Source organism: Mytilus californianus, unplaced genomic scaffold, assembly GCF_021869535.1.
Source record: "Mytilus californianus isolate M0D057914Y unplaced genomic scaffold, xbMytCali1.0.p SCAF_7, whole genome shotgun sequence".
NCBI lineage: Eukaryota > Metazoa > Mollusca > Bivalvia > Mytilida > Mytilidae > Mytilus > Mytilus californianus.
In genome coordinates this window covers 84,079,345-84,134,604 of record NW_026262723.1, presented here as the reverse complement: position 1 = coordinate 84,134,604, position 55,260 = coordinate 84,079,345, and the positions used below count along the sequence as shown (strand labels likewise).

At 31.8% G+C, this 55,260-nt stretch overlaps 2 protein-coding genes across 18 annotated transcripts; both read right to left on the bottom strand.

Annotated features, from left to right (window-relative positions):
* Positions 1-3,915: 3,915 nt before the first annotated feature.
* LOC127707734 (uncharacterized) lies at positions 3,916-51,146 on the bottom strand. Of its 16 annotated transcripts, none has more exons than XM_052212452.1 (7): positions 24,841-24,939; positions 23,674-23,751; positions 19,985-20,062; positions 16,312-16,347; positions 8,808-8,861; positions 6,145-6,793; positions 3,916-4,611 (listed from the first exon to the last, which is right to left on the bottom strand). In XM_052212452.1, the coding sequence occupies exons 6-7, from the start codon at positions 6,697-6,699 to the stop codon at positions 4,198-4,200; spliced, it is 969 nt and encodes a 322-aa protein (XP_052068412.1). In that variant the 5' UTR covers positions 6,700-6,793; positions 8,808-8,861; positions 16,312-16,347; positions 19,985-20,062; positions 23,674-23,751; positions 24,841-24,939; the 3' UTR covers positions 3,916-4,197. The 16 variants fall into 16 exon arrangements, with proteins under 16 accessions (XP_052068412.1, XP_052068408.1, XP_052068423.1 ...); XM_052212448.1 differs by having other exon boundaries at positions 23,697-23,751; XM_052212463.1 differs by lacking the exon at positions 16,312-16,347.
* LOC127707732 (uncharacterized) lies at positions 31,270-46,471 on the bottom strand. 2 transcript variants are annotated; one of them, XM_052212444.1, is made up of 4 exons: positions 44,894-46,471; positions 44,138-44,189; positions 32,259-32,936; positions 31,270-31,965 (listed from the first exon to the last, which is right to left on the bottom strand). In XM_052212444.1, exons 3-4 carry the CDS (start codon positions 32,847-32,849, stop codon positions 31,552-31,554), a joined length of 1,005 nt encoding a protein of 334 aa, XP_052068404.1. In that variant the 5' UTR covers positions 32,850-32,936; positions 44,138-44,189; positions 44,894-46,471; the 3' UTR covers positions 31,270-31,551. The 2 variants fall into 2 exon arrangements, with proteins under 2 accessions (XP_052068404.1, XP_052068405.1); XM_052212445.1 differs by lacking the exons at positions 44,138-44,189; positions 44,894-46,471 and having other exon boundaries at positions 32,259-38,118.
* Positions 51,147-55,260: the final 4,114 nt, after the last annotated feature.

Below are 55,260 nucleotides of genomic sequence, written 5' to 3'. Positions count from 1 at the left end.
TTTGGGTTGTATTACTTTTTATTACAGTCTCTGTTTCTATTTCTTTACCTTACTCATCTCTAAAATAAATCTGTTGAATATACCAATTTAAATTGCTTAATTTTTTGAGGGATGTAAAAATACCAAGCCACGTTCAACTAGTTAACCTTAGTCAAAATTTATTATTATATTTTAACGGCCGTTTGTTTGCGATGTTTAAATACACAGACTCTGTTGCAACTACTCTACCGTTGTCAAATTTGAAATATTTACAAATTTAGATCGTTCAGTGCTGTTTATTTGGAATTCTTATTGACGCAATCGTTCTTGTAACATCATAACTGTCGTCACCGTTAAAGCTTTAGAATTGTGCTAGTTCATATCGCACATTATTATTTTTATTTAAAGCATATATTTGAACTCTCTGTTGTAATTAGTCATATAACCTATGTCGTGTTTAACACATATTTAGAATTGTGCAAGCGTCTTACCTGATGTTCGGTTTGACATTTTTATTGTATAAATTTCAAGATTTGTATAGTTTAATCTAAGTAGACTGATATATGATTCATTCAACATCACAATCATATTTACTGATGAAGGATATCTGTTATCCGAAATATTTATAAATAATTACATTTATTGTTCCTTTTTTTGTTATTGGTGTTGTTGTGTACACTTTTTAGGCGTTTATATAATTTATTTATTGTGTACGTGTATCGTTACTCGTAACGATCCAGCGCCCTCGTGGGAAAAATCGTTGACTATTATTCAGACGTTTTACTATATATATATATATAGCTAAGTAATTGGTGTCCAGTTTTAGACCCTAAAAAATTTCAATAGTTATATTCATATACCAATAACTATAATGAATGGAACGAAGTTTCCTTATCGTTTACCAATTTTGCATTCCTTGATGGCGATATCCAATGGTTCATTCTTATATGCAGTACATTTTCAGTCACTTCAATCTAGTCCATATTTCTGTTCGATTAGAGCATTTTCAGTCTAGGAAATGAATGAACGTAATTACGTTTCGCTACTAAAAACCTTTACATCAATGAAATAGATATCACAAATAAAAATTATACTGATTTATCATGAAAGTATCGTTCCACTTGCAGGAATCAAAAGTAGCATTTCACACCCCGAATTTGATAACAATATTATTTGTATAGCTTACAATTATAGAACTTGCCTTTTAAATCTGTCCTCTTGGTTTATTATACTTATTGATGCATTCTATAATTACAGTGTTGTTTTTCAATCATTTCATCTGGCATATTTTTGGGATTAACATCAGTAGCTAATTTATAACTTTAAACATGACAAAACGTTTCTTAGATTTTACAGAAAAAAAGTGTACTTTGATTTTGATCAATTCACCAAATTGTGTCTCCCTGATCTGTTTCTGAATTTACTGTATGAAATCCACCCAGTAGTACTACAACTTATATTAGATTAAGAGTAAAGAGGGTAAGATTTAATTTCAGCAAATTCAGTACTTCGAGCTTACTTTCATTTACCCTACAAGCTTTCATTGATAAAGAGAGCTCGAGGCGAACGATAACAAATGGACATTCAAACTACGTGATTCAAACTCATAATTAAAAAATAAACGACAACACCACGGCAAAACAAGAAGAAAGACCAAAAGACAAACAACAGCATACAAAACACAACATAGAAAACTAAAGACCGAGCAACACGAACCCCCTCCAAAAAACCGGTGGTGATTAGGTATTGTGTATCATCCTTTATACTCTTTTGTTATTTATTGTGACGTTATTAATAAGTTCAGCGCAATTCCTATTTTAATTAATATTGCATGTTTTTATGTACGGAAACTTTTTGCTGGTCCCCTAAAGAAAGATCTCGCGGCATTTAGTAATAGCTTGATGAAGGTAATCATGAATAGCACCTATTGTTTCTATGTATTTTTACATCACGGACTTTCAAATATATGGTTGTGAGCGTTCCTGATGAAGAAAACTCCAGAAAACACTTCGGACACACGAAAATCTGAGCATGATATATGTTGAGTAAACTATTCACAGGGAAAATGTTGGATCGAAAACGAACTATTTCAATCATTCCATGTGGATAAGTAAGTTTAGTAATTACTTTTTACAGCTATCTTTACATGGTGACTTGAGTAGTAGCCTAGTCTTTATGTCAGAATTATTTTTACGCTTTGCAATTGAAAAATGTTTTGTATTCCTCTTTTAAATATATCAAATATACAACAATTGTACATATACATGTATCATGGTTTATACAACCTTTGTTAAATACTAGTAATGAAAATGATGTCAGCAACGCACAGAATTTCTATGACACGTTGGATAAGAGCAACCATATCGTCCTGAGATGGGATAACTACGGAATCTTTACAGCTTTTTTAAAAGGCTATTTCTCATGCAAAGAGAGTGACACTTTTCTTACACATAGAATCAGATTCATCGTCCTTATATCCAGCGGACATGGCTGTTCGTGTGTATTCATATATCGCTGCCAAACAGGCGACTTTTGTTGAGGAATCACACCCTTATACAGAGAAACTGAGACCTTTTTATATGTGGACCGTAGTACTCTCGGAGGATATGTTTGAAGTCCACCAATAACTCTTTATGTACTCCCTATATCCCTTTTTTGTTCGACCTTTGTGTTCCCTCCCAGTCAAAGGAGTTTATGGGTCTGCCCCTGAATATATCATTATAGATAATGTTAACTACGGAGAATTAACCATGAACACATAATTATTATAATTATAAATTTACAGAAATGTCCTACATTCAAAACTGTTACCTGTTTTTAACTGTTTGTTTTTCATGATGAGCAGTGGAATTTAGTATACTTATGACGTTGAAATGCCATCTTCAATGAAACACATAATGGAATTCTTTACATATTTTCTTGTTCTCACAGCATGTGTTCAGATTTTTCAATTATCTTCAGATGATAAATGAAAATCACATTATAAATTTAGTGCGTCGGAAGTCCTTTTTGGGATTTACTTTTATTAGGATCTCTCAAACAAAAACATCGAAAGCCGTTGTAGAAATAAGAGACGAATTTTATGATAAAAAGGGCATACGATCTTTGACTGAAGTTGGGACCTTAGTTTTGAATAATTTTCAAATTTATTAAAGGAAAATATGAGAAATGTTTATGATAAAACACGTCTGTGGCGAAGCATCGACAAAAGGATTGATGATATTATCTTTTCTAATGAGAGATATATACTAATAGAATTTCAACACAGTGAACCTTGTCAGTGACAATGTTTTTCAAAATGAATAAAAATATATCCAAAATCAGAATTTAGGGAATTATTTCATCTACTGAAGCTACTTAAAGGTAGCGAATCGAACGCAGCAAAGTTGGCGGGTTTCCCTTTGATTATGGTATGTCATATGTTTCGTAAAAATGAAATAGCATAAATAACTATAGATCCGTTTCAAAAGACGATATTATCGAAATGATTCATGGGGTTTCACAGGATGGAAACAAACAATTGCTGAACGTGCGATTGGAAATATGAAAAGTTTGTTTCAAAAAGTAACTATAAAGGTACAGAGTCTGAAGATACCACAGTCGATTACAAAATGTCAACGCAATGGCAAATAACGGGAAACGACCAACAAAATACAAAACACAACACAGAAAACTACAGACTGAGCAACAAGAACCCTCTTTCTCTTATAACGTTTGTCTTTAAAAATGTGGAAGGATACGATTGCTTGGATAATTGTTGCTAATTGAATGAAATCAATAAGACATTTGATAACAACTAAAATGGGTGGTTATTGTAAAAAAAAAAACACCGCATTCTTTTACCCTTCTATCTTGTTTGAAAGAATGATCAAACAATGACTCTCAATTCAAATATAAACTGTAGATAGGAATTTTAGTCAAAACAAAAATAAAGACTTAAAATTCACGAAGTATTTTATTCTACAAAAATGTGTAAATTTGCTTTTACAGCATTATTTTTAAGATGAAATACACACAACATGAGATTATAATGAAGATTTAACACACACAAGTTTCAGTTTCAAATGCATGTCGAAAAGAATGAAAAAGATGAAGAAACAAATATTTTTTTATATTTATCACTTTATGATTTTGATCAGAACTCGCCAAATCCCGTGCTAGTGTCCTTTTACAAATAACATGAATGTCGCTGTTAAGAGATCTATTTCTGGTGATATATCATGCATATGCAAGACAGTGTGCAGGCACAGATCCTACAAGCAAGACCTCCCCATGGGAGGCTGCAAATCTATGAAATTGTCTGTTTATTTCTTTATCCCACACTTCATACGGTTTTCTGAGTTCTTCGCTCGTGAGATCAATAATAGAGACATTTGAAGGTAGATTATTGACATCAATTTCTACGATCGTTTTGATTCCGTTTCTGTATCTTCTACTTTTTGTTTTTAATCTAAGCCAGTTATCTACTGCGGAACGAGTGGAACATGTTGAGATGTACTTAGAACAGCTTCCGTTGCTTCCATTTGCAACATGATCTGCCACGCTTGTATTTGACCCAGGATTTTTGGCTCGTAGTCCATTGTCCTTGTTTTCACCATTTCGTAGCAGTCTATACAACTTTGGAAATTTTTTCTAAAATCAAAACCATAATATATCACATTTAACATAATTCTCTCATTACGAATGTTAATTTTGATAACGAATAAAAGTTTTCATTTTAAACAAAATTCATTGAAATAAAGAATTAGTTTTGCAGTATACGTAACAATAATTTCCACCCTCAAAATTTTTAAGTCTCAATCTCGAGAGAATAACCTACAACCTTATGATACATCCTTCGACGACCATGCGTCAAGCATGTAAAGACAGAGGTTCTAACTACTACAACAGATCCAATCCTCTAAAGAGGAAGTTTCGATGGAATAGTGTTGACTTTGCTTGTCATGGAAGCTTTTACATATATATATATATAATTGAGAATGGAAATGGGGAATATTTCAAAGAGACAACAATCCGACCAAAGAGCAGAAAACAGCCGAAGGCTACCAATGAGTCTTCAATGAAGCGAGAAAATCCCGCACCCGGAGGTGGTCCTCAGCTGGCCCCTAAATAAAATTGTGTGCTAGTTCACTGAAAATTGACGTCACACTAAACTCCAAAACATATGAATGAACTAATATTAAAAAACATACTAGACTAACAAAGGCCAGAGGCTCCTGACTTGGGACAGGCGCAAAAATGCGGCGGGGTTAAACATGTTTTGTGAGATCTCAACCCTCCTCCTATACCTCTAGCCAATGTAGAATAAAGAAACACATAGCAATACGCACAGTAAAACTCAGTTTAAAAGAAGTCGGAGTCCGATGTCAGAATAGGTAACAAAAGAAACTAAGCAAAATGACAATGATACATAAATGAACAAAGGACTACTAGCAGTTACTGACATGCCAACTCCAGACCTCAATTAAACTGATTGAAAGATTATATATATATATATATATATAAGTCTAAATTGTAAACAACGTTCATACGTGAACCCTCTACCAAGAAATTTGTTTTGCATGCACACGTATGAAAATGCGGTTTTAATCCAACGCAATCATAGGTTACATATATACATGTTTAAATTGAAAACGACGTTCAAACCTATGATTGCGTTGGATAAAAACCGCAATTTTTATACGTGTGCATGCAAAACAAATTTCTTGGTAGAGGGGTCTAAATACAACACAAACAACATTTTCAAAAAGACGAAAAAAGTGAAAAAGTATATTTTAACAAAACGCAGTCAATTTAGACTTGTTTATATTTTTTCGTTTGGGCTTGTATTAAATTTGCTTTCGGGTTTATATGATCCCCTCATCCTATTTCGACTCTTCAAAATTCAACAGTCCATCCTAAATTGAGGTAAATTATATGGCCTTCCAATTATCGTTTCGATTCCTAACATCACTGAAGAAACATTAATTGTCGGAATCCGTATATGGTGTACAAATTTTGCACCTCATGCTAGTCAAATGCGTTTTGTAAAAATATACTTTTTCACTTTTTTGGTCTTTTGGAAAATGTTGTTTATATATATATATATATTTGTGTGTGTGTGTGTATGATTGAAGATGTTTTATTCGTTCAATATATGTATTCAATTTTTTATTTAGATATTACCGCTTCCTCTCTCTTTATTGGTTCGGGATCCGGAACTTCAGACGTACTGCTGTCTATAGTATCGATCTCTGTAGTTGGACTGGCATCACTAGTTTGACTAATAGTATCGCTCTCTTGTACCGTTTCACAAATTATTTCATTCTGGTCAAAATGTTTATCGTCATTTTTAGAAATTAAGTGGTCGTCCAAATCTTTTGACTGTTCGCCGTTCTCAATTTCAGTAATAATTGAATTTGGTTTAAGTTTATTCTCTTTAACGAAACAAAAGGCGTCATCATCTTGTAAATGAACGATATTACTTTCATTTGATTCCGAATTTGTTGGTATGACGTTCTCTCCTTTATTTTCGGTGGAGACCTCATTATTTGACTCCAATGACTCCTCCCTTTTAACTTCGATGTTTTCCTTGGCCTTCTCATTTTCAAGATCTACTTTTTGCTTTTTGGGATTTTCATTATCATCTAAGGAATCAGAATGTTTCCGTTTGAAAGTTTTTCCAATATCCGGATGTTCTGTTTCACTGGGACGAGTTTCCGAAAATGCGATTTTGTTCATATTTACGGTTATATATTATCGGCTAATTATCAATATATCAAATAGACCTTTGATGTTGTATTTTTTTTAAATCCAGCACATAGATTCAATATTCCTGCAACGGCAAATGAAACATAATGTTAAATCTTCATGTATTCTTTTAGATGGTTACATTAATTATAAAATTTCAAACGAACGGTTATGGGGGAAATCTAATCGAGGTTCTTTTTTCAATGTATACATAATGAAAACGAATTTTACTGATTACTGTTTTATTCTTTACATTTATAAGATTCGGTGTAGATTTTTTAATAAAAACCTCATATTATCGATATTATTAACATAAATATAAATTTTGATATTATTATTTAATAAAAGTAATACATACTTATTCCTGACAATACGGATATTGTTTCATTGAAACTGTCCGTTATAAAACTTAGGTAGTCATTTTAAATAAATGAAAGTATCTCCCTACTGCATAGTTTTGAATTATCCGGGTATGACTACTTTTGTTCATTTTTAATTTTTTTCAGTTCTTCAACGAGTGTATCTTAATTTTGATTTTCAAATATTTTGGCCTTAAACATCACCGAAGAGACATTAATTGTCGAAATGCCTATATGGTGTAGTAAAATAAGGCGACAGTAGTTAACAGATGTTTAAAAAGAGATAAATCCAGATTACAAACAAAAAATGGAATGAGACTGAATGCGTCGACAGAGTAAGCGTCTCCTGCATTCATCACCCTCCATATCCATTAACACGCAGTCAAAATGTCACAATCAGGAATAGGACACAATCGGTTAAATTACAGATTAGACGATTGTACTCTTATTTAAAGATCTAAGACTTCGAAAAGGTGTCGCTAGTGAGTTGTTAATTTCAACGTTATTTGGTTGGAAAGATGTCTCATTGGTAATGATACCACATCTTGTATTTTTATATGAGACACCGACACAGCGTTTCGGTCAACCAATACGTGATAGTGACCGTAAACTTATGTAGTGACGATTTCAAAAGTAACCTCATAAATCTGTTGGAGCAGTTTTTGTGTAAGGAGCACACTTGTGTTAATGAAATCCTAAAGTGTGAACATGCATGAGTATAACATATATATGATTAGTTTATATTGAAATGTGGGTTATAGAGCAACAGAACATCATCAATATATCTAAAAATGAAATTAAAGAAAGTTGCAAGTTGCTTTTACTTTTGGTCTTTGAGGAGATTCTGTGTGAATCATACTTCATATGAGTTCAAAAACAAGTCGGCTAGTAGTGGGGCACAATTAGTACCCTTTGGAATACCGACTGTCTGCTGAAATACCAATTCACCAAAATCAATAAATATGTCGATCAAAAAGTCCAGCATTTCGATAATATCATCTTCGGATATTTATTGTTGGAATCAGTGTAGTTATAGATTTTTACAAAGTGATATTTCATGACCTAAGTATTTGAATCTACATTTCCAGTTTTATTTCAGAAAAAGCTCTGTTTTATAGTGTTGTAGTTTCAATAATCATGGGATATACTAGCGTAAAGGTATTATACATTCTGAAAAACTCATCAATAATATCAGGCTTATAATTTTGTACGCCAGACGTGAATTTCGTGTACTCGAGACTCGTCAGTGACGCTCGAATCAAAACAATTGGAATGCCAAATCAAATACTAAGTTGTAGTGCATCAGAACCAGAAAATCCAAAAAGTTGTAAATAAGGCTAAGGCAACCTATACCTAGGGATAGACAAACCTAAGTGTTTCGAATAATTCAACTTTTTATAAACAGTCAATTTACAGAAAAATTAGCATTTCAATTACATTTCCTATCAACACAAAACTCCTGACTACTGGGCTTGTGATACTCTCGGGGACTAAACGTCCACCAGCAGTGACATCGACCCAGTGATTGTTAAAACTTATTAAGGATACGAAGCAATATTTAAGTAGTATTGTGATTTGTCTGTATTGACTGTATCATTTTAATAATAAACTCATCATAAATTCCAAGATTAAAATTTTGTACGCCAGACGCACGTCTCTTCTACAAAAGACTCATCAGCATTGAGGATCCAAAATTCCGAATTGAGTTTACTGTCAGACCTTAAAAAGTTTTTTTCATACCTGTCTCTTAATTTTCCATGTTATACTACATTCCTCTTTTGAACAAGATGATTCCTGAAAAACAAACAACAATATAAGTAAAGGTATGTATGAAAATAGTCAATTTCAAAATCAACATCATGTGTAAAATTAGAAAGCATATGTCAATATATTTGGGCAGCACATAAGATTGTAAAAATAACATTAGTATGTTCCTTTGACAGTGTTTATTCTTTTATCACATTACTAATAAAATGCTGGAAAAACGTAGACAAAATGACATAAATGTTGTATCTGCATGCATGCATGTATCGGTCATATCGAGAAACAAAATAGGGTAAACATAAATATGTATGTAACAAGTCAGAGATCTCGAGAGTGGTTGTCTATGATTTTGGTTGAATAGGAATATGATGTTTGTGAGATGTTTTATCTAAATTTAGTTGAGTTTATACAAATAATTCTAGACTCCTCACGATGTAGAGGCTAACATATTTGGTAGTATTGGTTTCATTTTTTTATCTCGTTCTTAATAGACAACGTGAAGACATTTTCCTTACTTCTCCTTAAACAAACTGTAATTTTTGTGTGTCTTTATGGAAAAATTTATTGATTGATGTTTGCTTAAAGTGCAGTGGCAAATATTTCATGCATGTTCAGGACCCCTCAAGGATTTGAAACACTCTCTACACGAGGCATCGAGTTTAACTACCCCTTCCAACCAGACATGACTGCGTACTTATACATCCCGCACAGCCACACGGACGTCCTACTTTGTCAAGGGTTTTACTGCTGGTTTTACTGCTGGTCGGAAGTACACCAAAGTGACCACGATTTATTATGGTGTAAATGTGATTTTTATTAGTTTTTAATTTTGAAATTAGAATGGTGTTGAATCAGTTTGTATCTGTAAGAGATGAAACGCACGTCTGGCGTACTAAATAATAAGCCTGGTATCTTTAATGAGTTTATAGCAAATTACTATCAATTTCCGTCTCATGTCTTTACAATGTTAACAAAAAACAACTTTCCATGTTTTTGTTTCAGAATAACAAAATACTAAAATAATAAACTGCACTAATATAAAAAATAAGGAGATTACGTATCATTGCAAATAAGAACACTACCGACCAGGGACCAAAGGGCTATAATGTCTTGGTCAGCGCACGACCTTCAACAGCTTGTATTAGATACCAAGGATATATATATAACTAAAGCTCTAGAGAAATATGTTCTTGTAACATGAAAAACACCTTTCAGTAATATAATCTGAAAAATAAATCTACAGTCATGAAACTATTCTAAGTCATATGATACGTCAAAATATATACAAAAAAGTTAAAGATATTTTATATACTGGAATGGCTTATCTTCAGAAATATACAGCTATTGAATAATTTACCGACTGGTTACCCGTATGCAGTTACCCAAACTGTGAGACCTCTCGTTCGAACTTAAACAACCGCACAGCCCAAATGACACGGAAAAGAATAAGGAAAAAAGGTAAACGCACGTGGAATATATATTGTTTTAATTCATTCTTAGCGAAAAATGTTGATACACAAAAGCATTAACAACTGGTATGGCAAAGTTTAATCAACCAAAGGAAACGCATGGAAAATATAAAAAAAAATATATAAACCTAGCTCTATTATCTCACTTATTTTCCACGTGCTCTATGATTGTGTGTTGATTGTTGATCAAGGTCACGATCGGTTAACTTCGGCACCAAAATTCGAAAGTTAATTAACAGCTCAAGCTTTCGATGAATAATTACCAAATGAAATATGTTTTGCTGATTATACATTATGGGTACGTAATAAATGTTCAAAAACGTGCACAGAGTAATTAATTTGGTATTAATGCATGCATTGATTCAATAATTTCCTCACCATTGTTATTACAAGAAACTCGTTTCATATGACTTTAATAGAAACTTAAATGGTACAAAGATTAACATTTCTTTATTTTTGTGTGATTGTTGTTGTAAGCAAATATGTAAATATAGAGGCAACAATATTTTACCGATGTTAAAAAAAAAACAGTTGGCATATATATTTGATTTGGTTTCGCATTAGCATGACTACATCTTTAATATTGATTTATTTGGTACGTCACATTTTGGGATCTCAACGTCGTATATGTATAAAACAACAAATACACATATAATTTACAATTTTAAACGCTATATAGTAAACGACAGGCGAGAATGACATTAATTTCAAAACAACCTAAAATAAAACTGACCTCATAATGCACTGCGTTGATTGAAACTAATATTATCGGAATAATCATATAATAAAAAAATATCTTTTACATATTTTGAATTAAAGTAGAATGTCAACTTTCATTGAGAGATAACAAAAACGTAGCAGTAAAGATCTTTAAATTGAAAACGCTATTAAATGATTGGTTTAGAAAAAACATAGACGTTTTCCGATTGGATATTTTATAAATAATGTAATTGTTAAAATTACGACTATGAACCAATTTATTGTCATTATGAAGAAAAAGTATATGTATAAAATTTCAAATGCCACCGGAATGATAAATCAAACTATACGGATTTTTTGGCTAAATTTATAACGTTTTTTTTTCGAATATAGAATATATTCGCGTACGGAAAATGCATTGTCTTTCAATTCTATTGTTCAACTTTGTACACCAAATGTACAACAATGAATGTTTTATGATGTTACATATTCAGCGGTGATTCAATGTCAACACGAAAAAATGAATTTGAAAACAAAAATTGTGTAGTATGCTTTGCAAGAGCTGATTATGAAATTTGCATATTATAGTTTTTATTTGCCAGGTCAAGTGTTTAACTTTTATTTTTTTATATCAAATGTCTAGCAACTATGTGATGATATCTGCAAATGTTGAATTATCTGAAGATCATCCACGAAAATACTTTTGTATAGTTCTGGCTGAAATCTTCTATCTTTAAATATTTGCATTCAAAGATTTCTCGTTTTCTTAATTTTGATCTGAAGTATTATCTTTGGATTTATTCAACAGGCGGAGTGATGGAATGGTCTAGATATCTACGTGTTGAATTGTCACTTCTATTACTGTCTAATCTTCTTGCTTGTCAAGTTATAAAAAGTAAAATAACAAAAATACCGAGCTTTTGTATTGTGTTTGGTTCAGAGACAGTTACCCTGTCGACACAACCGGTCTCCTTCTTTTTATGCGATTTCCTCAGTTTTTATGTTTGAATTGGTGTTTCTTCTTAAGGGATTTATTAGATCTGACCAATGGTAAAACACTGTTGCAAATAATGCATATCATGCTCATCTACTATTTTTGACGTACTCTGTTTTTTCACTTTGTCTCGGAGTCTCGAATAATATAACCTTGAACATCAGCGTAGAAATGGGATTTTTGATGCATCCAATAAAAATCAGAAATCTTAAAGGTATAACCAATTCTATTGGAACCTAAAATTGAGAATGGAAACGAGGAATGTTTCAAAGAGACAACAACCCGACCAAAGAAAAAATTAACATCCCAAGGCCACCAATGGGTCTTCAACACAGCGAGAAAATCCCGCACCCGGAGGCGGGCTTCAGCTGACACCTAAACAATTATTCAAAATGTTACGCTATATTTAATTGGCTAAAGCTTGTCGTCAATTCACGTTTATCGTGTTTTCGTTATTGGGAGCAATGTTGCGCAAACACATCACAGCCAGACAGCAAATCTTATAATGACGCTTATTTTATAATCGTGGTCACGTGATGTTTTATTAAACAAAATGACATTCTTTTTGCAACGGCTATGACGCACAAAATCGACGGCGTTAAACCATTTATGTATTTGCCATGCTCAACCATATATATCATTTGATACGGTAGGTTTCAAACTTTCACAACGTTTTTCTTTTAATAATGAAAATGCAGAATTTCCTTGATGATTTGATTGGCAAAGATGAAAAACGTACCGCGGCAGTGACTCTTGTCAGTAAAAAAATATAAATTGAATTGACACATGGAATGGGAAAGGTTTTTCTTTAAGAGAGATGATACATTCTGATATGCCTATTGTAAACTGGCCGTGTCAATCCAACAGTACCAAAAATTGACTACCGACCAAAGGGAGATAACTCGAAAGATAATTCGTGCAGTGACAGCTGATCAGAAACGAGTGAAAATAAGTATTTCGTTCAATTTTAGTAAGGGAAACAGTGTTTCTGAACCATAATGTCCAATAATTTATCTGTATGCGATGGTAAAATGCTTAAATATGAAATTATCTTGGAAATTGTAATAAATCATTGGCAAGACGGCACCTGTCATGTTTCAGGATCTGAACAGCGAGGAGAAAGTATTACAGAATGAATGTTTGTTCTGTTTCTTGTTTTATTAGATCAGTACTTCATTGAAATATTCCCAAATTTTTCTTATAATCATCCAGAACTTATGGATAATGCTACGGAAATTGCCAATTATCGCACAAATAGAAAAATAAATAAAAAGAAGCATGTGGCAAAAAATATTTATATAAAGTATATTCACAGATTGCATGTTTACCTCTATTTTGTCATACTTTGATAGAAATAATTGTTTAAAGGCATCCAGCTTCTTAGAAGTATCAAGTATTATCCATGAATACACATAAATACTTTATATATGATAAGCATCCAATGATTCATTTTGTTTTTCTTTGTAGATCTACATGAAAAAATATTTTATAAAGTTTATGGGTTTGAAATATATACACGTTTTATATATTTTATTCTATTCTACAGTAGTCTATAGATATAGAGAATTTCAAATAAGATTCATTGTCAGTCTTATCTGTTAGCTATTTTTTTCATTCTAATCATGGTAAATGGATGTTATATATATGCAATACATAAATATCAAGAATCTGAGGTCTAATGACTTGTCACTGGTCAATTTTAAGGGGTATATGATGCCCGTGACAATGTTAATTACAAATGGAAATATCAAAGTACTCTCTAAATGTCTAAAAAGGCTTCCCATTCATCAAACATGGTATTTCTATGGGTGTGTAGGTAGCAATATAACAAGGTAATACAAATGTAGAAAAATTAATAAATTAAGAATAAAACATATAATCCGGGTTTTATATACTGAGTGAATAACTTAAAATGTTTTCCTTATGTTTATTCCTCCCATCTCACTATACGAAGCTTGATTAGAATAGGTTAAACAAATTAATGTCAGAATTGCATTTTTTGTTTTTTGTTTTTTATTATTTTTCTTTGCAAGGATTTTTCTTTCTAATCTTATTATGACCATTGGCCGGACGGGTATTGCAAACCATGTCATTTGTTTTGTTGTCTCAATTCAGAAAAAGGGGATTACAAACAACATATCTTAGTTCCAGGTTTTAATCATTCAGAACTTGTTAGGAATTGGGATATATAGACCCTGACACATGACATGGATGCGCATCCATCCTTATCATGCCGGTATTTAACAAGATATATTAAATGTTAAAGGTTTCAATAGAAAATAACAACTTCAGCTCTTTATATTGTTAAATGAAATCATCAGTCCCTCAATCATTGAAAGCTTAATAATATGATAAAAGTTTTTTTCACCTTCAGGCTCCAACAGAAATGTCAAATTACTTTATTAAACATGTTTACATATATATGCAATAAAAGTTATAATCAATGCCAAGAGTATCAGGATGTATTCTGGGTGTGACAGGTACCAGTATCTGTCAACTTAAAACCCAATCCCCAATCATGTATATCAAATAACTAAATATTTTAAAATATGCAATAAAGTAAAATGCCATTATACCGTAAAAAATCCTGAAAATTGCATTGCACTAAAAAAGTGAAATTGTGCGCCTTTTAGTGGAAATAAATGTAATCAAAACAAAAACAAAAAGGTCATGGGGTGTAAAAAATTTTATTGGATAAAAAAACAATTCTAAAATGTCTTAATTGTAACATCAGAGACATTTAAAGTTACAAGAAATGGTTAAATATATAAATAAGTGGAATTATGAAAAGTTATCCATTAAAAAATTGACCATGATGACCTGAAATCTATGATTCCTCATAAAAAATGAAAACAACACGTTATAAATTTCATGCGTCCGAAGCGCTTTTCTGGATTAACCTTTATCAATTTGGTGACTATGTTGAACGCATCTATCTCATCGAACTTGAGATAAAGGATACAACAGATACAGTTAAGTTTGTCTCATATCTTGACTTACATCTAGAAATTGACAATGAGGGTCGGTTGAAAACAAAACTTTATGACAAAAGAAATGATTTCAGCTTCCCAATTGTGAACGTTCCATTTTTATGTAGCAACATTCCAGCAGCGCCTGCATACGGAGTATATATCTCCCAGTTGATACGATACCCCAGGGCTTGTATTTCCTATCATGATTGCCCTGAAAGAGGGTTGCTGCTCTGAAGGAAGCTATTCAACCAAGAGTTCCAAGTGGTGAAGTTGAAATCATCCCTTCGTAAATTTTACGGACGCCGTCACGAGTTGGTTGACCGTAAGTCAGGTATCTAAATCTAAATTATTAATCAGTACACATCCAACATCCAATGAATTTAGTGTAAATACATCATTAACAGTCAGAGAAAAACATGACCTTGTACAATGCCAAAATATAGGAATGGACAGATTGTAGTACCGTGAAAGTGCATATATGTATAACAATGATATAAAGTATGGTTTGAATTTACTGATAACAAAATCAATATTTATACCAATAAAACAATATTCAAAGATCTTATTACATCGTGGAATTAGTAACCTTTTGGAATAAGTTAATTTAAAGGATTAATAAGTTTGCCCGGATCGTATATACCTTTCCGGGCTCTGTCAACAACATTACCGTAAAATTTAGGACGTGCTTTTCCGTTTGAAATAAGTTTTCTACAGGTACAGCAAAACTTGCAAACCAAATCTTTGTATTTATGGAAGAATTTAGTAAAGGTTTTAAGAAATTTATGGTAACGAAATGCCTGACTTAATAATTTACCAGTAATACATAGATTACGCTCATTGAAATCCAAAACGTCACTACAGACACGGACATAGCGAACAAGTTTGGCCATAAATAGTGATTCATAATAGTATAGGAACAAGTCTGCTATTAATGGGGCACGATTGGTACCCATACAAATACCCACAACTTGTCGATAAACTTTATTGCCGAAACGTACATAAATGTAAGTAAATATAGCATATTAACAAATGCATGCAACTTAACAAATGCAAACATAGAAAGGACTAATTCAACATTGAGTAGGGATTTATTCATAAAATGGATGTAGATTGAACAACTTATGAAGGATTGCCTGCAATACCCGGACCTGCAATATCCGGAGAAAATGAGCAGGATATGAAGCACAAACAATTATAGTATAGCATTCTTTTGCAATTATATATGTTGGCTACAAAATAATGAATTGACTATGTTCAAATGTTTTTATTATTTACGATATATCAGATATGAGGATGTTCACACTTGAGACATGTCATCCAGGACAAATCCTGACATGGCTACTTACCTGCAAACAGATCACAATATTTTGCAACTGGACTTTCTGAAAAGAATGCACTGATTAAAGGATTTGATTAGGAATTTTTTATATAATTTCTTATATGGATAATGTGAACAAGTGTGTGATTTTTAAGAAAGAAGAAGCTAATGTTCGCATTTTGCAATTTAATGGACTAAAAAACCTCATTGAGGCATAAAAGTGAAAATAAATCGCAAACCAGCTTTGAATTCATTTCAATGACAAGTTAACTGTCTTTTCCTTTGTGACACAAGTTTGTCATAATAATGAGCTATTTCGGTCAGGAACAGAGAAATTTTAAGAAAAATTGTGATGTGTATTGAAAGTGTGTTCGTGTGTAAAAAACGAAGGGTAACGTCATGTGACCATCCCAGTTCTGTTTTCCATGTCCCAGTTTATCAAAATAAAGCAGTCATATTTATGTGTCAATTCGTCCCGAGCTGAAATTTGTCAATGACAGCCGAAGTTGAAAAATGACGGTTCCGAAGACTGAAAATTAATTGCTTGAATTTCTTTTTTAACCATTACTTTGACTTTTTAAGATTTTCAAATAAATTTGAAAATTAGGATACATGTCTGCCGTCATTATACGTTTGGTTTCTTAATATTTCACAAATTCATTATTTCCTACAGGATCGTCTTTCGTGGGTTTTTTTTTCTCCGCAGCGACGTCTGGTGACGGTTTTCTCAGAAATTATCTCCACTTGATCCTCGGATCATAAATCTGGCGTTTTATATCAGGGATTTTTTGTCCGGCTGATTAGAGAATTTCAGGATATTTCAAATGTTTTATCTGGAATATTTTACAAGTACGGCATTATAACAGGAAATAACAGTTCAGTACGTGTAAATAGAGTTGCTACTGCAAGTTGGTATTTGATGGTTGCAACTCTTCAAGCACACTACTATTATTCCTTAATTATTCACTTTTACAATCAGCATATATTTTCATCATAATATATCAGTAGTTTTTCACTTTCGTTTAAATTGCATTTATTTAAATTCTGCCTTTTGTCTCCAGCCAAAAGCAACGAAATAGAAGAATGAAATATGAAAACCAATCTCATTACTGTGAGGTATGTATCTTTATGTTCTGCAATGTCATTATTATATAATTATTATAGAATGTCAGAATGTATTTATTTTGCATAAACATATATATATATATATACATATATATATATATATATCTGAATATTAAAACTATATTTAAAGATGAAAATAAAAAACAAAACCATTTTTCTTTCTTATTTTGACACTCGATCTACTTTCAGTTTTGCTATTTTTAATTTTTAAATTATTGCAACAGAACTTAGTGAATGTTCAAATCTAGATAAATCGATAAGCGTGCAAATTTATGACACAAATGTACCTCAAAAGGGACTTTCCAATTGGAATTTTCCTTGGAATTCGGTATTTTTGTTATTTTACTTTTTAGAGACCGGGTGCGTCGACAGGGAAAGTGTCTCCTGCTATGCATGCGAATCTTCACTCGTCAACATGTCATAATAAGGAATTCGACACAATGAAAGTAAAATAACAAAAATACCGAACTCCAAGTAAAATTCAAAAAGGAAAGTCAAATGGCAAATTCAAAAGCCCAAACACATCTAACGAGGGGAAAACTAATGAATTATTCTCTGATGACCCCCAACGCATCCATATGGGTTAAGTATATTTCATATGAGGTTCATGACGTCACGATTAATGTTAATGGTGACGTCATCGATTAATGTTATTGTAATTCATTGCTTATTTGTATACATAACTAAGCAGAAAAAGTCCCGTGTGCGATAAATTTGTTAGGAGATTTGGCCTTCGACCTCACCCCTATGGATTTAACTAACCCTCTATGGATCCGTAAGGGGTCAGTAGCAAATCTTATAACTTATATTAGACGACTATCCTGGTATCTAAAGATTTAAAACTGCGAAAACATGTTGCTAAAAAGTTGAGACAGCGAAATATCGTATCGGTCAAACAATTGGTGTTGGTGACCGTAAACCTTATGTAGTGTCAATTTCAGTCGTTAGTCTTTGAGGTCTGATTCGTTGCCAAAATAAAAAAAAAAGAGAAACGATAAAAAAAAAAACTGAATTCCATACAGTATTTCTGAAAAACCAAACCACAATATTATCAATGCAACATACAGCTTAACCTTTAACAATGAAAATGTGTGATTAAAAAAAGATAAATGTATCGTGTCACATAACACAGTTTAAAAGTTTTCAGAAAACAGACTTTATTATCTTTAATGTAAATAACCTAAAAACCACGGAAGTAGTTATTCATTGATACATGTACTATACAAAATATTTAAATTTCCTATTACAACATTTTATTCAGGCGGGATCATTGAGTAAATGCATATTTTAGACCACCCGATGACGGTTGAATAAGATTACCTCCTTCCATTTTTTCTCTCCAAATCACACAAACTTTTGATCATGCGAGACCCTCGTGTGTTCTCAATGTCGTTAATACACATTTGGCTGGAATATTATTGGTGGAGAGAGTTTTAACTTTTGAAAAAAACAATTGATTGCATAGAACGTGTTCCAAAGCAGTTCAGTGTTCATTCTTTTGTTCAGTATAATCATTCAACAAATTGCAAATTACCATTATAAAAAGAGAGAGAAGATCTTAAGGGGACAATTAAGTAACATTAGTCCAGTATGAGCAAATGTAAAACGACGAAATGACTAATAACATAAATTAAACGCTACTTAGAAAACTAAGCAACAGGAGCACCAAAAACTCAGAGTGCTCCGGAAGAATAAGCAGTTCTTGCAGTTCAAAATGTGCTGATTTGTCGAATTATTTAGTTACTGTTAGTTTGATCTGAATTATAGTATTAGTTTTATTTCATGACCCGCTTGCTGCGTAATAACTTGTAGTCTTCTGCTGAGAAGATGTTTCGGTATTATACACGATATTGTAAATTTATTTATGTCTTTGAGCGTGGACACTTAATAATATCACAATTCATTTTTATAATGCACAAGAACAGTTTTGATTGATAGAATATTAAACTATTAAAAACGAAGTATTTGCAATCATTTAAATATTGGCTGTAAATAATTCTACTTTCGTTTTTCGGGTTTCAAAAATTACCCATGTCATACATAATAATTTTTATTCAATAAATTGATTCAAAAATAAGATTAAGTAAATAATTCTACTTTCGTTTTTCGAGTTTCTAAAATTACCCATGGCCTACATTATCGTTTTTCTGAAATAAATGAGTGAAAAAATAGAATTTATATAGACTTTGTTTTAACAACCTACAGTGGTTGTTTACCTGGCAAAAATCAGTATCACAAAAAAAGATTAGAACTGATCATTTTAAAACTGAATTGTTTCAAATGTCTTCTCACTTTTAAAATTCATTTAAGAGAAAAATCCAATAAATCATTATCTTTTATGCAACAGGATTTGTGGTAAGGAAATGTATTGTCTCTTGTGAATTCAAAATATCATTTAAGTCTATATAAGAATTTGCAATGATAATTATTTGGGTTCTTTTTATTAAGAAATGTGATAAAATCAATGTCTTGAACAATTCTGAGGTCCCCTGTTCAAAATACAGCTACATATATAATATATAATGAAATAATCACTTTATAAATCTAGTACGTCCGAAACGTTTTTCTTTGATTACCTTCGTCAGGATAGCTGAAATCTAAACATTTAAAGCCAGGGATGCGTAAATACTCTGCAACGTTAGGAGCCATATGACCTAGAAGGACATAAAAATAATAGCAAAGTTATTCTAAGGTCAAAAAGGTATAACAAAAATATCGAGCTCTAAGGCAAAGTCAAACAGGGGAAGTCCAAAACTGACAAAATTAAATGCTATCAATCAACGGAACTTGTGAAAAACACCTTCCATATTCCTAACTTGGTACAGGCATTCTCCGAAGAAAATGGTAGGTTTAACCTTTATAGCTAACTAAACCTCAAACTTGTATGACAGTACTTTATAGTTCCGTTATATTGGGGTTTGCTTATTGTTGTAGTTCAGTGTTTCTGTTGTTCCGTTGTTTTTTCTCTTATAGTTGATGTGGTTCCCTCGGTTTTAGTTTGTTACCCGGATTTGTTCTTGCTTAATCGAATTATGACTGTTGAACAGCTGTATACTACTGTTGCCTTTATTTATTTATTGACAAAATTGGGGGAGCAACCCAAACAGACATGATAGGTTAATGTGACAATAATTTTGATTCAGCAGCCAAAACTGTGTAAACAATTGTCACAGACATACAACACAACTTTGCCTCAGAAAGTTGGAAACTTAGTTTCTTAATATTTTTTTTTAATTTATAAGCGGGGAAATTGTGATGTTATTTCTACATCCATGTATTTTGCAAGAACTGCTGAAAGGTAATTGTTCTATTAATATGTGCAGAAGGGATACATTTATTGTGACGTCAATCATTCCAAACTATCTGTTTTTATCTTTACTTTAGAATAAAGATGAAATGATAATCTTTGACTAAAAGAAATCAAATTTTAGGGTAAATTCGGCTAAATAGGGTCGTTAATCCTTTATTACCTTTTACATACAAACTTTTCTAAAGCGCCATCAATTGTTTCTGTTGAAAATAATGGAAAGAGAACACTGTCAAGTCCAAATGTCAACTACTATCTATCAAATAAACATTTGGATTTTGGCGTAGATATTCTTGATTAACGATTGCATGTAGTACATATTAGTTTCCCTGACATGCTAAGACAATGTGTTCATTATGAAATCCTGTGATATTTGTTTGAATAATTGAAAGATATACTTTAATATCGTTCCTATATTATGAATATTCCCTGAAATTTAAAGGAAAAATCTCTGCAAACTTCATTGGTGTTAAAATAAATGGCAGGTCATAGTTTTCACACATGTTTGTATGCAAAAATTATCGAGCTAATGTTTAAAAAAGACCATATGAGAGGCAGTTGTTTATCTAGACAAATACAATGGAAAGTTGTTTACCTTTAGGTTCGGCATTTTTATTATTACTTTTAAAGTATATTTCATGTCCAAACATCATTTAAATTTATCAATATCTATATCAAAGTACTCTGCATAAAAGCTTAAACTGGCAGTTGTATTTGCATCATTAAGACATTAATAAACTAACTGTTTCAGATTTTGTATCCTTACTTAAGAAAAGACTTAGAATTTTAAATATCTAATTTGAGGGGGTAATTCAACTTGAATAAGTTTATTATCCTCCTTCATCCTTGTGACTTTTTTTAATCCTAAACGTATTGTTGCGTCATTAAAATTTCTGGCGTTCATGGATTACGTTTTGTTTCATCACAGACTGAAAACAGGATGCCTTATGAAAATATGAATAATATACCTTACCTGATCAGCGAATGTTCTGCTGTTATCTCATAATTAAATATGATTTAAAGATTTACCTGCAAATTCATTTTCATTGACAAAACGCCCACATCAAATTTCGAAAAATTAAAAACGAAATGTTCAATATTATATACTGCAGCTAAAACAGTTTCTCTTGTCTGTATCCAACATATATTGTAACAAAGGGGCATTTCTTGCAATGTCGTTTTAATGTTACGTCACTTTTCTGTACAAACTAGAGTTCATTAAGGGGTAGACAATAAGTTTGTTGTATTGTATTAGCATTTTCAAAAACAAAATTATAGCAATTTTAAACTATTGCATAAACACAATATTAGGCCATTATCAGAAAAATATAAACTTTTTGTATTTGGTACGAAACGTTTGAAGGATCCAATTAACGTCGCCCTTCCCCAGTTTCTAATATTCATACAAGAAAGTTGATGTTTTTTTCTGATATTAACCTAGAATATTGTATATTGATTTACAAAAAACTGCATTTAAATAAATTACATAAATATGGCTCTTTAAAACGAAAGTACAAACAGGATATAGGTATAAAGGTAATTAAAGTGAATATCACTGCCAATTGTAACATTGTACAAATCATTGAGTGTTATATTTGATTTAAATGATTTTCTGAAAATTCATATTAATAGTGGTGTAGTAGCATATAAAAGTAGTGTTATATGGCAGTTCTTCATTTAGTATAATGAATACCTAATCGTAAAGTTCGCGTTGTGGGATAAACTTTCACAATTTATTTGAGATTTGTAATGAGTGCATAACGTTTTTCAACTGAGTTGACTTAATGATTGAATTTTTGGGGTTTTCTAGGAAATTAGGAGATCCGATATAATCGTCCGCCTACTGAGAATCGCATTGATAGTCAAGGTCGTTAAACACCTCTTTAGATATACAAACTTGGCTTAATACAATATGGGACTTGAGATCTAAACTATTTGAAAGTATAGTTGGGAGCACCAAATTTATAAAGTGTTACTTTCATTTGTATTCTAGAACGTGATCCCAATCATTTTTCTGTTTATTTATTTCTTCTTTTACTAAGTAGTATTATCATAGAACGAATCACAGTTCACCATTTATATAATGCTTAATGAAACCTTGTATTAGTTAATAACAGCATTGCTTTTTTGATTATTTTTTTTATATAATCTGCTTGCTGGGTGATTGGAAAGAAAAAAAAAGTAATGAATGTTTCTGTCATTAGGTTGCCTTTTCGTGTAAATAACTCTGGTGAAGAGTCAATTTTGCAGCGCTGTGATTGGATTTATGAGTATAACATATTTTGTTTTCATACTGTTTGAATAACCGCAGTTTGTTTATCTACAAAAAAAAAAATTGAAAAAACAAGGAAATATGCTTCTTTTAATGAGTTTTACTGTGCGTATTGATGTGTGTGTGTTCTACATTGGCTAGAGGTATAGTGGGAGGGTTGACATCTCACAAAACATGTTTAACCCCGCCGCATTTTAGTGCCTGTCCCAAGTCAGGAGCCTCTGGCCTTTGTCAGTCTTGTATGTTCTATTTTAGTTCATTTATATGTTTCGGAGTTTAGTGTGACGTCCATTTTTACTAAACTAGTACACATTTTTGTTTAGGAGCCAGCTAAAGCCCGCCTTCGGGTGCGGGATTTTCTCGCTGTGTTGAAGACTCATTGGTGGCCTTGGGGAGTTTTTTGCTTTTTGGTCGGGTTGTTGTCTCTTTGACACATTCCCCATTTACATTTTCAATTTTATTTGAGAAATCTTCGAGGAAGAATCTGAATTTCCATAACTTTGATTCACTATAACTGTTGCTATGGACGCCAAAAGCACGCTCAGTAGGAAATTGGTATGCCATTATTTGACTTAAATTTCTTAAAACAGAATAATGAATAACTATTTCATATATCTTTCTTGTTTTAGGTTCAAATGTAGAAAATTCAGAAAATGATAGTGGAATAATACGACCATTTTCCCTACATGTTTAATACTTTACTGTTTACATTACGTCTAGTGGCGTTTTCACTCCAGGTAGTCTTTTCTTCTGACAATATATGTCTGTGGGAAAACAATATAATTTTACGATCTCTCATTGGTGACATTTCATTTCTATTATGTACACAAAGCGTTTCGACTATACATTATTCATACTTATTTCATTTGCAATCAATTAAGTTATTTGTGAAACATATCTATATTATATTGTATATTAAGACATCTTTTTAAGTGTGGCCATTTAATAACAACACTCATTATTCTTATTATACAGAAGAAACGTTTTGATTGAATGGATATTAAACTATGTACTATTAAAAACGAATCATTGGCAATCATTTGGAATATTTGAAATATTTGCTATAAATAATTCTACTTTCGTAATTCGAATTTCTAAAATCACTCGTGTCCTACATTATCGTTTCTGTTATTTAAATGTACTATTGATTCGTCACTGCAAACAGATAATGTTTTTTTGCCTTTCAGAAATATGATAAGAAAAGGGAAACAAACTGAAAATGGAAACCAAAAGAAGAATAAATAATCTATGGTTGTTGTTCATACTTAGCAGCGGCAGAACTGACCATTTTAGCTATGAATTGTCAATGACTTCCGAATATGTTTACTAGTAAGATTTTGGGGAAATGAGTCTCTCCGTATTCTCTTTAAATATAGAATCCAATAATTTATAATTTTTCTGCACCAAGATTTGTAGAAAGAGGACAATGAGTCACTTTATATAGACAAATACTGTGGTGAATGCAGTTTATTCTCGCATGCGCTTTTATTTTCGGCTCCAGAAACCAATGAAAAATGTTCAAACATCTAAATTCACTTATTTTTCACAACATTCTTCGAAGCAGTTGTTCTTTTTCAAACATTAATACATGTATTTTGACGTCATGTATATAAACTACCTGTTTAGTTTTGAACCTGTACTTTTATCAAAATGTTAAATGTTTATGAAAACAAATAAGCTAATGTGGGTCATTATCCTACTTAATCTTTTTGTTACATTTGTATGCACCAAACGTATTGTTCTGTCAGTAAGAATTTCCGAACGGACAAAGTTAACTCGATCAGTGTTTTATGACACCCTATATCACTTATGGAAACTGGATGTCATGTAAGAATTTATGTTATACAACTTACCTTCTCTGACAATGTACTGCTGATTGTTCAAAATTAAATGTATTTAAACATCTACCCTAAAATTTATTTATTCTTGACAAACGCCCACGTTAATTTTCGAAAAATTGTAAAACAAAATTTCCGGAACTGGAATTCCAAACTGCGTTTATATGAATGACATAACGAAAGTACGAAAATATTTTACTAAAAGTGTTTAAATTGACCAATTGTTATGTTATCCAATTGATGAATATGAAAATTTATTAATATAATTTACTTAACTTTCATATCAACAACATAGGACTTTCTATGAACACGCTTCCGAAAACCCGAAACAGATTTTTAATTACATTTGAATTCGACTTATTTCCCCTGTTTGGATGTATACTGGTATGCATACGGGTTTGCTACAGTGGAGAGCAATGGTGAGAAGTAAATAGAAAAACAATTGTTTCGTTAATTTACAAACATTTCCAGTTTTATAATCCAGTCTAACTACAAAAATGTTGAAAGGCAAAAACATTTATTATTTCAGTATTTATCTTTAAATCAACAGCGATTAAATCAGCTAATCGTTGCCTCTTCAATTAGCTTCACCTACAAGTTTAGGTAGTAAGTAGATGTCACTGTTCGCGTTTGTGGATGTACTGTACTCAATTTTTATAAAAAATTGTGTTTTTTTTACATCTTGTGTTTGATAACGGGTTTCAATTGTACTGACTTAATGCTTTGAATATGCATCAGTTTTGTTTTGATATTTGAAACGCCTAATTAGTTTTTATTTTTATTTACATGAATGAGTCTTTTGTAACAAGTCTGCTAATAATTGTATGATACAGTATTGAAGATGAAATTCTGAATACAGACTTGTATACTTGGGCATTCTTTAGATCGATTACAAATTATAACATGTAACGTTTTCTTCCTTTATTCACGTATTCTCGACAACAGTATCATTCTAGAACATGTTTATATATGACAAACAAATAGCATACGACAAGTTCTTTCCGTTGGTATGCTTTTATCCATAATCACAAGTTTTGAGACAGACAGATTGCATATAGCGTAGTTAATGTTGTTTTTGTTTTTTTGTAGATTTTTAACCTTTACTATTTAGTCCTTTTTTGCTTATATCCTTTTGGCGTGGCTCGGTATTTTTACATCCCGCTAGTGTGTTATTGTGCTATGGTCATATTCTTTATTCTTGTCTTTCATTTTTACTTATGTGCTTTGTCTATAGAGTGTCTACATGCCATTTTTTTTACACAGTTTGTGTTTTTATAGTGATTAAGATTATAACACATTAATGTTGACTGCTGTACCCAAACTTGATATTTTTACCTACTATTATGTCTTTTTTGGTTTGCTCACACATGGAATTTTATACGACTGTCATACAAGTGAGAGGTTTAGCTAGCTATAAAACAAGGTTTAATCCACCATTTTCTATGCCTATACCAAGTCAGGAAATGATGGTTTAACCAATGTATGACCTTTACATAACACATTTAACTAGCTTTTGTAGTAGTTATTACCGTATCAATAACTTAATGAAAAAAGTATGTTAATTAAGGAAACGATTTTATCAACACATATAATATTGGCATAGTTTTCGGTTTGTTATACTAGATATACATTCTTAATGCCTTCATAGTTAATCACTTTCAATTTACAATTCAAAAGACAAAAATGACAGAGCATTCAGTATAATAAATTGAATAACCCATAGCCTAGAGGGTGATATACCAGATTGTTATTAGTAATGAGTTCCTTAGAGCCTTTGTTGACAATGTTTTCTCGGGGTAACAATCGGATCTATCACCTTCTCTGCTATTTATATATTCTATGTTTTTATGTATATTAACATTTTGCTGGTCCACTGATCGATCTTAAAATATCGCGGCGTTTAGTAGCAGCTTGATGATGGTAATCCAGAATAGCGCCTTATATTTGAACGCATTTATTCAGCACACGGGCTTTCAAATGTTAAGGTTTGAGCGTTCACGATGAAGGTGAAACCAGAAAAGCGCATCGGACGCACGAAATTGAGAAAGTGTTATTTTCATCTGTAATTCAGTAGTTGTTGAAAAGTGACCCTCTACAATGTTTCTTCGGTAGAAATTATATATATGAATTCGATAAAATAACTGGTTTTAGTTTTGGTTTGCGGTAAATTATTTACGCTAAACACGGCAGAGTTATCAGGTGGTAGAAAACAAAACGCTTTCAGAAAGTAATTGATTTGTGTTCACTTTATTGACAATGCGTAAAAAGATTCTCCAAAATTCAAATTATTTCTTATGATAACAAACACGCAATGTCTCTTTTATTATGTTGTAGTATAAACCATTGACTTATTCATCCTAGTCGGTATAGAATATCATTTTAAGTTGACTTCAGTGTTCAGATTATGAGTTTTGTCGAACAATTCAATCAGTAATTGCATGATAGGTGTACCTTCCAGTTCATGATACTATATTCCATGGAACTGTCATTTTGAAACTATTTGTCATAATCAACAAGCGTTTTTCCTAAAATTGTTCACTGCATTCTCACGTTATTATGATGTGGATTAGCACTTTTGCAACAGAATTTTAAATAGACATCAAGGATTGTGCCTGATATTCATATGATGAAGACATAATCTTTCAATCAGTTTAATTGAAGTCTGGAGCTGGCATGTCAGTTAACTGCTAGTAGTCTGTTGTTATTTATGTATTATTGTCATTTTGTTTATTTTCTTTGGTTACATCTTCTGACATCAGACTCGGACTTCTCTTGAACTGAATTTTAATGTGCGTATTGATGCGTTTACTTTTCTACATTGGCTAGAGGTATAGGGGGAGGGTTGAGATCTCATAAACATGTTTAACCCCGCCGCATTTTTGCGCCTGTCCCAAGTCAGGAGCCTCTAGCCTTTGTCAGTCTTGTATTATTTTTAATTTTAGTTTCTTGTGTAAAATTTGGAGTTTAGAATGGCGTTCATTATCACTGAACTAGTATATATATTTGTTTAGGGGCCAGCTGAAGGACGCCTCCGGGTGCGGGAATTTCTCGCTGCATTGAAGACCTGTTGGTGACCTTCTGCTGTTGTCTGTTCTATGGTCGGGTTGTTGTCTCTTTGACACATTCCCCATTTCCATTCTCAATTTTATTAAATTATTTAGATTGAATTTATTATGGATAATTTTTTTTAGGTTCATTTTGAAAATATAGCTCTTCAACTGTTAAGGTTTTTATACATTCTTGGCTTTTAAATATTCGGCTTTGAGCGTTCCTGATGAAGGTAAATCCAGAACAGCGCTTCGGACGCACGAAATTTGTAACATGTTGTTTTCATTTTCCAAGACTTGTCTGTTGAAAAAATACGCAATGGCATGAATCATTCCATGTGGGTTTGTTAGTAGTTACTTTATATTGATATCATTACATTATGAGTTGAGTAGTAGCCTAGATTTTAGTAAGACGCACGCCATCTATTCTTGGCCCTCGTCACTTCCTTTTTAAAATTTTTCAATTTCAAGCATTTATGGGGTGCGCGGTCTATATACCGTTATTTACATAAACCGTACTGGTTACCGGAACTTTTGCTACACCAAAGCAGGTACTTCATTCTGAAAAACAAGCAATATATGCCCTCAATCCATTCATACATTTATGTATTATCCAAACGATCAGTCGAAATGTGTTCTACAAAGATCACCAACCCTTCACCTTTCATTTGATACCTAAATTACCCAAATATATTCCAAATAGTTCGAAAATTACACATATGCATAGGAACTATTTTGTTTCGAATATGTACTACTTTCCAGTATGTTCTTTTCGACCGGGCCCGATTTGTTGGTGTAGTCTCTTACAAAGTCTACCTGAATTATTTTAGTTTGCAAAGAATTCCGCTCAAATCGATGCTAGGGGACGTCTTTAACTTGCAGTGAGGTGAGAGGTTTTTTTTTGGCTCCGTGTTAAAACTCACTCACTGTGGTTTTGAGATGAAAAACAGCCTTTAAAGCGCTATTCCTTTGCTTTTTGTGTGTTTTTTTTTATGTGAATGAACTGATCAATGCTGATTTCGTTTCATGGATAGATAGCCCATATCCTTTGTTTTTCTATTAGTTAGGTCAGAATTAATTAAACGTTTTGAATTGAAATATGCTTCTGCTGAAATCAAGGCGAATTTCACATGATATTGTGGCATTTCTCGTTTTCCTCTTTTTACAACAATTGTACAGATATTATGGTTTATTCAACCTTTTTGAAATACTAGTAATGAAAATGCTGTCGGAAACGCATACAATTTTAAAGACATGTTGGATAACAGCATATTTCATCATGCAGTGGGCTAACTACGGACCCTCAAAAAGGGTTGTTAAAAAACTAAATCATCTTGCATCAAGCGGGAAACTTTCTTTAGCATCAGACTTACATATCGACTATACGTGGCTGTGCATGTATTAACGTTACATCCCAGACAAACGGACGACCTTTGTTTGGAGCCTTTACCTAACAAAGAGAGACTGAGACCTCATTCTATATGCACTTCGGTACTATCGGGTATATGCTTTGAACTCCAACCAATAATTGTTATTATCTTACCTCCTATACACTTCTAGGAATATCAATGGGTAAAAGCGAACACGTGGAGACCTTGTATATTTAATATGGGGTTAGTGGGCGTGCTTTATTTTGTTATATGGGTAGTATAAGTGTTATGTCACTTTATAAAACAATACGGCGTTCAGAAAAATCTGAAACGTTTCGCTCAGACAACAGATGAAGAAATTGATGATGAACGATTGAAAATAGATGCAGAAAACACATCAAAAGCTAACAAGTTATTGTTGGCATTTGTTTTTGTATAGACCAATGGAAGCAGGTTAATAATATTGAAGACTTGATCACTTTGATAGGCCACTAGTCAAAATGCCAAATGTTAAGGTAGTTGGTAAGATAACTTTACTCTCACCCCATCTAGAATTTACTGACCCCATACATATAGTATAAGGTCACTAGCACACTGTGTTACGAATAATGTCCTCCCTATAACCCTTTTTTGCACGACCTTAATGTCCCCTTCTCGGTCAAAGGAATTTCTTGATCTGCACCTGCATATACCAATAAAGATGATGTCAACTAGAATTAACCATGAAAACCTTATTGAGTGTTATTATTATTAAGAATTTACAGAAAATTCTTTAATCCGGAACTGTTGCCTGTTTTTTACTTTTTATTTTTCATCCTGAGTAATGGAATTTAATACTAAGGCTGGAACTTATAATGTTCGCTTGCCAGACATTAAAAAAACATAATGGAATTCTTTACCTATTTTCTTGTTCTCACTTAAACAGGATTTGTTTTTCAATTTTTTTCAATTATATAGAGATGATAAATGGAAATAGCACTTTATAAGTTTCGTGCATACGTAGTGCTTTTCTGGATTTAATTTCATTAGGACCTCTCAAACCAAAACATTAAAAGCCTTTGTATAAATAAGAGATGAATTATGTGACAAAAGGGGCACTACAAAAGATGCTCATACGATCTTTGACTGAAGTTGGGACCTTAGGTTTGAATAAATTTTAAATTAATCGAAGGAAAATTTTAATTTTTTTTTATCATAAAACATGTCAGTGGCAACGCATTAACTAATGGACTGAAAATAACAACGATTCAGATAAGAGACATATACAAATAGTGAAGATGGAATAATATCGTATTAACGGACAAAAATTTCTGCACAATGAATGACCTTCGTCAGTGACCACGTTTTTCAAAATGAAATATCAAAATTTTCAAAATAGATCAGATATAGGAAGTATTAAACTATTGCATCCACTGAAACTACGTATAGGTATGCGAAACAAACGCAGCAAAGTTGGCGGGTTTCACTTAGATTATGGTATGCCATATGTTTAGTAAAATGAAAATAGAATTCATAAACTATACCTCCGTTTCAAAAGACGATATTATCGAAATGATTCGAGAGGTTTCACAGGTAAAGAAACAAAAAATAGCTGAACGTTTGATTGGAAATATGAAAAAGTAACTATAAATGTACAAGAGAGGCTGAAGCTCCCAAAGGGATAAGTCGATAACAAACTTACAACGCAATGGCAAATAACGGAAAACGACCAAAAGACAAACAACAGTGTACAAATCACAACATAGAAACTAAAGACTGAGCAACAAGAACCCCTACTCTTTCTCTTATACCATTTGTTTTTAAAATTGTGGAAGCATACGATTGCTTGTGTTATTGTTGCTAAATGGATGAAATCGACAAGACATTTGATAATAACTAAATAAGGTGGTTCTTGCGAAATAGGAAACACCGTATTCTTTTAGCAATCTATCTTGTTTGAAAGAAATTCCATGATTAAACGATGACTCAATTCAAATATAAGAACTATAGATAGGAATTTTAGTCGAATCAAAAATAAAGACTTAAAATACACGTAATATTTTATGCTACAAAATCTGTAAATTTGCTATTACAACATTATTTTTAAGATAAAACACATACAACAATTATTGTGAATTATGAAGATACAACACACAACAGTTTCAGTTTCAAATTCATGTCGAAAAGAATGAAAAAGACAAAGAAATAATTAGTGTTATTTTTATATTTATCACATTATGCTTTTGATCAGAACTCGCCAAATCCCGTGCTAGTGTCCTTATATAAATAACATTACTGTCGTTGTAAAGAGACATATTTCTGGTGATATATCATGTATATTTAAGACAGTCTGCAGGTATATATCCTACAAGCAAGACCTCCCCGTGGGAGGCTGCAAATCTATGAAATTTTCTCTTTATGTCGTCATCATTCCGCGCTTCATGTGATTTTCTGAGATTTTCTTCTGTGAGATCAATAATATCAACATCTAAAGGTAGATTATTGACATCAATTTCTACGATCTTTTTGTTTCCGTTTCTGTATTTACTTTTTGTTTTTAATCTAAGCAAGTTTTGTGCTGCGGAAAGAGTGGAACATGTTGATATGTACCTAGAATCTCCTTCGTTGCTTCCATTTGCAACATGCTCTGCCACAGTTGTATTTGACCGCGGGTTTTTCGCCATTAATCCATTGTCTTTGTTTTCACCTTCTCGCATCAGTCTATATAACTTTCGAAATTTTTTCTAAAAACAAAAATATGATATATCACGTATAGCATAATACTCGCATTAACATTTTTTATTTTGATCTACATTGCATCTTAATGTAACTTATGCAAATTTTTATTGTATATGCAGCAAATTCATTGAATTCAATAACTAGTTTGAAAATGCGTTATTAAAAAATATTGTTTTCCGGATATGACTTGTTAAATGTGAAAGGTAATAAATTTGATATGTTTTTTTTTTTAAATAAACATGGAAATGGAGATGTAATGTTCGTTTAATATAATGCATTAAAATCGTTCAGATATTACCGCTTCTTTTCTCTTTATTGGTTCGGGATCTGGAACTCCAGATGTACGGCTGTATAAAGTATCGATTCCTGTTGAACTGACATCACTGTTCTGGCGAATGGTATCACTTTCTGACACAGTTTCACTAACAGTATTGATGTCTATGTCCTGTGTTTTCTCCTTCTCACAGGAAATTTCACTCTGCTCAAATTGATTTTCGTCTTTTTGAGAAACTGGGTGGTTTTCCAAATCTTTTGACTCCTCGCCGTTCTCAATTCTAGTGATAGTTAAATTTGATTTCAGTTCATTCTCTTGATCGAGATTAAAGGCGTAATCATCTTTTAAATGGGCGATTTTACTTTCATTTAATTCAGAATGCGTTGGTCTTATGTTCTCTTCTTTATTTTCGGGACTGACATTATTTTCTGACTGCAATAACTTCTCTTCATTTTCAACTTTGATGTTATCCTTTGCCTGCTCATTTTGAAGATCTACTTTCTGCTTCTTTATATTTTCATTATCATCAACAGAATCTGAGTGTTTCCGTTTACTTCGAGGAACTGTACCTTGATTTTCGTTTGGAAACATTTCCGAAACTAAAATTTTGTCCATATTTTTGGTTTTATTATCGGGTTGATATCAATATATCAGGTACTTTGCTGATCTCGTATTTGAAGCTACCACATAAGTCCGATATTCCTGCAAAGGCAAATGAAACATGGGAGTTTAATCTTCATGTATTCATTAAGATGGTTAAAATAATTACAAGATTTTGAATGAACGGTTATTATAGGGGAATTTTAATCGAGGTTCCTGTATCATTGTATAATGAAAATGAATTTTACTGAATATTGTTTTATTCTTTACTTAAAATACACTGAAATTTTTTTATAGCTAGGACTCATTATGAAAATCTCATACCGAGCAATAATACAATGTACACCTTTTGTTTGTTTTTCTCTCGATATCATTTACTAAAGAATTAATGTTAATGTTATTGATTAATAGAGATTTCCAATAAAATGACTTTACTCGACATAACCGACCTAACTCAACGTATTTCGTCCTGTTGCATTGAAGCATTACGGAGGGGAGCATAAACTGCATGTATTTTTACTCTTTGAACACGCATTTTTTGCTGATATAGACTTAATGTAAAAATCAACCCCAACTACTTTTTTTAATCTTTAAAAAATTTGTTATTAAATTTTGAATGATTTTATTGACACAAACATTTTAATGGAATAAGTAAGCTAGCAACTTGTAATCAAATGCACCCATCATATCTTGTCATTTCACTTGACCCATATTTCAGTTCTTCTCAAAATATGAATTTGAAAAACTACCAAGTAAAATTTAGTATGAAAATATTAAAAGTATGAAATCCGAAGCGAGAGGGTTATCTTTTTTTTTTTTTTTTTTTTAAGATTTAACGTTTAAAAGTAGAATCCAACACACCCGAATGAAAAAGGTGTACGCGACTAACTTTTTTAAAAATTATTTTTGTATAATTCAATTCAAGATAATTTGACGTGGGCAGAAATTCATATCATTTATACATTTATCAAATAGTACTTTTTCGTCTTTAACTATAATAATGCATGGGACGAGGTTTTTGTCCATGTATACCTAACATGCATTCGGGGATACAGGGTAAGAGGGGGTACTCCCCCCTTTCGATCGCCAAATAATTTTGAAAATCTCACGTTTTCCACGTTATCTATACAAATTTTTAGTACTAAATCGTCCAAATGTTTTTTTTTTATTTTGAATCGCTACGCTCGGCAGTATGAATTCAATTATCGGGAACTACGCCTTTTTTCAAATATCTTGGATCCAGTCTTAATCAAAAATTGTATAGCACCAAAAAGAATATAATGATTGTCGTTTGACTTTGATAAATACGTTTTAAAAACAACAATGTTTGACCATTTGACATCTCGCTTGAGATTTAAAAGTTTAAGACTACATACTGAATTGGATTTTTTCCTGGATTTAGAGCTCACTTAACACGAAAATGTGATACTGGCGTGCAATCTAATGGACAAATAATCTTGTTTCTAATGTTTCTTTTTATAATGAATATTTATTTATTTATTTATATATAATTCCACTAACAAATCATCATGGATCTTTTGCCGATAAATTATTATTACATTTTATAGAAACTACATATAATCTGCTATACAGTTATGAACACTAATGGTCCTACAAACACTCTGTGCTTTTGACATGACAAAAGGTCTTGCTTTTCTAGACTGTTTATGTACTTTTTATACTACATTTGTGATATGTAAAAAAAGACGATGTAGTATGATTTGCAATACGACAACTCTTCACAATAGACCAAATGACACAGAAATTAACAACTATAGGCCACCGTACGGCCTTCAACAATGAACAAAGCCCATACCGCATAGTCAGCTCTTAGAGACCACAGAATGACAAATGTAAAACAATAAATCTAACGGTCTAATTAATGTACAGAAAACGAACAAAATCACAGCAACAGCACGATAACCACTGAATTACAGGCTCCTGGCTTGGGACAGGCACAGCCATACATAATGTGGCGGGGTTAAACATGTTAGCGCACTTACCTGGTACAGTGGTGTAACAGTACGAAATAATTGATTAATATTCTAGACTGGATTATTAGTTGTAATTGTTTTTAAGATGTGTTCAGTAGCTGTGAATAATCTAAGATCGGCACATGGAGTTTATTTGGAAATACTAGTAATTGCTGTTTTTGTGCTTCGTTTTAGTCGGACGAGTCACTCCCTTTCTTACTGTTTTAATTATGAGTAGACATGATCATTTGATAAACATACTTCTATGATCTCTATTGGCCTTAACTTGGACATTTACAAAACCTATGTAGCAAAGAGATGCATGCGTAAAATAAGTTCTCGCCATAAATTGGCTAAAATATCAGATAAGAATTTAGCCTCAAGCTATAATACATACGACGAAGATTTAGCCTCAAGCTTTAATAATTAATGATGATGATGATGAAACGGATGTTTGTCGTATATCCAGCGATAAATATTACATATATTTTATGCTTTATGTGCATATATTATTATTCCAGCAATACTTGTTTATTTTAATTTATTTGATTTTTCTCCTTGTTTCTCTGTATCAAAAAGCTCAGTTTTTACTGTAAAATGGTGTTTCAGAGCTTCCACTTGCTATTGTATTAATATCCAGTAGGCATGCAATTATTATTCTAAATAGTATAAAATGTTTTTAACAAGTAAAGATTACCCCGTTTTGATCCAGACTTCCTTACCACTAGCATCTAAGATACATAAACTGACAAAATATTGTACCCGCACTCATATTACAATCACCCTGTCTGTCCTGTCCGTCCGCCAGTCTGTCCTTTCAGCAAATATTTTCAATTTCTCTTCAAAAGCATAAGTATTCTTAGCATGCATTTTTTTCCGATTTATTCCTTACACTCCGACATGTATATACCTGGATCCGTGTGGAGCGCCACACTATCAAACAGAGTCTAAATGGCGTGAATAACGACTACAGTGGCTCGTGCTGTTGTCAACAATAAGCAAATACTCATACCGTATTATCAGATACTAGTGTATATAAGGCATTGACTTTGAAAAATGTAAACAGTTCAAACGAAAATAAATATTTTTACAAGAGTAAAAATAACCCAAAAATGACAGAACGTAACCAACGACATCTCCTGAATTGAAAGCTCCTGACTTGGGAAAGCCAATATAGAATTTGGTTTGATTAAACGCGTTTATCAGCGCTCAACACTCTGGTGTAACAGCACAATGTAAGAAAAAAACCTGTAAAATTCAGTTTGAAATAGCTCAACTAATCAAATTTGAATTAAGCCCAAAACAATTACATTTTTATGATGAAAGACAGAGAGTACCGATCTTAAAGTACCCCCAGGTACTGAAAGCTGATTCTTACATGTTAAATTATCTGAGAATATTCAACGTATTTAGTTAAAAGATATTAAGGAGATGTGGTATGATTGCCAATAAGAAATGAAGTGGATGTAAGCAACGATAGGCAATCGTACGGCCTTCATCAATGAGAAAAATCCATACCATATAGTCGACTTCAAAAGGGTCCAACTTGGAAAATATGAAACAATTCAATAGAGAAATTACCGGCCTGATTTAAAACAAAAAAATTTACGAAAAACAAATATAACAGATATGAACCAACGACAACAAGTGAACCACCGGCTCCTGACATGGGACAGGCACATAAAGAATATATACATATTTAAAGTAAATATGAATATAAAATGTGTTTTCAGCCGTGTATCATCTTCACTGGTGATACTATGCATGGATAAGTCGTAGAGTTAAACTTTTATATATAAATATATACCTCTAAGGCGAGACAAAAATTGAAACTCCAAATTTTTTATTTACTCAATCAATATGTGATAGTTTTAGAATCCAATTCTAATTGGATTAGTAAGACTTGTCTTAATCCAAAAATAAAATAAAAACAACTAAACTGAAGTGGCATTATAGTTAAAAAATGTAACAAGTATATAAATTGGCATTCTCATCCACTTTTAATCAGAGATATTTTGGGACAGGACATTTTTTAGCCAATTACTATGTACTATAAATTGATAGTTTACTATCCAAAGCGGTCAATGTTTATATGCAGATTAGTCATCAATTGCTAATCAAGTACACCTTCCAAATTACAATCTATATAACGAATTGGTGTACACACTTATTTACATATATCATTATTATTTACAAAATTCTTTTTTTTTTCTAATGTTAGTTGAAACTATTAAAATTTAAAGAAGAAGTACAAGACCTGTACTAATTTTTTTTTAAATATACACATCCCTTTGTCGTACCTGGGGAAAATCGGAGATTATAAATAAACAAGATAAACTACAGAAGAAGAGAACGTTTGAAATGATGCTGAATAAATGTATGACGCAATCCCAACTTTAACAGAGACAAATTTTGACTAACACTTTGAATTCGATATTTCTGAAATTGCTAGAAAAATCTGTCTAAAAATAAATACCTACGGAAATTAAATATTTTAAAACATTAAGAGACGAAAGGAAAAAGGGACACCAATCTGATAACGACAAATAAAAGCATGTCAAATATTAAATAATAGAAGGTTCATTTGCAAAGTATATCGAAGAACAAAGTCATGGTCAAAACCATGAAAGACAACTCAAATCAATCGTATGATAGGTAAAGATACGTGTATATACGTGGTCTTATGACAGCAAAGTTTTGGCGGGAATCTCAATAATCACGTGATATATAAAAATGATGATTTCTTTCATTTTTCATCATCTTAGAAATACTTGATATTGATAAAATTTATCATTCATGGGTTTAATAGTTTAGGAATACTAAGTTAAAACTTTAGGGACGCATTTAACAAAATTAATAGGTTAGCAATAACCGATCCCGTTACGTGCGTACGTCGAGTTAGGTACGTATGTCATTTTATTGGAAATCTCTAATAATACGTACGTAATATAGATGCAATGATTAAGCGTTGATTCTTGAAAAAGAAACCATGCGCCCGGAGGCGTTTATTGGTGAGAGAAATACAAATATAACATGAATCAACGCTTATGCATTGTATCTATAACTTGCACTATTGTGTTGATGTCTTTTCAAAATTAATGCCGTTTCTAAATTAGAAGGTATTGTAAGTGAGTATAAATAACCCTGTTATCATGTTCGACGCTACATTGATAAATTTAAGTTTACGTTTATTGGTGAGAGAAATACAAATATAACATAACACGTCTGTCTTTGAATTATTATGCATCTGAATATTATCCGTTATTCACAAAATAAGACATATTCGAACTTATCTTTAAGTATATATAATAAGTATGTTACCGAAATTTCTAGCAAGAAACCTGATTCCAGGCACATCACAATTTACTCGCATAGATATTTGCAAATAAACATTTGTAAAGATATAAAGTAAAACAGATAAAATCATACTATATATAAAAACCAAAAATGCACAAATTGAATGTAATCATTTTTTTTCAAATACGTGAATTAGCCTATAATAATCCAAAAAATAGATGGGAAACCCCACTTTTATTACAAAAATATCCACAATAACATACAAAATATGGAAAAACGGAAAAACTAAAGAATAGGGACAACGGAGAAAAAACAGGTATTCGAAAAAAGGGACGAAAGATACCAGAGGGACAGTCAACCTTAACCGACAAGTCTCTACTTCTAGCTTGACTCTCATGGATCATAACCTTGTGGCAACCAATTTATACTATACGATTACTATTATGTATATATAAAGGTACAATCCCTGTGTGTCCATTGTACCGATGTGTATCATATGTTCATTTATATATATATAATGAACATCTAAATTCCAACCCATTGGTAGCCGAGAGGTTTCGTAGATGTGTTGATGTCAGTCAAACCTAACAGATTTCAAGGAGGGGTTCGATTCTCAGTGAAGGCATATTAAAATTTTTAGATTAATTCCATTATTGAAACTTAATGAAATTAGTCACACAAAGGAAACAACTGAATATGATGTTATAGAGAAAATCCAAATAACTGTCCATTCCTGGGAAATAATGGAGCGGAGGGCCGGAGGGCCGACGCCTATTATTTCCCAGGAATGAACAGTTATTTGGACTTTCCTTAACTTAAAATACACCTTAAATATTGAGAACGAATCTTTAGATTATAACATTTTAAAGAATTTTATTTCATTTTGTAATGGTTTTCTTTTCATTTTCCCCGTGGTGTACCCAATAATCCACAGGCAAATTTAAGATCAAGCTGCCCATCTACTCACTTAACGAAGTTTTTATGAACAGTACAATGATAACTATAAAAAGATATTGAATAAAGTTAGTCTAGATTTATGTTTTAAGTCATTGGATACGCACGTCTCTCTTGTGGTGGTATTAAAAGGATTTTTTTGTGTCTTTAAGTGGTATTTCGGGAGAGAGAAAACACTAATATTCATGCACATATGTTAATGGATTATGGATTAATGTATAATCGTCTGAGAAAAATAACATGGTACAACTAGAATAAATTTCCAGGTATGTAACACTCTAGTATAGGTTATTTAACTGATAAGGATGTGCTCGATTTGAAGTCATATCTGAAACAAAATATGATTCTATATTTCAAACCATTCTATTACATCAAATAAAATTAAACAAGAAAACAGTGTTTCATGTTTCATGCATAATCCAACGATTTTTTTTTCAGCTCCCTTGACATAAATGTTATGCATGGAAATATTTATATTCAAATAACAATACAAGCAAACTGAAAATATGTTTTCATTCTTCCCTATTATCAGAGAGGAGGCAAACAATTTTAGGGAAAAAAAACGCGTGATTAAAAACATTTCTAGATTGCGTTTTGTTTGTCTTTAACTTTAGTGGAAAACTACTTTTAGATTTCATTTAAACATTTCAAGATTAACGCTGTCATTTGCACTGCCGATATAACTGTTATATTTTCTACTGGACATATAACAGTGAAGGAATTCGATTGTGTTTCGTGTTTCTGTTGAAAATTGAATAAAATCCCGTCCAATATTTAACGCAAGCCTTATTCAAATGTTATTCATACCCCTCAAATTCTATTCATTAGTACCATATTCAAATTATAACAATGATAAATCAAATAATATACCTAATACGCCATTTTGACCATTTCAGTTTCTTGAACTACTTATTCTATTTAACCACAATATTATTGTAGAAACTTTCTGAGTAATATTTCTTTTTTAATGTACATATTAAAATGGAACAAACCGTTTTTGCTGTACAAAAGCAAAATACGACACTAAATTTCAAGCAGATGATATCTTAAACGGTAAAATTAAAAGCAAATCTGTAAGTGAAATATTTGTTTTCTAATTTTCCTTATTGTTTAATGTTAATGTGTTCAATATAACATAAGAATCTGAGTAAACACATTTTATATTTTGTAGATGCACAGGAGAGGAATGGCACTCAATGGAAAATATTTGTTTTTTACCCGCTTGGATACTATCCGTGACAGAAATTTAGCCAAGATTTGCATCGGAAAACAAATTGTGGATAATGATGTGGAATTTTGGTGAAAACGATACTATATATTATACGATAGAAATACGACTCGCAAATAAAAGCTGTTTATCAATAATGAGATATTTGGTGTTCATTGCATTACTCATCCCAATTTTAAAAAAAAATCCATTTAATATCAGCCAGTTTAGTAAGTTTTCATCTTCATTCAATATCGCGTTACGTCCTTTGGAAATATTTCCATAGGTGAACACTTTTTTAGAAAGTGCCCATGGAAATACCCAAAGGGCAAAACGTCCGGATGAATGAAGATGGACAATAGAAAAAAACTCTCCATTCCTGAAAAATAATGGAGTCTAAATAAAAGATTTGCGTCACAGGTGTATTTTAGTTGGTGAGTCCATTTCTTCGACATATTAGGAAGCGTTGATTCTAGAAAAAGAATCCACGGTAAACGAATAGGCTGACGTCACAACAATGGTTTAATACATAATAACCTCTAGATTTCTTAAAATGCGGATATTGTTTTAATGAAATGGTATGTTATAAAATTTGGGAAATCATTTAAATTTAATGATTATTTCTCTCTCATACATAGTTCTGATTTCTTCTCCAGTTTTGATTCTACTTTTTAAAATTTTTAGTTTTATCAGTCCTTTAATGAGTTTGTGAAGAATTTTATTTTCGAAAATTTGAGCTTTAAGCATCACTGAAAATACATTAGTTGTCGAAATGCACATCTGGTGAAATAAATTAAATGCACAGTAGTTTACCGATTTTCGAATTTCGTAAATCAGTTGGAAAGAGACAAATCAAGGATGCAAACAAAAACTGAGGGAATCGGATGAACTCTAAAAGCAGTGAGACCGAGTGAGTCGACAGGGTAATCGTCTCTTGCTATGCGTGCATTACCAGCAATGCGAATTCACACTCAGTCAAAATGTCATGATTGAAAATATATCACAATGTGTTTAATTACAGACCAGACGACTATACTGGTACCAAAAGATCTAAGAACGCAAAAACATGTCGAAAGTGAGTTGAAAATTCGTGATGGTTACCGTAAACTTATGTAGTGTTGATTTCAGTCGTTTTTCCGCGGAATTTGGAGCAATTATTCTGTAAGGAGCACATCCTTGTTAATGATTTTTGTATATTGTGAATATGCACGAGCGCCACGTACTAATTGAGATATGTAAACACCATACGATGTAGCAGAGGCTATGCTTCTGCTCAGAAATGGGAAGTTTGTTATAGATTCTAGTTTGAAGTCGTCCATCTGTGTAAATATCGAAGAAAAGATCAAGATATGAAGCAGACTTTCTACCTTCGGTGATATCCTTAATCTCAAATTCACTGGGATATCTGAGATGAACGCACTCATTGAAATGTGGGTTACTGAGTGACAGAAAATCATCAACATATCTTAAGGTGAAATGAATGAAATTTGCCAAATGCTTTTACTGTTTGTCTTTGAGAAGGTTATGTATGAATTATGCTTCATATGAGTAAAAAACAAATCGACCAGTAATTGCACAATAAACACCCATTGCAATACTGACTGTCTGCTTGAATATCAATCCACCAAAAAGAAGTTGTCGATTAAAAAGACCAGCATTTTCAAAATATCAACTTCTGTGAAGTTGTTGTAGAAATCAGTGTGGATCTTTACAAAGTAAGATTTTTTTCATGGCATACAAGAAGGAATTTTATCTACGTTTCACTTTTTAGTTGAAAAAAAGCTCTGCTTAATAAGACAATGTAGTCAATCTTTCAATTGAGCATGGGGAATGGTTGTGTAAAGAGCAGAAAAATCAAAGGTAGATATTTCGAATTTTTAATGATCCACATCTGATTGACACCGCTGGTTGAATACATTTCATTACAATATCTCTAAAGACCTCTTTTATTGTAGAAGGTTAGTATCGTAAACTTTAGAAATATATTTAGTCGAACATATCGACGACCCAACTATATATCGTTCTTTATAAGGAATGTAGTGAAGTTTAGGTATCAAGTATAAAGATGGGAGATTTGCATGGTTCTGTTTAATGTTAATCCCAAAGGAGAGAATGACGGATTTGTGATTTTTCTAAAATATCCTCTTTCGTGAATGATATAGGGGTAAATGTTGGTTTTCAAGTTTTGCTGTGAATTCCACGCTTTTAAGTGTGACATTCCAAATAATGACAATGCATATAAAAACAATACTGTTTGATGCTTCGTTTGCGTGAAGATAGGATAAAGCATTTACAACATCGTGTTTTATGGAAGGGTCAGAAACCATGTGGTTACTTAAACTTGACCAGTGAGACTATATTTGCATGGGGACGTTGCACAAAGCAATTTGGTGGTTTGGATTTTACATTCCTACCGGTAAAGGCCTCTAATCTCTCATATCCTCTTGTGGTTGAAATCTTGAAAGCAATTATTACCGTTAATGTTATTGAACATACTTATTCCTTTGTCAAGTTCGTCTTTATAAAGATAAGGAGTTGTTGTATGATTGCAAATAAGACAACTATCCACAAAAGTTCAAATGAAGTGGATGTAAGCAATTATAGGCAGCCGTACGGCCTTCAACAATGAGAAAACCCATACCGTATAGTCGGCTATAAAAGGCCCCGAGATGAAAAATATGAAACAATTCAATTGAGAAAACTAACGGCCTAATTTAGCTTGTTTGAATTTTTTTATTTGGCCAAGATGTTGCTTTTCTTTGAGTAATGGTTTTTGATTTCCATCTCCTCCTATTTATTTAGTCATTTTTAGAATTTTCAAGAATCAAAGTTACAAATACCTGATTTAATGGAGAGAAAGAGTTTTGGAAAAATTGGTTCAGACGGTTTTCATAGGAACAAACGACGATTGACCGAATGAGGTTTTAACGCTCGTAATAACAATCCTCTTACTGGTATGATTCATACTTCATTTCAATCAACAATGTATTGTGAATTCATCCATCCAACTCGGTTGCAGCTGCATAATTATACATCCACTAAAAACCAAGAAGACATGGCTGTGTGTTTAATCATTTCGCAAAACACAAGGATAAGGCTCTAAGGAACTCATTACTAATAACAAATTGAAATTAAATTGATTTGACTTTAAACTTTTCAAATAGCTAGGGTATTTTTGAAAAAAGAAACATTTCGTATTTCATTAAAATATTATTTCCAATAAAGTTGGGTTTTTTTGGTGATGGACATATGCTTTGATTGCTTGTGACACAGCAATACTTGATCGTTTATTGCACGAAACATGTGAAAGCTTTCGCTATTATTTTTTAATTCTGTAAATGTACACGTCATCTTTAATAAACTCATCATAGGTACCAGGATTAAAATTGTGTACGCCAGACGCGCGTTTCGTCTACAAAAGACTCATCAGTTATGCAGGAATCATAAAAGTTTAAAAGGCCACATAGAGTTCGAAGTTGAGGAAAAGACATTTTATTGTATTGTACAGAGTCTTATCAAAAAGATATTTCACAATCTAAATTAAAATAGGATTGTGATTGTGTGTGCCTTGACTATCACATATATGCGCAGCAAAAACACAAAAAACAAAGGAACAGCGCTTTTATGTCTGGTCTTCTTCTCAAAGTCATATTGAGACCTTCAACACGGAGCAAAATTCCCCTCACTCGTGTTTAAGAGGTACCTAGCACCGGTTTAAGCGGAATTTTTTGCAAACTGACGATTAAGCCACAAATGTAAATTGAAGAACAAAGCAATGGAGTAATATCAATAAAATAAATCTTGCAAAGAATTCAAAGATAAGTTCATTGAGGATTCATGCTATTGTGAGACCGTAAAAAGGTTTCGCATACCTGTCTCAACTTTTCTTGTTATACTACAAGCCTCTATGGAATAAGTTGTTTTCTGAAAACATGCAACAACATAAGAAAAAGTAGGTATGAACATAGTCAATTTCAAAATTAAGTGTAACATGAGGAAGCATGTGCCAAAATAATTGGACAGAAATCCATGATAAAAAATTCATTGGGATGTTGCTTTGACCTGTACCAAGTCAGGAATATGCCGGTTGTTTTTCACTTATTCCGTAGATTGATAGCGTTTGATTTTGACAGTTTTTATGGAATTCCCCTTTTTTCAATTTGCATTGGAGTTCGGTATATTTGTTATACATTTTGTACAGTGTTTAATTTCTTTTTTCATTCGTTCCAAAATGTTAGAAAACGCCGACAAAATATCGTGAATGATATATCTGCATCATGAATAAAATTGAACAATGTCAGACTATGATATTGGTGACAGGTCTTACGACTATTATCTAAGGTCAGTTGATTTTTATACAAAGCATTCTAGACTCCGCACTATTTAGAGCTTAACATGTTTGCAGATATTGATATTCTCCTTTTACACAATGTTAACACTTTTTCCTTATATATCTATATGATGACATGTCATAAGGACACTCGAGGAGCGAGAAAGAAGGGTTATAAAAATCAATATGATAAGGATAATAGACTTGGATACAAAGAATTATGACGTCATTTCCGCCCAGAAATCAAATATCTGCATGACAAATATATTTTAGCTACCTATGCGGTAATACTACTTACGGAAATAGTCTTAAAAGACGTAATGGATGACGATGACAGTTGATGATGATCATGAAGATGGCAGGTACCAAATATGCTGCAAATGATAATATACCATTCCGGATTCGTCTCCAAAATCTGTGCATTCTTCTTCCAACTTATTATGGTGTATACGTAAATTTTGAATAGTTTTTAATTTTGAAATTAGAATATAATTGAACCAGTTTTTATTCTTTAAGTAGACGAAACGCGCGTCTGGCGTACCAAATCATAAGCCAGGTATCTTTGATGAATTGTATTGCAAATTACTATCAACTTCCGTCTCATGTCTTTACAATGATTGCGAAAAACAACTTTCAATGGCTTTTTTTTTTCAGAACAATAGAATACAAAAATAATAAATTGCATTTATATAGAAATAAGGAGATTACGTATCATTGCCAACAAGAAAACTATCGACCAGTGACCAAAAGGCTAGAATGTATTGTTCAGCGCACGACCTTCAATAGCTGTTTTAAGATATCAAGAAGTATATATATACAACTGAAGCTCTAGAAAAATATGTTCTTGTAACACGAAAAACACCCTTCAGTAATATAATCTGAAAAATAAATCTGCAGTCATGAAAGTCATATGATACGTCACAATATATACAAAAAAAAGTTCAAGATGTTTTATATACTTGAATGGCCAAGTTTTATTATAAAACACGCGTTCATGGATTTTCTTTTAAAAGAAAATCCTTTGTCTTATCCAAATCTTCGGAATGTACTGCTGTTGAATAATTGTCTTCCTGTAATCAAAGTTACCGAGTGACCACCCGTATGCACTGATCCTAAACATACGACCTCTCGTTCGAACCTCGCCAACCACAAAGCGCAAGTGGGTAGGAGAAGAAAAGGAAGAAAAGATAAACACACGTGAAATATATATTGTTTTAATTGACTCTTAACGAAAACGAAAAAATTGTTGATACACAAAAAACATTAACAACTTGTATGACAAAGTTTAATCAACAAAAGGAAACGCATGGAAAATATAAAAAAGTCAAAGTAAAATCGCTCTATTATCTAATCTATTTTCCACCTGCTCTATGATTGAGTGTTGATTGTTTATCAAGGTCACGATCGGTTAACTTCGGCACCAAAACCCGATACTTAATTAACAGCTACAGCTTTCGATGAACAATTACCAAAATGAAATATGTTTTGCTGATTATACGTAATGGATTCCTGCTAAATGTTCAAAAACGTGTATAGATTTAATTTAGTATATATGCATGCATTGATTCAATAATTTCCTTTGCATTGTAATTACAAAAAAACTCGTGTCATATGACTTTAATAGAAACTTAAAAAGCACAAAGAGAAAAAGGTATGTTCTTCATTCATACTGGTACGAAAAGTCCGGAATCAAAGCAAACCCTCAAAAATGCGATTTTGAATGAAAACAAAAGCTGCAGGACCATATATATATTTTGCAGACTTATTCACACCCAAAGATGTTGAAAAAATCAGAATTTGACATTTTTTTCAACAGAATTTTCATAATAAAAACGCAGATCCCCAAAAATTCTACTATTGTCACCTATGGCTATGCAAATAATCACTTACATTTAACCTTGACAACGTATCACACTTAGGGACAAATGTCTACAATATCCGACATCGATGACAGTCCAAGGGCTCTGAAAATTTAAATCAAAATATTATTAATGCAATATACAGCTTAACCATTAACAATGAAAATGTTCAATAAAAAGAGATAACTTTATCTTGTCACTTAACATAGTTTTAAAGTTTTCAGAAAAACAGATATAGTTATCTTGATTGTAAAATACACCAACACCACGGAAGTAGTTATTAATCTATACATGTACTATACATTCTAATTATACATTTAAGGTAAATTGCCCGTTAAAACATTTATTTCAGGAGAGATCAGTGGGTAAATGCATATTTTAGACAACCCGATAAAGGTTGAATAAGAGTATCTCCTGCCATTTTATTGTCAAAATTACACAAATGCCGACCATGCGAGATCCTCGTGTGTTGTCAAGATCGTGAATAATTCCCGTAGTAATATACATTTGGATTAAAAATTATGGGCGGACAGAAATTTGTAATGTTTTTGAGTGTGAACACTTAATAACATCACAATGCATTTTTATTATGCACAAGAACACTTTTGACTGATAGAATATCAAACTATTAAAAACGCATTATTTGCAACCATTTAAATATTTGCTGTGAATAATTCTACTTTCGTTTTTCGAGTTTCAAAAAATTACCCATGTCCTACATAATTGTTTTTCTGAAATAAATGGATTCTAAAAATAGGATTTATATAGACTTTGTTTAAACTACCTACAGTGGTTGTTTACCAGGCTACAACCAGTATCACAAACAAAGATTAGAACTGATCATTTTAATACTGAATTGTTTCAAATGGCTTGTGAATATATTTACTAGTAAGACTTGTCACTTTTAAAATTCATTGAAGAGAAAAATCCTATAAATCATTATCTTTTATGCAACAAGATTTGTGGTAAGGAGATGGATTGTCGCTTGTGAATTAACGATATCATTTAAGTCTATATAAGAATATACAATGATATTTGTTCGGATTCTTTTTCTTAAGAAATTTGATAAAATCAATGTCTTGAACAATTCTAAGGTCCCCTGTGCAAACCATAGCTACATATAATGAAACAAACACTTTATAAATCTAGTGCGTTCGAAGCGTTTTTCAAGATTTACCTTCAACAGGAACGCTGAAATCTAAACATTTAAAGCCAGGGATGCGTTAATACACACCAACATTGGAGCCATATCACCAAAAAGGACATAAACAGAATAGCCAAATTAATCTAAGGTCAAAAAGGTATAATAAAAATACCAAACTACAAGCAATTTAAAAAGGGGAAGTAAAAAAAAACTGACAAAATCAAACGCTATCAATCAACGGAACAAGTGAAAAACAACTACCATATTCCTGAATTGGTTCAGGCATTTTCCGAAGAAAATGGTGGGTTAAACCTTGTTTCATAGCCATCTAAATCTCCAATTATATGACAGTTGTTGATAGTTCCGTTATATTGACAAAATTGGGTGAGCAACCCAAACAGACATAATGGGTTAATTTGACAATAATTGGGATCCAGCAGCCAAATCTATGTAAACAGATATACAACACAAATTTGCCTCAGGGAGTTAGAAACTTAGTCTAAATATTTTTTGATTTATAAACGGGTAAATTTGAATAAATACCGATAATGTTATTTCTACATCCGTGTATTTTGCAGGAAATGCTTACAGGTGGTTGTTCTATTAATATGTGCATAAGGAATACATTTATTTGACGTCAATCATCATAAACCGCCTGGTTTTTTTTGTCTTTACTGTAGAATAAACATGTAATGATAATCATTGGCTAAAATTCAAATCTTAGGGGAAATTCAGCCAAATAGGATCATTAATCTTTTATTACTTTTTATACACAAGCTTTTCTAAAGAGCCATCAATATTTTCTATTGAAAATAACGGAAAGAGTACACTGTCAAGTATAAATTTCAAATTCATCTTTCAAAAAAAAATTTGGATTTTGACATAGATATTCTTGATTAGCGATTGCTTGTAATACATAATTTTCATGTTACGTCACTTTCTTCACAAATTGGGTTTCCTTAAGGGATGGGAAATACGTTTTGTTTTGTGTTAGTATTTTCATAAGCATATATATATATATATATATATATATAATTATAGCAAGTTTTAGCTGCTGTATAAAAACAATATTAGGCCAATATCAGAAAAAACATTAACTTTTGTATTTCGCACGAAACGTTTGAATGGTTCAGTAAACCTGGTCCTTCTCCAGTTTCTAAGCATCGAACAAAAAAGTTGATATTTTTCTGACGTTATTGTTTATAGATTTACAAACAACTGCATTAAATTACATAAGTATGGCTCTATGAAACGAAAGTACGGTATAAAGGTACTAAAGGTGAATACCACTGCCAATTGAAAAAATTGTATAAATCGTTGAGTGTTATATTTCATTTAGATAATTTTCTGAAAATTCATATTAATAATGATATAGTAGCATATAAAAGTAGTGGCAGTTCCTCATTGGGATAATGAATACTTAATCTTTAACGGAAGTTAAGTTCACGTTGTTGGATAAACTATCACAATTTATTTGAGATTTGTCATGAGTGCATAACGTGTTTCAACTGTGTTGACTTAATAATTTAAATTCGGGTTTTCTTGGAAACTGAGATATTTCGTATAATTGTCCCCTGTTGTGACTTGCATAGCTAGTCAAGGTCGTTAAGCACCTCTTTAGATATACAAACTTGGCGTAATACAAGATGGGACTTGAGATCTAAAGTATTTGAAAGTATAGTTAGTAGCACCAAATTTAAAAAGTGTAACTTTCAATTGTATTCTAGAACGTGATCCAATTCATTTTTCTATTTATTTATTTCTCCTTTTTCTCGGTAGTTTTATCATAAAACAAAATACAGTTCACCATTAATATAATGCTTTATAAAACCTTGTATAAGTTCACACCAGCTTTCCTTCTTTAATTGTTTTTTTTTTTTCATAATCTGCTTGCTAGGTGATTGGAGAGAAAAAAAGTAACTAATGTTTTTGTCATTATGTTGCTCTTTTGTTTACAAAACTCAGGTGAAGGAAGTCAATTTTTCAGCGCTGTGGATGTATGAGTATAACATATTTTTTGTAACTTCCTTATGAATAACCGTTGTGTGTTTATTCAGCGTGTCGATTATTCAAAATTGATATTTACTTACATTTGAAATATTTCATTTTCAATCAATTAAGATATATGTCATAAAAGAGGGGCGAAAGATACCAGAGGGACACTCAAACTCATAAGTCGAAAATAAACTGACAACGCCATGGTTAAAAAAGAAAAAGACAAACAGACAAACAATAGTACACAAAACACAACATAGAAAACTGAAGACTGAGCAACACGAACCCCACCAAAAACTGGGGGTGATCTCAGGTGCTCCGGACGGGTAATGATTCTATACTATATTGTATATTATGGCAACATTTTAAGTGTGGTCTTTTAATAACAACAGTCTTTATTTTTACTATGCACAAGACACGTTTTAATTAGATAAAAATCAAATTATTAAAAACGAATTACTTGCAATCATTCAAAGTATTTGCTGTAAATAAAGGCAACACAGTAGTATACCGCTGTTCAATAGTCATAATTCGATTAAAACCGAGGGAAACACATCAACTATAAGAGTAAAACAAGGGAACAATAGAAACACTGAACTACAACAAAAGCAAACGCCAACATACATAGAAACAACTGCCATATTCCTTACTTGGTACAGGACATTTTAAGAAAAAATGGTGGGTTGAACCTGGTTTGATGGCTTGCCAGACCTTCCGCTAATATGGCAATGTTAAAAAATACCGCTAAAATGACAATACTACGTTCGTTTTACGAATTTCTAAAATCACTCGTATCCTACATTATCTTTTTTTTTTTAAGTGTACAATTGATTTGTCACTGTAATCATACTCTGTTCTTTTGTTTTCAGAAATATGGAAAAAAATGACTGAAAATGGGGGCCAAAATAGGACAAATATGGAATTTGTCTAAGTACTCGACGGTTGTTGTTTATACTTAGGAGTGGGTAAAACTGACAATTTTAGCGTTAAATTGTCAATGATTTACGAGTATGCTTACTGGCAAGATTTTGTGTGAAATGCGTCTCTTCTTATTAACTTTAAATAGAGAATCAAATAATATATCATTTTTCTGCTGTAAATTCAGTTTTTTTTCGCATGCACTTTATTTTTGGTTCCTGAACCAGAAGCCAATGAGAAATGTTCGAATTTCTAAATTCAATTATTATTCACAACATTCTAAGAAGTAGCTGCACTTTTTCAAACATAAAATACATTTATTTTGACGTCATTTATATACTTTTTCAAACATTTATACATTTGTTTTGACGTCATTTTTATGACTACCTGTTTAGTTTTGAACTTGTGCTCAAAATGTCAAATGTTTACGGAGAAAAATAAGCCAAAATAGGGATCATTATCCTACTTTATCCTTTTGTTACGTCTGTTACCAAACACGGTTAACTCGATCATTGTTTCATGACATCCTATAGCACATATGGAAACGGGATTTCATAAAAAAATTTATGTTATATACTAAACTTACCTGCTTTGACAATGTACTGCTGATTGTTCAAAATTAAATGTACTAAAAAATCTACCCTCTAGTTTATTTATTCTTGGCAAACGCCCACGTTAATTTTTCGAAAAATTGTAAAATAAATTTCCAGTACTAGAATTTCAAACTGCATTTAAATGACCGACATAACGAAAGTACGAATATAATATAATTGTGGTTTACGAAAAGTGATTATATTGATCAACTGTTATGTTATCCAATTGTTGAATTTGATAATTTATTAATATAATTTTCTCAAAATTCATATCAATAATACAGGACTTTCTATAAACTTGCTTCTGAAAACCTGAAACAGATTTTTGAATAACACTTAAATACGAATTATTTCTTTTGTTGAAAGTATACTGGTATATGACTGGTTCGCTGCAATGAAGAGAAATGGTGAGAAGTAAATATAAAGCAATATATTACTTTTAATTTAAACACATTTCTTGTTTTATAATCCAGTCTAATTACAAGAATGTTGAAAATCAAAGAACCATTTATTATTTCAATATTTATCTTAAAATCAACATGGATTTAAAACCGATAATCGTTGACCTTTTATTAAGTTGAATCTACAAGATTAGGAAGTAAGTAGGTGGCTAGTGTCCAGGTATTTGATGAACTGTTCTCCTCTTTTTTTTTTAATTTCTGTGTCTTTTTTACAAAATGAGATTGATAACGTGTTCGACTGTGCTGACTTCATGCTTTGAATATGCATGGGTTTTGTTTTGAAAATGCCAATATGTTTTTTCTTCTATTTACTTGAATGAGAGGATTTTGGTTATATCACATTTGTTAATAAGTGTATCATACCAGAACATGTTTATACATGACAAACAAATAGCAAACGAAAAGTTCTTGACGCTGGTGTTCTTTTTCAATAATCACAAGTTTTAATAGAGAAAATTGCATTTATCGGAGTTTAAAATGAAATACTAAAAGTACATATCTTCAGATAAGATTTCAATTGTTCTATTTATAATCGACTGACAATAGAGACCAACATTCCTAATCGTAGGTCAAATGTAATGACTGGTGTTTCCCCGTTTCTATATAAAGATGTGTAGAGATATGTATGTTTTATCTGTTTAACCAATGTTTGACCTTTACATAACACATTTAACTTGGGTTTTTTTAGAAGTTTGTACGGTATCAATTACTTAATGAAAATAATATGTTAATAAAGGAATCGATTTTATTAATTCTTCAAGACAATGTTGAATGATTGTTATGTTAAGAAAACATGTGTCTCCATACTTTATAATACTAAAATGATTACTCATTCCTTCAACTTAAAAAAGGCTAGCAGAACTATACATATTACTTTCGACGTTTAAAGCATGAAAGACTGCAGACAAATATGGGATCAAAGTTTAATGTGCACGGATTGCAATGTTTACAAATGACAACATGATATACAGTATTTTATACTTTTTATACTTTATCAATAGATAAAGCCCACATTGAGACACTTTATAATATTGGCACAGTTTCGGGTTTGTTATACTAGATCTAAATTTTTAATTTCATAATTTCATAACTAAACACAAAGATCAAAGGAGGAGGTATGGTACGTAAGAACTATTATTTTGCCCCCGCCCTGAAATTGCAAAAATATTAGATTAATTCAAGCCTTAAAAATTATGTTAATTGTATTAATAAATGAACCTGTCGATACTTTTATTTTCAATTGGCATTGCACAAGTCATGTCTTCTTTTTGACTGTTCATGACGTTAAAACACTAAATCCCTGGGATGTGTTTTAGTTGATTTTAGTCTCTGATGCATGATTTTTTATTATTAATTGTTTTTGGCTTTAAACTACCTTCAGTAACTGCGAGTACTCTCAAATCGTACTTTCGTGTTAATATGACCTGTTGATACAATTTGTAATGCATTTGTGTTATTTAATGGTAACTTATTTAGTGTTATATCTCACTATTTTTAATAAATACCACCTTTGATAAGTGTTTGGTATGACGATAAATTTTCACTTCTGTTCTCGTACTATGAACAACAAATTATTTATTTTGTAAAAAATATTTCCGTACTCCATGTATACCTTGCAACAAAATTATTTTTATTTACCTGCGTACGTTATTTTATTTGGCGGCATTTGGTCCAAGGTTATGGTTGTCTTTCTAATATTTTTTTACATTTAACCCCATTGTTTTATTAATTTTGTATTAACATTGTGTCATAGATCAAATGTATTCGTTCAGTGTATGTTCACTTATTTTTGTTAATATGTCTTTTGATTGAGTTAAGCCATTTCAATTGATATTTTATAGTGTGTCTTTCTATGTTGTGATGTTACCCTATTGTTTCAGGTTGGGGTGAAGGTTTGCGCCTATTTAAAAGGTTTAAACCCACTGCATTTGTTTGCACCTGTCCTAAATAAGGAACCTGATGTTCAGTGGTTTTCGTTTGTTGATGTGGTTCATAAGTGTTTCTCGTTTCTCGTTTTTTATATAGATTAGACCGTTGATTTTCCTGTTTGAATTGTTTTACACTAGTCATTTTTTAGTTTCTCTGTTATATCTTTAATCGTAGACTACTGATCTTTGGCATGCATGTTTATCATTATAAGAAAACACTTATATCAATAAGACGGTTGAAATTTCCTTTTTTTTTTTTTTTTTTTTTTTTCGTCTATTTTTTAACGCATTCAATCTTGCTTTGTTTGAATTTCGGGCGAATCCCCATGAATTTTCTCTAGGTAAGTGAATGGCAATGACATGTATATGCTTTCAAAACATACGTGAACTACTTCATCTCTACTTATTATCTAAAGCACATTTTCTAGAAATTATAATAAAACCAGCTTGCCTAAATTGAATGTACTGATCCATAAAAAAGGTATTAACACTTAAAGATTAGTAATAACCAAATTGAATGACTTTATTGAAAAAAAATCGTTTGTCATCAATATTCTATAAAGGACAACATGATCACGATGTGGTCTTGGGGGAGATGCAATAACAATAAATCATAATACTCAATCATACACGTTTATTATCGATCAATGAAAAAAAGATTTTAAAAAAGCGTACAATATCAGTAATTATATATAAGTTCAGAAAAAGAAACCGGCATTTTTTTCATTTAACAAAGTCAAAACTAAACAGAGACGACCGGAATTGCCTATATATCACTCATTCATAATTTATACTTAACTTAAGATCGGACATATTGGATTATCTCCCCATTACCAGAACATAACTTGACTTCTGGTTTCAATTGCTTGAATAATTTTCAGAATATATTAATTTTCATCGTGTCTAAACCTTATACTGATCTGGTACGAATAATGCTCGTATGGAGAAGGCACCCGACATTTAGCAAAGATTTTGTTAAGTCACTTTACATATATATGTAATGCCAATAAATCGATCCTAGGAGAGAAAATAAATGTTCAAAATAATGAATCTTTTTTTTTAAGTAAGTGCAATCGTTTTATTTATATAGGGTTAATATATATTTCTATCTCAATATTTTGACCTTTTTGCTCGATAACATACTGTGTCTGGCGTAGAAAATCAATTCTGGTATCTATGATGAGCTCGAGTTTATTTACAACCACTTGATTAATGCAACTGCTGGTTAAGTTTCCTCCCCGAGGGTATCACCAACCCAGTAGTCAGTACCTCAGTGTTTACATGATTTATTATTGATATGGCCATAATTATAAATTAACCATTAACAATACTATGAATTTTCCGATATCTTTAGGATTTTCAACCCCAGAAATAGATTCCCTAAGCAGTATTTGGCAAAATCTTTATGAATTTTGGGGCCGCAATGCTCTTCTAGATTGAACTGTTATAGATTTTAAAAGAGGTTAGAGCTGATCCCAATTGTAGTTTAAATTGTATCGCAATTCAGAGTAAAATGTCTGGCGGTAATCAGAAATTAATAATTTCAGGATCTCAGACAGATATTGAACCTGATTTATTAACAAGTAGTTTAGCTACCTCGTAACCCTTTGTTTTAGATATACAATTATACCCCATAAACATATGCAATATGTTGAAATTGTAACGCAACCGATTGAACAAGACGGAATTTAATTATTTTGATTTTTAAAGTATCATAGTTTTAATATTTCATTACTGTCTGACTACTTTGCAAAGCACCATTTATTT

What these genes read in the sequence shown, in the direction of transcription:
- LOC127707732 (XM_052212444.1), bottom strand. Translation starts at nt 32,849, where the DNA reads ATGGACAAAATTTTAGTTTCGGAAATGTTTCCAAACGAAAATCAAGGT. An exon ending in CAATAAAGAGAAAAGAAGCG is followed by an intron (nt 31,966 to 32,258) that starts GTAATATCTGAA and finishes TTTTGTTTTTAG; the next exon opens with AAAAAATTTCGAAAGTTATA.
- LOC127707734 (XM_052212464.1), bottom strand. Translation starts at nt 6,699, where the DNA reads ATGAACAAAATCGCATTTTCGGAAACTCGTCCCAGTGAAACAGAACAT. An exon ending in CAATAAAGAGAGAGGAAGCG is followed by an intron (nt 4,612 to 6,144) that starts GTAATATCTAAA and finishes TTTTGATTTTAG; the next exon opens with AAAAAATTTCCAAAGTTGTA.